General features: G+C 44.9%; 1 protein-coding gene and 1 pseudogene across 3 annotated transcripts; one reads left to right on the top strand and one right to left on the bottom strand.

Moving 5' to 3' along the window:
- Positions 1–13,279: 13,279 nt before the first annotated feature.
- On the top strand, positions 13,280–26,235 carry LOC121580717 (ras-related protein Rab-6B-like). Of its 3 annotated transcripts, XR_006003131.2 has the most exons (9): positions 13,280–13,477; positions 21,985–22,043; positions 22,267–22,332; positions 22,835–22,940; positions 23,238–23,349; positions 23,892–23,985; positions 24,223–24,289; positions 25,322–25,444; positions 25,678–26,235. XR_006003131.2 is itself a non-coding variant. In XM_041895715.2 (8 exons), exons 1-8 carry the CDS (start codon positions 13,408–13,410, stop codon positions 25,384–25,386), a joined length of 639 nt encoding a protein of 212 aa, XP_041751649.1. In that variant the 5' UTR covers positions 13,281–13,407; the 3' UTR covers positions 25,387–26,235. The 3 variants fall into 3 exon arrangements, 2 of the variants coding, with proteins under 2 accessions (XP_041751649.1, XP_041751650.1); XM_041895715.2 differs by having other exon boundaries at positions 13,281–13,477; positions 25,322–26,235; XM_041895716.2 differs by having other exon boundaries at positions 13,283–13,477; positions 22,267–22,320; positions 25,322–26,235.
- Positions 26,236–26,304: 69 nt separating this feature from the next.
- Positions 26,305–41,327, bottom strand: LOC121580716 (annotated as a pseudogene).
- Between the last annotated feature and the right edge of the window lie 30,762 nt (positions 41,328–72,089).

Below are 72,089 nucleotides of genomic sequence, written 5' to 3'. Positions count from 1 at the left end.
ACTCCCCAGACCTTAATCCCATTGAGAACTTGTGGTCGATCCTCAAGAGGCGGGTGGACAAACAAAAACCTACACACAATTCTGACAAACTCCAAGCATTGATTATGCAAGAATTGGCTGCCATCAGTCAGGATGTGGCCCAGGAGTTAATTGACAGCATGCCAGGGCGGATTGCAGAGGTCTTGAAAAAGAAGGGTCAACACTGCAAATATTGACTCTTTGCATAAACTTAATGTAATTGTCAATAAAAGCCTTTGACACTTATGGAATGCTTGTAATTATACTTCAGTATACCATAGTAACATCTGACAAAAATATCTCATAACACTGAAGCAGCGAACTTTGTGAAGACCAATACTTGTGTCATTCTCAAAACCTTTTACCACAACTGTAGACTGCCAGTCCGGAAGAAGAAGAGCTTCTCAAGTGTTGCAGCGCCACAGACTTTTCCTGTTTCAGCAACGACGAGATCTGTAAAAACATCAACCGCAGCTTCGCTTTCTGGAAGGATTTCAAACATTAGTCCTTGTTTTCACTTTGTCTTTTGATATTTTTTATATAACTTGTTTGTATTATTAGACTGTTCAGTGCATTTTGGTGCTTTTGGAGAGACTATTAATTCAGAATGAGTGTGCATACATGTTATCAATTGAAAGAAGCTGAATAAATCCTTGATCATGATATCCTTACAGCTTTTAAATTGTTGATTTATGTTGGACAGTAAATGCCCTATTCAGCCGTTTTATATCAATATCAAATCATTTCTGGGTAACAATTAAGTACCTTACTGTAATAGATTTCCATTAAAATCGTCAAAAATTGATTTTTCATGCAAGAATTTTGCTTGGACTGTCTGGGAATGGTCTGAGTGGGGAGGGAACATTTTTAACTAGCTGTTATTGGCAGAGAGGTTTGGAACTCTCTTTGTTATTGGTCTATTAACCAATTTACCTCATGGTGATGTCACCATGGAAAGCCGAACCTCCCTCTCATGCAAACCTGCTGATTAGAAAGCCCTGTCTAGATTGTATTTTCAACCAGGAACTATCAGGAAATAACATTGATCACATTTTTTCAAACTTTTACAGTGTTAGTTTCATCAACTGTTGTACAATATGATACAAAACGCAGGAAAAACTGAATTTTGACTGCACTGGGCCTGTAATTGCATATCATTATATTGAAGGAGATTCATACCAAAACAACGTTACCGGTATATTTGTTTTGGCATGAATCTGCTTCCATAATCGCTACAGTGTAATATACACTGAGTGTAAAAAACATTAGGAACATCTTCCTAATATTGAGTTGCACACCTTTTGCCCTCAGAACAGCCTCAATTTGTCAGGACATGTAATCTACAAGGTGTCAAAAGCGTTCCATAGGAATGCTGGCCCATGTTGACTCCAATGCTTCCCACAGTTGTGTCAAGTCGGCTGGATGTCCTTTGGGTGGTGGTACTCTCTTTATACACACGGGAAACTGTTGAGTGTGAAAAACCCAGCAGCGTTGCGGTTCTTGACACACTCAAACCAGTGCGCCTGGCACCTACTACCATATCCTGTTCAAAGACACTTAAATATTTTGTCTTGCCCATTCACCCTCTGAGTGGCACACATACACAATCCTATCTATCTCATAGAAAGTTTGTTTTACATTAATAGTATCATGTGTTTTAAAAACAGCAATAACATAAGCCCCTATAACATAACCTGAAGTCTGCCCAAGGTACAAATGACAAACAGTTTTTGCATTGACTCATTACAACACTGCCTAATGCTATACTGAACAGAAATATAAACTCAACATGCAACAACGTTTACGATTTTACTGAGTTACAGTTCATATAAGGAAATCAGTCAATTGAAATGAATTCATTAGGCCCTAATCTATGGATTTCACATGACTGGGTAGGTGGGCCTGGGAGGGCATAGGCCGACCCACTTGGGAGCCAGGTCCAGCCAATCAGAATGAGTTTTACCCCACAAAAGGGCTTTATTACAGACAGAAATACTCCTCAGTTTCATCAGTTGTCCGGGTGGCTGGTCTCAGACAATCTTGCAGGTGAAGAAGCCGGAAGTGGAGGTCCTGGGCTGGCGTGGTTACACTTGGTCTGCGGTTGTGAGGCCGGTTGGACGTACTGCCAAATTCTCTAAAATTATGTTGGAGGCGGCTTATGGTAGAGAAATTAACATTAAATTCTCTGGCAACAGCTCTGGTGGTGTGATGAGTGTGATTAGAAGGAGTCAGGTGCAGGACGGTAAATCACCGAATACAGAGTTTATTCCGTCGTACACAGTTGCGCTGGATAGCGACAACAAAATACAGGCACAGGGGAACAATCTACCCCGGCAATATAAGGTACGGGTAGCTCCAACGAGCTACATTCAACTCACATAAAACAATCACCCATAAGGACAAGGGGGCAGAGGGAACACTTATACACGGACTAATGAGGGGATATGAACCAGGTGTGTGTAATTGACAAGACAAGACAAATGGAATGATGATATATGGAGCGGCAGTAGCTAGTAAGCTGGTGACGACGAACGCCGAAGCCTGCCCGAACAAGGAGGGGATGCAGCCTCGGCGGAAGTTGTGACAGTACCCCCCCCTTGACGCGCAGCTCCAGCAGTGCGCCGACCCCGGCCTCGGGGACGGCCAGGAGGACGCGGAGCAGGGCGAGCCGGATGGCGACAGTGGAAATGCCGCAACAGGGAAGGATTGAGGATATCCCTCACCGGGACCCAGTACCGTTCCTCCGGACCGTACCCCTCCCACTCCACGAGGTACTGAAGGCCCCCCACCCGACGCCTCGAATCCAGGATGGAACGGACAGAGTACGCCGGGGCCCCCTCGATGGCCAGAGGAGGTGGAGGAACCTCCCGCACCTCAAAATCCTGGAGCGGACCAGCCACCACCGGCCTGAGTAGAGACACATGAAACGAGGGGTTAATACGGTAATCAGGGGGAAGTAATAACCTATAGGTGACCTTGTTGATTCTCCTCAGGACTTTGAACGGCCTCACAAACCGCGGGCTCTGCTTCCGGCAGGGAAGGCGAAGGGGCAGATTCCGGGTCGAGAGCCAGACCCGATCCCCCGGTACGAAGACCGGGGCCTCACTGCGGTGGCGGTCAGCGTTGGCCTTCTGACGACGCACGGCGCGTTGGAGGTGAACGTGGGCAGCGTCCCACGTCTCCTCCACGCGCCAAAACCAGTCATCCACTGCAGAAGCCTCGGTCTGGCTCTGGTGCCACGGTGCCAGAACCGGTTGGTAACCTAAAACACATTGGAATGGTGTTAGGTTAGTAGAGGAGTGGCGGAGAGAGTTCTGGGCATATTCCGCCCATGGCAAGAACACCACTCCCCCGGCCGGTCCTGGCAGTAGGACCGCAGGAACCTACCCACATCCTGATTTACCCGTTCCACCTGCCCATTAGACTCGGGGTGGAACCCAGAGGTCAGGCTGACCGAGACCCCCAGACGTTCCATGAACGCCTTCCAGACCTTGGATGTGAACTGGGGACCTCGGTCAGACACTATATCCTCTGGTACCCCGTAGTGCCGGAAGACATGTGTAAACAGAGCCTCCGCAGTTTGCAGAGCCGTGGGGAGACCGGGCAGAGGAAGGAGGCGGCGGGCCTTGGAAAAGCAGTCCACAACGACCAGGATGGTGGTGTTACCTTGGGAGAGGGGAAGATCAGTCAGGAAATCAACACTTAGGTGAGACCATGGTCGTTGTGGAACTGGTAAAGGTTGTAACTTACCCGCTGGGAGGTGCCTAGGTGCCTTACTCTGGGCGCACACCGAGCAGGAGGAGACATACACCCTCACGTCCTTAGCCAAGGTAGGCCACCAGTACTTTCCGGTCAGGCAGCGCACTATACGACCGATACCAGGGTGACCAGAGGAGGGTGATGTGTGTGCCCAGTAGATCAGCCGATCACGGATAAGAGCAGGCACGTACCGCAGCCCAGCTGGACACTGAGGTGGAGATGGATCTGTGCGTAATGCCTGCTCTATATCTGCGTCCATCGCCCATACTACCGGCGCCACAATGCAGGAGGCTGGGAGTATGGGGGTGTTGTCTCTGGGCCTCTCCTCTGTGTCATATAGCCGTGACAATGTGTCTGCCTTCACGTTCTTCGTACCTGGGATGTATGACAGTGTAAAATCGAACCAGGTGAAGAATAGGGCCCACCTGGCCTGGCGAGGATTCAGCCTCCTCGCTGACCGGATGTACTCCAGGTTACGGTGGTCTGTCCAGACGAGGAAAGGGTGTTTCGCCCCTTCGAGCCAATGCCTCCACACGGTCAAGGCTCGGACAACAGCCAACAGCTCCTGATCACCAATGTCGTAGTTCTGCTCCGCTGGGCTGAGCTTCTTAGAGAAGAAGGCACAGGGGCGGAGCTTGGGTGGCGTGCCCGAGCGTTGAGACAGGACAGCACCTATCCCTACCTCGGACGCATCCACCTCCATTACGAACGGTAGTGATGGATCGGGGTGGGCCAGTACCGGAGCTGAGGTAAACAGACCCCGCAGTCTGCTGAAGGCCAGGTCAGCTTCAGCAGACCAGCGGAGCCGGGACGGCCCACCCTTCAACAGGGATGTAATGGGAGCTGCGACCTTGCCAAAGCCCCGGATAAACCGTCGATAGTAGTTGGTGAAGCCAAGGAAGCTCTGCACCTCCTTAACCGTGGTTGGAGTCGGCCAATTACGCACGGCTAAAATGCGATCTCCCTCCATCTCCACACCTGAGGTGGTAATGCGGTATCCAAGGAAGGAGCTGGACTGCTGGAAAAACATACACTTCTCTGCCTTGGCATAAGGTCATTTTCCAACAGTCGGGCCAGCACTTTGCGAACCAGGGACACATGCTCGGCGCACGTAGCGGAATACACCAGAATGTAATCGATGTAGACCACTACACTGCAACCAAGCATGTCCCGAAACACCTCGTTCAAAGGACTGGAAGACGGATGGAGCATTCATCAAACCGTAGGGCATCACCAGGTATTCATAATGCCCTGTGGTTGTGCTGAATGCTGTCTTCCACTCATCTCCCTCCCGGATACGCACCAGGTTGTACGCACTCCTGAGATCTAATTTGGTGAAGAAGCGAGCCCCATGCATTGACTCGATCACTGACGGAATGAGGGGGAGGGGATAACTAAATCTGATCGTCTCCTTGTTCAGTGGTCGATAATCAATGCACGGGCGCAGACCGGCGTCTTTCTTCTTCACAAAGAAGAAACTCGAGGAGGTGGGTGAAGTGGCGCAGGGACTCGGTGACGTATGTTTCCATAGCCGCCATTTCAGCCTGCAACAGGGGGTACACATGACTCCTGGGAGGTACAGCGTCTACCCGGAGGTTTATCGCGCAATCCCCCGCCCGATGAAGTGGTAACTTGGTAGCCTGCGTTTTTGAAAACGTGTGTGCCAAATCGAGGTATTCGGGGGGAATGCACACGGTGGAGGTACTGTCTGGACTTTCCCCCGTGGTTGCACCGACGGAAACACCTAGACACCTACCCTGACACTCTCGCGACCACCCCGTGAGAACCCTCTGCGGCCATGAGAAGGTGGGGTTGTGGAGTGCTAACCAAGGGATACCTAATACCACAGGGAAAGCAGGGGACTCAATAATAAAAAAGTGATCTGCTCACAATGAGTCTCCTGGGTAATCATGGTGACTGGTGCAGTAACTTCCTGAAGAAACCCAGACCCTAATAGTTGACTATCAAGTGCTCTGATGGGGAGTGGAATGGATAGGGGAACCAATGAAATGCCTAGACGGCGTGAGAATGCCCTGTCCATAAAGTTCCCAGCTGCGCCTGAATCGACTAGAGCCTTACACTGGGGAACTACCATGTGATCTGGAAAGTAGATGGGTAGGGTACAGTGCGCAGCAGAGGGCTCTGAACGAGTGTGGGTGTTCGATACCTGGGGTGATGCGAGAGTGCCCTGCCTGCCGCCTCCAGAACCAAAAGAGCGTTGACGACAACGTGTGGTGTACTGTCCCTTCGTGCCACCAGAGTGGCACTGTCGCTGTCGTCCTCCGCTCTCTCGGACGGCGGCTCCACCCAGCTCCATCAGCTCGGGATCTGAGTCGGCCGGGGTGGGAACGGGCAGACCCCTTCCAGGATGTCCTCTGGCTGCCAGCAGGTTGTCCAAACGGATGGCCATGTCCACCAGTTGCGTGAAAGACAACATGGTGTCCCGGCAGGCTAGCTCCCGTCGGACGTCCTCCCGCAGATGGCACCGGAAATGGTTGATCAGGGCCCGCTCGTTCCACCCGGACCCCGCTGCAAGAGTCCGAAACTCCAAAGCGAACTCCCCGTAGTTCTCCAACACGGCTCCACCTTCGTTCCAAACCACGTTGGCCCAATCCAGGGCTTTCCCCGAGAGGCAGGAAACGAGGACGGACACCTTCTCCCGCTCCGATGGGGCCGGCCTGATGCTGGAGAAGTAGAGCTCCAGTTAGAGAAGGAATCCTTGGCAGAGCGCCGCCGTCCCGTCAAACTCCCGTGGTCGGGATATCTGGATCCCTCCGGGTGCTGGGGTGTGGGTGGCTGGATCCAGTTGGCCAGCTGGTTTTGACATCGCTTCCCCCAAGCTGGCCAGCATCGTGGAATGCTCCTGGACCCGTGCCACGACTCCAGGCATGCGCTCCTCTCCCGCTGACTCCATAGCGGGTGGGTGATTCTGTGATGAGTGTGATTAGAAGGAGTCAGGCGCAGGAGGGTAAATCCTCGAATACAGAGTTAATTCCGTCGTACACAGTTGCGCTGGATAGCGACAACAAAATACAGGCACAGGGGAACAATCTACCCCGGCAATACAAGGTACGGGTAGCTCCAACAAAATACAAGCACAGGGGAATAATCTACCCCGGCAATACAAGGTACGAGTAGCTCCACTGAGCTACACTCAACTCACATAAAACAATCACCCACAAGGACAAGGGGCAGAGGGAACACTTATACACGGACTAATGAGGGGATATGAACCAGGTGTGTGTAATTGACAAGACAAGACAAATGGAATGATGATATATGGAGCGGCAGTGGCTAGAAGGCCGGTGACGACGAACGCAGAAGCCTGCCCGAACAAGGAGGGGATGCAGCCTCGGCGGAAGTCGTGACAGGTGGACATTGCTGCAGTCAGCATGCCAATTGCACGCTCCCTCAATACTTGAGACATCTGTGGCATTGTGTTGTGTGACAAAACTGCACATTTTAATATGCCCAGCACAATATAATATGCCATTTAGCAGACGCTTTTATCCAAAGCGACTTACAGTCATGCGTGCATACATTTTTGTGTATGGGTGGTCCCGGGGATCGAACCCACTACCTTGGCAATACAAGCACCATGCTCTGCCAGCTGAGCTACAGAGGACCACAAGGTGGACCTGTGTAATGATCATGCTGTTTAATCAGCTTCTTGAAATGCCACACCTGTCAGGTGAATGGATTATCTTGGCAAAGGAGAAATGCTCACTAACAGGGATGTAATCAAATTTCTGCACATAATTTGAGAAAATAAGCTTTTTGTGTGTATGGACAATTTCTGGGATCTTCTATTTCAGCTCATGAAACATAGGACCAAGACTTTACATGTTGCGTTTATATTTTTGTTCAGTATAAATTATGGGAAGTTCCCTGATGTTGAGCCATACTTCTGTCAGGTGTTAGACCAGATTGTCCAATAATCCATTTGGGGCCCATACAGTAGTGGGACATACAGGTAAACATGTTGTACGTTCTCAGGTTGTGGTGGTTTTGCTTTGGTCCTAGGATCAAAGACAGAGCCATGCCAGACTGTGGGGGGAAACCCATTACTCTATCACTTTCCTGTCCAGGGGTTTGGTTGGAAACTTTTTGTGCTCAGAGGCATCTAAGAGGCTAGCGCACATGCACACCCCGACCGATCCCACCTAGACATCCACACACACACACACACACTCTCACACGCAGTAGACGAGAAGCTTGGAAGCTTGGCTTGTCTTCCGCTGTTCAAAATTTCAAACTGTCCAAAATCTGTCAAACTGTCAGCATGAGATGGGAAGGAAAAAGAGACGTCTAAAACATATAATGTATTGTAATATAAAGGTATGAAAGCATGTACTGTAGGTAGATCACTTTCTCAGATGTTTTCAGATCTAAACTAGATCTAAATTAGTCCACAGTAAATCTCAAGATGGATTATTATAGATCCGGCAAATGCGTCAATGCCAATATGAATACAAAAGATAGGCGCAGGAAATCTGGAAATAATATGGTGCTTATCTTTTCTATTAATTGTAGTATAAAGCTTTATCTCCACAATAGACGGCCTGGAATGTGGGCTTATCTTCTTAGGTCTGAAAACATCTGACAAACTTTGATTTTGGAGTTCAACATCCCTTTAACTTTTATCTGCTGCTAAACTCTGCTGACAGATTTGGTACAAAACTATATAAAATGTCCATCATACTAGCAAGAAAGCATTTTTTTTAACGACTGATTCAATTGTCTGATAAGAAGAAAAAGTAAATAGTTTGAGGAAGGTGCTATTGTTCTGGTGCGTGTCTAGACTTTGAAGACCAACACAAATATTGGTTCTTCAGTTCCACGTGTTGCACGGACTGCAAACTTTCTATATTCGTGCTCAAGATCAAAAACAGTTTCCCCTCGTTCTTTAGCCACAGCAAGATATCATATGTAGACAAAGGCCACCAGTGATAAAACGGCCAAGAATGCTTTCCTTATAGGTTTGCCTGATTTCGTGTGTGTGTATCATAGAAATAGAATGAATAGAACGGACATGCCCATTTAAGTAAATGGTGGCATTGTGAGTGGACTGGCAGCCATTGCGAGTGAAAACCAGGAAGTGTACCCTTCAATCTGTGCTGTGATTTGTTCTCTTGGTACTGTACACACAGAAAGTCTCTAGGCTTGAAGACCTCTGAAGACCTCGAGTACCAAGAGAAAATCTGCAGGCACATGGGAAACTGGACAAAGTTGAGAACTCCATGACTGCTAGGTCCAGGTAGTAATATGCAGCAGTAGCAGAGAATAGCTTATTTGCTGTGGGCTGAGAGTTTGAGTTGTTATGGCTTCTCTCTCTCTCTCTCTCTCTCTCTCTCTCTCTCTCTCTCTCTCTCTCTCTCTCTCTCTCTCTCTCTCTCTCTGTCTCTGTCGCTCTCTCTGTCTCTCTTGTTCTCTCTCTTCGTCTCTCTTTCTGTCTCTCTCTCTTGTTCTCTCTCTGTCTGCTCTCACTCTCTCTCGCTCTCTCTTCGTCTCTCTGTCTCTCTCTCTTGTTCTCTCTCTATCTGCTCTCACTCTCTCTCTCTCTTGGTCTCTCTTTCTGTCTCTCTCTCTTGTTCTCTCTCTTCGTCTCTCTTTCTGTCTGTCTCCTTTCTTCTCTTTATCCCTCTACACTTCGATTGCTTAATCTCTACCCCCCTCTCTCCCTGCTCTTCCTCCCTGCCTGTCTCCCTCTCCCTCCCCCCAGCTATTTGTGCTGTGTCACAGTCTGCTCCAGCTCAGCCAGCTGCTGCAAAGTGCCTACGTCAAGAGCTGCATGACCACCATGGAGCGCCGCTCCTGCTTCAACAGCATGTCTATGGGCACCATCTCCTCCCTGTACGAGGTACAGCACACTCTGCCGTTCTCAACTGGGATAGCACAAAGACATGTGTAACTGTAAAAACTCTCCAACACTAGCTGGGTGGAACGTTATTCATATTTTTCATAATTTCATAATTAATAAACATTATTTTTTAAATAACTGCCGAAAAGACGGTTTATCTATGTCAAACAGTTTTGTTATATATCAGTCTTCACGGATGTATATAAAGTGTAATATTGGGATGCAAACTCAAAATGTAATACATTTCAACTCTATATCTGACATGGTATAGGTGTTCTTTTTTTTAAGCTCATAACCATGTGTGTGAGGTGTATACTTTTGTTTCAAAGTAGATTTGTTTAAGACTACCAAGAATCACTCTGTGTGACCCTGATTTAGCCCACTACAGTAAAAGGTTAAATAGGTCTCTCCTGTTCTATCACTCTCCCAGCAGGCATAGCTGATTGAAAATACATAATTCCAACCAGTTTACAACCTTAAGTTGGTTGTTGTAATGACATCATTCCAACCAGTTTTGCCTGCTGGGCTGTGAGTGTGTCCTGCAGATGGGGAACATTGTGCTGGTGGTGTTTGTCAGTTACTTTGGGAGCCAGGTCCACCGGCCTCGTTTCATTGGCCTTCGGGAGCTGCTCATGTCCTGTGCTGCTGCCACCCTGACCTTACCTCACTTCCTGTCCAAGCCCTACCATTACCACTCTATATCAGCTGGTAAGAAGACAAACCCCAATATATTACTCTATATATTACAGTGCATTTTTGCCATAATTCAAAGCATTACAGTGCAGGAAGTCCATGATTTATACCAGTTTGACTATGAACACAGGTCTAATTGTGTTGGTCTGGCTGGCTCATGATAGCACCCTCTAGAGAAAATCTTGAATAATTAAATTCCCAGTTAGATTTGAACAATACAGCAATTTAGTTATATTTCAACAAGTTATCAAGCGATTATTTTGTAAATCCTCAGTTTATACAGTGGGGAAAAAAGTATTTAGTCAGCCACCAATTGTGGAAGTTCTCCACTTAAAAAGATGAGAGAGGCCTGTAATTTTCATCATAGGTACACGTCAACTATGACAGACAAATTGAGAATTTTTTTTATGAATGGCCTCTCATTTTGGGCCATGGTGGCTGAAAGAACGGTAGGATCCTCTGCCCTTGAGATGTGCAGACAGGGGGGCAACAGACACCCCTCTGAGGCACGGACACAGTGGCTGACCCTGGCTGCTGCCCAGATGCTGTTTGGCATCAGCTCCGTGTACATCCAGCCCTTTGGCATCTCCTATGGGGATGACTTTGCTGAGCCTGGGAACTCAGCTCTTTACATTGGTAAGCTACTGCTACAGATCTGCTTGAATCTGTATTGATGTTTCTAATAGGAGAACCAGACAAACTGTTCATTGACACATTCTTTAGATCAAATAAAAAATGTTAAACCCAACTGTGACCTCCAGCCAGTTGGTTCTCTCCAGGAGCCATCAAATCAAATCAAATCAAATCGTACTTGCCCCATGCGCCGAATACAACAGGTGTAGACCTTACAGTGAAATGCTTACTTACAAGCCCTTAACCAACAATGCAGTTTTAAGAAAAATAAGTGATAAGTAAAAAATAACAGTAATAGAATAACAGTAGGGAGGATGTATACAGGGGGTACCGGTACAGAGTCAATGTGCGGGGGCACCGGTTAGTCGAGGTAATTTAGGTAATATGTACATGTGGGTAGAGTTAAAGTGACTATGCATAGATAATAAACAGAGTAGCAGCAGCGTAAAAGAAGGTGGGGGGGGACAATGCAAATAGTCCGGGTAGCCATGATTAGCGTTCAGGAGTCTTATGGCTTGGGGGGTAGAAGCTGTTAAGAAGCCTCTTGGACATAGACTTGGCGCTCCGGTACCGCTTGCCGTGTGGTAGCAGAGAGAACAGTCTATGACTATGGTGGCTGGATTCTTTGACTATTTTTAGGGCCTTCCTCCACGGCTGCTGTAGGGCTGCTGCTGGGCGGGGTGGTGATGAAGCTATGTTTGGTACCTCTCTCCATCTCCATCCTGCTCTGTGTATCTCTCTTCTTCATGGGCTGTTCCACTCAGAGAGGGTCAACGCGGGCTACAGTGACACACAGGACCTGTGGACCATATGAAAATACCCCTCATTACTGTGTGGCACTTTACTGTGTGACATTTGTTTCCTTTGACGGTACAAATCCTCAACTCAATTATTCATGTTTAGTCTCCCTATGCTCTCGCTACGTCATTGACTTTATATAGACCACTGACTGTATTGTGTACGCAACATGTTGCACCGTTGTAGCCTAGGCAACCATCACGGGTTAGGTTGACAACTATTCTAGTCTATTCCATTCTGTTATTATTTTCCCAGGTCTTTCCCTCTCTGTAACTCCAACTGTTCCTGTCTGAATAATGTGGGTGGGCCTATTCCCTCCCAGGCCCACCCATGGCTACACCCCTGCCCAGTAATGTGAAATCCATAGATTAGGGCCTAATGAATTTATTTCAATTGACCGATTTCCTTATATGAACTGTAACTCAGTCTTTGAAATTGTTGCATGTTGCATTTATATTTTTGATCAGTATAGATTCCAAATATGTTTCAACCCATAAGGATCCTATACTGTATGTATATATTTCATATATGCTTCAGCCTGGCTGCCAGCCCCGGCTGTGTTTAGGCTGGCCATTGACTACTCCTGTGTCTGGTGGAAGCAGGCCCCTGCAGTTACTACTACAACAAACAACATCCTTCGGAACAGGTGAAGCCGCACTTGATGTGCTTGTAAATTAGTCTTGTCTTGTTCTCTTTGTTTTTTGTGAATGTTTTATTTACATTTTAGCAGACGCTCCTATCCAAAGCAATTTATAAGAGCAGTTATGGTTAAGTGCCTTGTTAAAGGGCACATCGACTGATTTTTCTCCTAGTCAGCTTTGGTGATTCGAACCAGCAACCCTTCGGGTTATTGGGCTACAGGTGGGCTATAAGTGCCTTGGGTTAGTGCTCTTATTCCTGGCTGGCTGGAGAGTACAGCCAGCACAGGCCTGAGTATTGAGAAGGAGCCTGTGGAGCCGGTGTGAGAGGCAACACTACTGGCAACACTAGGGTTGCAGGTTCTATTCCCGCATTGGCCAATTAAACTGAATATGTGTCACTGTCAATGACAGCTCTGTTAGTCGCTTTGGATAAAAGTGTCTGCTAAATGACCATGTTATTATGTAGTATCAACATTGAATATTTTGTTTTCGACTATAATACAAATTAACATTGCAGTTTCTTCCATTTAGAAGGGACATTTGATAACTTCCTATGGGATTTTGATAAGGAATGTTTTCGGGTTGCTTATCAGGAAAAACGGTATATGCTACGGTTTATTGTACAGTATTTGCATTGTTTTTAATTTTATGAGGATTTGTATCACTGACACTATTTGTGAATGAATATGAATGTCATATTACAAGAACAAATTATAACTAACCTGAAAACACAGCTTTATGTTACTTACGTTGCTGAATATGCATACACTGTGTAAACGTAAGGAATAACGGTAGAAAATGCCGTAATTTTCAGAAGGTGAGAGAACGAATAAGGTGAAGTCGCGCACAGGCGCACACGCATCCTAAATTGACAGGACGATGCTGAGCTGCATTCCCATCATTCTATGAGCAGAGGAGGATCCCGACACACCGATAGTGAAAGAAACAACGCCTCTGGATCAGAAAACCTGTATTATAATCCGCTAGAGTTGTATCGCTGTAACCATGTCCGCCGGAGGAGACTTGGGGAACCCTCTGAGGAAATTTAAACTCGTATTTTTAGGAGAACAGAGCGGTGAGTCGAGCCTTTTGGAGAGCCTTAGAGGCTTAGAGGCTTGCTTGGTTATCAATTGCCAAACATGCTAATGCATCTTGAAGGCCATAACTGTGTTATTTGGTCTATTTGAAAGTTTTCACTATTTTGTAAATGTTTTGAGAGGTTGTGTAATATGTTAGCTCAATCAACCAATTCACCGGTTCCTGTCACGATTTTGTTTCTGTAGAAAATTTGATTAGTCATCCATTGTGATCTAAAACGTCATGAAATAAATCTATCCTCCGGGTTTTCCAGATGTTAATATTTTATTTCAACCAATTTCTCTATTTAACATGTTTTATTTTATTGTATCATTGGTATTACAGATAGAATACAGTAGACGACGTGAAATACGAATTTGGATGTTTTGATGTGGTGCAGTGACCGGCAGAAAGATTCTGTTTCAAGATTATAATAACATGTTATTACAGTTCCATCGTTGATTGTAGACGTAAATGTAACATTAAAATGTATGATATGACAAGCTAAACATTTTTTAGGTTTAAAAGGGATAAATAGACAAACAGTTCCCATGTGTCAGTTCGGGACACACCCAGGTTGGCGATGTCTGTAGAATGTATAAACCTCGCAGTCACTGTCTCCAATCTCCATCATTTGACTCACAGCTCCGTAACATAATGATAGTCACGAATGGTTTGTCCCTGTCATAACATGATGATGTATTCAATAATTCAATCATTTAGGGAACAATGACTGTTTACGTGGTTGTTATGGCACAGATTCAGGAGTCTAGATCGATAATGGTTTAGCGCTATAAACCTCTTGGAATATGTGGTCACTGGTCAGACATCAGACAGTCGGACTGGCTATACAGATCTCGGTACGATCATGGAAGTGCAAAATACTAGTGATTTATTTGAAATAGAATGGATGCTGTGTGTGTGTGTGTGTGTGTGTGTGTGTGAGAAAGAGAAAAATGTGTGTCACTCATGTCCATCATTTAGTGTATGTTCCTTGTGTGTGTGTGTGTGTGTGTGTGTGTGTGTGTGTGTGTATGTATGTATGTATGTATGTACTGTATCTGTGGGTGTGTGTGTGTGTGTATGTAATGGTAGGTGTCTAGGCTTTCCATAGAAAATTAATCTGAGATGTAGTTGCCCATGGTGCTCTGTGATTGTGTGTGTGTGTGTGTGTGTGTGTGTTTGTGTCTTTGTGCGCATGTGTGTTATTGCATTTGTATGTAGCTAACACCCTAATGGTTTTCCATAAGGTTTGCGGTAATGTAGCGGTGTTGTGCTGATTTCAAGCATGTAATGGCCACTGCCCAAAGCCTTCTGTAGTCCACTAACTGTGATGTACTTAGCTAGAAGGAGCCTAGGACCCGTACACAAAGCGAGTACAACAATATCCATAGGTTAGTTATTGTTTTCGTAACAGTATGGATATATGTATATATGTGTGTATGTAAACTCAGCAAAAAACGAAACGGCCTCTCACTGTCAACTGCGTTTATTTTCAGCAAACTTAACATGTGTAAATGTTTGTATGAACATAACAAGATTCAACAACTGAGACATAAACTGAACAAGTTCCACAGACATGTGACTAACAGAAATGGAATAATGTGTCCCTGAACAAAGGGGGGGTCAAAATCAAAAGTAACAGTCACTATCTTGGCCACCAGCTGCATTAAGTACTGCAGTGCATCTCCTCCTCATGGACTGCACCAGATTTGCCAGTTCTTGCTGTGAGATGTTACCCCACTCTTCCACCAAGGCACCTGCAAGTTCCCAGACATTTCTGGGGGGAATTGCCCTAGCCCTCACCCTCCGTTCCAACAGGTCCCAGACGTGCTCAATGGGATTCTTCGCTGTTCGCTGGCCATGGCAGAACACTGACATTTCTGTCTTGCAGGAAATCACGCACAGAATGAGCAGTATGGCTGGTGGCATTGTCATGCTGGAGGTTCATGTCAGGATGAGCCTGCAGGAAGGGTACCACATGAGGGAGGAGGATGTCTTCCCTGTAACGCACAGTGTTGAGATTGCCTGCAATGACAACAAGCTCAGTCCGATGATGCTGTGACACACCGCCCCAGACCATGACGGACCCTCCACCTCCAAATCGATCCCGCTCCAGAGTACAGGCCTCGGTATAACGCTCATACCTTAGACGATAAACGCGAATCCGACCATAACCCCTGGTGAGACAAAACCGCGACTCGTCAGTGAAGAGCACTTTTTGCCAGTCCTGTCTGGTCCAGCGACGGTGGGTTTGTGCCCATAGGCGACGTTGTTGCCGGTGATGTCTGGTGAGGACCTGCCTTACAACAGGCCTACAAGCCCTCAGTCCAGCCTCTCTCAGCCTATTGCGGACAGTCTGAACACTGATGGAGGGATTGTGCATTCCTGGTGTAACTCGGTCAGTTGTTGTTGCCATCCTGTACCTGTCCCGCAGGTGTGATGTTCGGATGTACCGATCCTGTGCAGGTGTTGTTACATGTGGTCTGCCACTGCGAGGACAATCAGCTGTCCGTCCTGTCTCCCTGTAGCGCTGTCTTAGGCATCTCACAGTACGGACATTGCAATTTATTGTCCTGGCCACATCTGCAGTCCTCATGCTTCCTTGCAGCATGCCTAAGGCACGTTCACTCAGATGAGCAGGGACCCTGGGCATCTTTCTTTTGGTGTTTTTCAGAGTCAGTAGAAAGACCTATTTTGTGTCTTAAGTTTTCATAACTGTGACCTTAATTGCCTACCATCTGTAAGCTGTTAGTGTCTTAACGACCGTTCCACAGGTGCATGTTCATTAATTGTTTATGGTTCATTGAACAAGCATGGGAAACAGTGTTTAAACCCTTTACAATGAAGATCTGTGAAGTTATTTTGATTTTTACCAATTATCTTTGAAAGACAGGGTCCTGAAAAAGGGACATTTCTTTTTTTGCTGAGTTTATGTATGTACACCACCTGTCAAACGTTATGACACACCTACTCATTCAAGGGTTTTTCTTTATTTTTACAATTCTTTTACATTGTAGAATAATAGTGAAGACATCAAAACTATGAAATAACACATACGGAATCATGTGGTAACCAAAAAAGTGTTAAACAAATCAAAATATATTTTATATTTGAGATTCTTCAAATAGCCACCCTTTGCCTTGATGACAGCTTTGTACACTCTTGGCATTCTCTCAACCATCTTAATGAGGTAGTCACCTGGAATGCATTTCAATTAACAAGTGTACCTTCTTAAAAGTTAATTTGTGGAATTTATTTTCTTCATAATGCGTTTGAGCCAATCAGTTGTGTTGTGATAAGGTGGGGGGTATACAGAAGATAGCCCTATTTGGTAAAAGACCAAGTCCATATTATGGCAAGAACAGCTCAAATAAGCAAAGAGAAATGACAGTCCATCATTACTTGAAGACATGAAGGTCAGTCAATCCGGAAAATGTAAAGAACTTTGAAAGTTTCTTCAAGAGCAGTTGCAAAAACCATCAAGCGCTATGATGAAACTGGCTCTCATGAGGACCGCCACAGGAATGGAAGACCCAGAGTTACCTCTGCTGCAAAGGATAAGTTCATTAGAGTTACCAGCCTCAGAAATTGCAGCCCAAATAAATGCTTCACAGAGTTCAAGTCACAGACACATCTCAACATCAACTATTCAGAGGGGACTGTGAGAATCAGGCCTTCATGGTCGAATTGCTGCAAAGAAACCACTACTAAAGGACACCAATAAGAAGAAGAGACCTGCTTGGGCCAAGAAACACGAGCAATGGACATTAGACCGGTGGAAATGTGTCCTTTGGTCTGGAGTCCAAATTAATCTGAGATGTAGCTGCCTATGGTGCGCATGTGTGTTATTGCATTTGTATGTAGCTAACACCCTAATGGTTTTCCATAATGTATGCGGTAATGTAGCGGTGTTGTGCTGATTCCAAGCATGTAATGGCCACTAACTGTGATGTACTTAGCTAGAAGGAGCCTAGGACCCGTACACAAAGCGAGTACAACAATATCCATAGGTTAGTTATTGATTTCGTAACAGTATGTATATATACAGTGGGGCAAAAAAGTATTTAGTCAGCCACCAATTGTGCAAGTTCTCCCACTTAAAAAGATGAGAGAGGCCTGTAATTTTCATCATAGGTACACGTCAACTATGACAGACAAATTGAGAAAAGAAAATCCAGAAAATCACATTGTAGGATTTTTAATGAATTTATTTGCAAATTATGGTGGAAAATAAGTATTTGGTCACCTACAAACAAGCAAGATTTCTGGCTCTCACAGACCTGTAACTTCTTCTTTAAGAGGCTCCTCTGTCCTCCACTCGTTACCTGTATTAATGGCACCTGTTTGAACTTGTTATCAGTATAAAAGACACCTGTCCACAACCTCAAACAGTCACACTCCAAACTCCACTATGGCCAATACCAAAGAGCTGTCAAAGGACACCAGAAACAAAAGTGTAGACCTGCACCAGGCTGGGAAGACTGAATCTGCAATAGGTAAGCAGCTTGGTTTGAAGAAATCAACTGTGGGAGCAATTATTAGGAAATGGAAGACATACAAGACCACTGATAATCTCCCTCGATCTGGGGCTCCACGCAAGATCTCACCCCGTGGGGTCAAAATGATCACAAGAACGGTGAGCAAAAATCCCAGAACCACACGGGGGGACCTAGTGAATGACCTGCAGAGAGCTGGGACCAAAGTACAAAGCCTACCATCAGTAACACACTACGCCGCCAGGGACTCAAATCCTGCAGTGCTAGACGTGTCCCCCTGCTTAAGCCAGTACATGTCCAGGCCCGTCTGAAGTTTGCTAGAGTGCATCCAGAAGAGGATTGGGAGAATGTCATATGGTCAGATGAAACCAAAATATAACTTTTTGGTAAAAACTCAACTCGTTGTGTTTGGAGGACAAAGAATGCTGAGTTGCATCCAAAGAACACCATACCTACTGTGAAGCATGGGAGTGAAAACATCATACTTTGGGGCTGTTTTTCTGCAAAGGGACCAGGACGACTGATCCGTGTAAAGGAAAGAATGAATGGGGCCATGTATCGTGAGATTTTGAGTGAAAACCTCCTTCCATCAGCAAGGGCATTGAAGATGAAACGTGGCTGGGTCTTTCAGCATGACAATGATCCCAAACACACCGCCCGGGCAACGAAGGAGTGGCTTCGTAAGAAGCATTTCAAGGTCCTGGAGTCTCCAGATCTCAACCCCATAGAAAATCTTTGGAGGGGAGTTGAAAGTCCGTGTTGCCCAGCGACAGCCCCAAAACATCACTGCTCTAGAGGAGATCTGCATGGAGGAATGGGCCAAAATACCAGCAACAGTGTGTGAAAACCTTGTGAAGACTTACAGAAAACGTTTGACCTGTGTCATTGCCAACAAAGGGTATATAACAAAGTATTGAGAAACTTTTGTTATTGACCAAATACTTATTTTCCACCATAATTTGCAAATAAATTCATTAAAAATCCTACAATGTGATTTTCTGGATTTTTTTCCCTCATTTTGTCTGTCATAGTTGACGTGTACCTATGATGAAAATTACAGGCCTCTCTCATCTTTTTAAGTGGGAGAACTTGCACAATTGGTGGCTGACTAAATACTTTTTTTCCCCACTGTATATGTATGTATGTATGTATGTATGTATGTATGTAGACAACGTATGTACTGTATATACAGGTAACTGCCAAAATAAAGGAAACACCAACATAAAATGTCTTAGTAGGGCGTTGGGCCACCACAAGCCAGAACAGCTTCAATGCACCTTGGCATGGATTCTACAAGTGTCTGGAACTCTATTGGAGGGATGCGACACCATTCTTCCATGAGAAATTCCATCATTTGGTGTTTTGTTGATGGTTAATTTTTTAAAAATTTTAGTCATTTAGCAGACGCTCTTATCCAGAGCGACTTACAGTTAGTGCATACATTTCTTCTTATTTTTTTCATACTGGCCCCCCGTGGGAATCGAACCCACAACCCTGGCGCTGCAACTGAGCTACACGGGGTGGAAATGCTCAGGCACCGCTCCAGAATCTCCTAGCATAAGTCTATAATTGGGTTGAGATCTGGTGACTGAGATGGCTATGGCATATGGTTTACATTGTTTTCATGCTCATCAAATCATTCAGTAACCACTCCTTCCCTGTGGATGGGGGCATTGTCATCCTATGGGGGTATAGCCATGGTAGCCAAAATAATTTTATACATGGCCCTAAGCATGATGGGATGTTAATTGCTTTATTAACTTAGGAACCACACCTGTGTGGAATCACCTGCATTCAATATATTTTGTATCCCTTGTTTACTCAAGTGTTTCCATTATTTTGGCAGTTACCAGTATTTATTTATTTATTCTATTTTACCTTTATTTAACTAGGCAAGTCAGTTAAGAACAAATTCTGATTTACAATGACGGCCTACACCGGCCAAACCCGGACCAATTGTGCGCCGCCCTATGGGACTCGCAATCACGGCCGGTTGTGATACAGCCTGGAATCGAACCAGGGGGTCTGTAGTGGCGCCTCAAGCACTGAGATGCAGTGCCTTAGACCGCTGAGATGCAGTGCCTTAGACCGCTGCACCACTCGGGAGCCCGGGTGTGTATGTATGTATGTACAGTGCATTTTGAAAGTATTCAGACCCCTTCCCTTTTTCCACATTTTGTTACGTTACAGCCTTATTCTAAAATCAATTAAATAAAACATTTCCCTCATCAATCTACACGCAATACCCCATAATGACAAAGCGAAAACAGGTTTTTAGAAATGTTCGCAAATTAAAAAATAAATAAAATAAAAATACCTTATTCACATAAGTATTCAGACCCTTTGCTATGAGACTCGAAATTGAGCTCAGGTGCATCCTGTTTCCATTGATCATCCTTGAGATGTTTCTACAACTTGATTGGAGTCCACCTGTGCTAAATTCAATTGATTGGACATGATTTGGAAAGGCACACACCTGTCTATATAAGGTCCCACAGTTGACAGTGCATGTCAGAGCAAAAACTAAGCCATGAGGTTGAAGGAATTGTCCGTAGAGCTCCGAGACAGGATTGTGTCGAGGCACAGATCTGGGGAAGGGTAGCAAATCATTTCTGCAGCAATGAAGGTCCCCAAGAACACAGTGGCCTCCATCATTCTGAAATGGAAGAAGTTTGGAACCACCAAGACTCTTCCTAGAGCTGGCCGCCCCGCCAAACTGAGCAATCGGGGGAGAAGGGCCTTGGTCAGGGAGGTGACCAAGAACCCTATGGTAACTCTGACTAAGCCCCAGTGTTCCTCTGTGGAGATGGGAGAACCTTCCAGAAGGACAACCATCTCTGCAGCACTCCACCAATCAGGCCTTTATGGTGGTAGAGTGGCCAGATGGAAGCCACTCCTCAGTAAAAGGCACATGACAGCCCGCTTGGAGTTTGCCAAAAGGCACCTAAATGACTCTCAGACCATGAGCAACAAGATTCTCTGGTCTGACAAAACAAAGATTGAACTCTTTGGCCTGAATGCCAAGCGTCACGTCTGGAGGAAACCTGGCACCCTCCCTACGGTGAAGCATGGTGGTGGCAGCATCATGCTATGGGGATGTTTTTCAGCGGCAGGGACTGGGAAACTAGTCAGGATCGAGGGAAAGATGAACGGAGCATGTTAATGATTTATGCATAGTCACTTTAACTCTACCCACATGTACATATTACTTCAACTACCTCAACTAGCCGGTGCCCCCGCACTTTGACTCTGCACCGGTACCCCCCTGTATATATAGCCTCCCTACTATTATTTTATTTTACTTCTGCTCTTTTTTTCTCAACACTTTTTTTGTTGTTGTTTTATTTTTACTTAAAAAAAAAAAAAAATATGCACTGTTGGTTAAGGGCTGTAAGTAAGCATTTCACTGTAATGTCTGCACCTGTTGTATTCGGCGCATGTGGCCAATAAAATGTGATTTGATTTGATTTGATGAAAACCTGCTCCAGAGTGTTCAGGTCCTCTGAATGTCCTTGAGTGGCCCAGCCAGAGCACGGACTTGAACCCGAGCGAACATCTCTGGAGAGACCCAAAAATAGCTGTGCAGTGATGCTCCCCATCCAACCTGACAGAGCTTGAGAGGATCTGCAGAGAAGAATGGGAGAAACTCCCCAAATACAGGTGTGCCAAGCTTGTAGCGTCATACCCAAGAAGACTCAAAGCTGTAATTGCTGCCAAAGGGGCTTCAACAAAGAACTGAGTAAAGGGTCTGAATACTTATGTAAATGTGATATTTCAGTTTTTAATACATTTTCAAAAATGTCTAAACCTGTTTTTTCTTTGTCATTATGGGTATTGTGTGTAGATTGATGAGAAAAAAAACAGCAATTTAATCCATTTTACAATGAGGCTGTAACGTGAAAAAAATGTGGAAAAAGTCAAGGCATCTGAATACTTTCCGAATGTATGTATGTATGTATGTACTGTATGTATCAATGTTCACCCCTGTGTTCTGTTCCTCTTCCAGTGGGGAAAACATCATTGATCACCAGGTTCATGTACGACAGCTTCGACAACACATATCAGGTAATTACAGTACAATGTACAAAGGGCAATACAAATCGAATTACCGTAGATTTGATTAGATGTCAGTGCTTGGCCTGAATAGCTTTTTATGTTTTCTATCTATCACAATACATATTTTCTTTTGTGAATAACAAATGATAGAGGGTGAAACACTGTACCCTGTGGGACTCCTTTTATTGTGCTATTATTGCTAATATCATTTTCCTCTTATTTTATTTGACAGGCGACCATTGGGATTGACTTCTTATCAAAGACCATGTACCTGGAGGACCGAACAGTAAGAAACTCTGTCAGTTACCTGAAAGGAACACACAGATCAACACGGACTACATTATTTCTACCCTTTTTAGTGGCCTAGCACCCTAACTAGTAGCCTAGCACCCTAACTAGTAGCACTCCAATTCTCCTAGCATACTATACATACTAAGTATACCAGAGGAGGCTGGTGGGAGGAGCTATAGGAGGACAGGCTCATTGTAATGGCTGGAATGGAATAAATTGATCGGTATGAACCCCATCAAACATATGGAAACCACATGTTTGACTCCATTCCATAAATTCAATTCCAGTCATTACAATGAGCCCATCCTCCTATAGCTCCTTCCACCAGCCTCCACTGAACTATACATAATGTACATACTACATACTAATTACATCGATGAGGCATTCATAAATGAGAATGTATTCTTATTCAACTTACCTGGTGAAATTAAACTTAAATAATCGTGTTAATACAGAGCTGTTGTTGCGGTTTAGCCAGTAGTGTAGCTCTGTGTGTGCTATGTATCTAGGTGAGGCTGCAGCTGTGGGATACAGCTGGCCAGGAGCGCTTCAGGAGTCTCATTCCCAGCTACATACGGGACTCAACTGTCGCTGTGGTGGTGTATGACATTACAAGTGAGCAGCAAGACATTACAACTCACACTACAAGCAGAACCATATGCATGCACACACACACACGTGCACGCACGCACACACGCACACACATGCACACACATACGCAGGCACACACACACACACGCGCGTGCACGCACGCACACACACACGCAGGCACGCACACACACACGCACACACACAGGCACGCACACACACACACACACACACTGTTACCCTTGTGCACTATAATGGCTTGTCGTTTTGGTGTACACAGTAAAATCCAGTAAAAAGTTTGTAAATGATGTATTTCCTCCACAGACGTGAACTCGTTCCAGCAGACCTGTAAGTGGATTGACGACGTTCGAACAGAGAGGGGCAGTGATGTCATCATCATGTTAGTGGGCAACAAGACAGACCTGGAGGAGAAGAGGTGGGTCTAGTTCAGGGTTCCCCAATTGGTGGCCCGCGGGCCGAATATTCACGCTCAACAGTTTCCTTTGTGTATCAAGAATGGTCCACCACCCAAAGGACATCCAGCCAATTTGACACAACTGTGGGAAGCATTGGAGTCAACATGGGCCAGCATCCCTGTGGAACGCTTTCGACACCTTGTAGGATCCATGCCCCGATGAATTGAGGCTGTTCTGAGGGCAAAAGGAAGGTGCAAATCAATATTAGGAAGGTGTTCCTAATTTTTGTACACTCAGTGTATTATAGCATATATCTTTCTTATAAATATGTTATTTATTGCATAAGCCTATCAGAGGTGTAGTTTGTCTGCCTTAATGTTACTTTTTCAATCCCTTTAAATTGATTATATATGTGTTGACAGCGTGAACATGAGTCACCTGATTTGATTCAATTATGCATCAATTGTTCAACGTCATTGGTTCTACATAAACCATTCAAGATGTCTGTCAAGTATTTCCCTTGAAACATCTGAATGCATGCTATGGTCTGATTCTCCCACAGGCAAATCACTATTGAGGCTGGAGAGCAGAGAGCCAAAGAACTGAATGTGATGTTCATCGAAACCAGTGCCAAGACAGGCACCAATGTCAAACAGGTGATTCTTACTATAAAAATGTAGCATTTCTTAATTAGGCACTCAACATTTCAGAATTGTTGCTTCTTAATTTGCTTCAAGTCACTCACTCAAACATAAGATTTAGATTGTGGAAATTCCTTCTAGTATGTAGTTTTATTGTGTTAGTTCGATTCTATTCTTTCAAACTATTTTCCCTCCACTCTCTCGCTCTCTCTTTCTCTGTTTTTCTCTTTCTCTTTCTCTTTCCCTCTCCAGCTGTTTCGCCGCGTTGCAGCAACCTTACCTGGGATGGAGAGTTTGGACGATGTGAACCCTGAAGGCAGTATCCTTTAGAACAGAGTGAGTGACTCAACACTGTTAATCAAGGCTCAGAACAACAAAGAGGAACTCAGTAGAGAGAAACAATCCTTCAACTCGTTGTGGTTGCTGCTACGTTAGTAGAGAAGTAGGCAGAAATAGGGTGCCATCTCCAGTGCATTGAACCAGTAATATGATCATTGGTTTGTATGCCCTTAAAAAAAAGGCAAAGTTCAGTAACTACGTTATGGTACTTCATGATGTATTTTGATCGACTGACTTGTTCTTGTTTCAGGAACCTAAATACCACATTAATCAGATAATATACCTGGCCATTACAACAGATCAAAGATTTTGGACCAAATTCGTAGTTACTGCACTTTGCCTTTGTAGGGCAGTATAGGACAAGGGGAGAGGATGCCCCCTAGTGACGGTATAGCAGGATAGGACTCTGTACCTAGGGAGTAGAGCCCTGCACGGGCATGAAATTTAAGCCAGAGCCCTTCCAATGCCCGCGACGTTAAGGCCCTACCGTTCCCTGGCCCGATTGCTTCTGCCCATACCCGAAATCAGAAATAACTTTCACCTTTAGCTGCTCATCTCTGCACTTCTGCGCTGCACTGCATCTGCTCCATGCACTCTCTGCATGTGTGAGTGTCCATAGCAACGGCTCCGCTTGGCTGCTCACAAGACGAGAGAGAGACAGAGAGCTCTTAGGTAGCTAAGGCCCTTCCCAACCCGATGTATAATGTTGGGGGCCCGTAGGACTCGAGTTGGGTAGCAGTGCTCTACTAGGGAGACATGATGAAGGATAGACTATGGTGGTTGGAAGGAGGGCGTAGTTACATATAGTGTGGAATTGTGTGAATGTGTGTGTATGTGCACGCGTGCTTGTGTGTGAGAGAGAGAAAGATAGAGGGTCTATTATATTGCATTCAAGTAATTTCTGTTGACTATGTTATGTGCCACAGTTTTGTTGTTTAGAATGGAATATGCAGATAATGTTTAACCATTTTCTATGTATTCCCCAAGTTTTCCTTAATTGGACACTTTCCAGTGATTGACATAAAGCTGGACAAACCAGCAGAACCCACTGTCCCAGAGGGCGGGTGCTCGTGTTAATGCAGAGCTGTCGGACAGCTTCCTTCACACCATAGGCTTGTTGTGTTGCTTCCTACTGGTTAGCTTCCATTTGACTGATTGGATATGGGCCTTGTACCGTATATCCGATTAGACTAATCAAGTGTTATTTCAGTCTTCAGTTGTAAAATATTGTATACTTTGTCAATATGTAGCTAAGTGCCGGACAAGAAAAAAATAGAAAAAAAGTTTTAGAAAACTGAAAAAAATTGGAAAATGGAATGAAACACTAATTATTTTCGCCATTATGTTTTGTATTTTTTTATATAAAAGGGAAAGCACCAAAAATGAGGCCTAAATTGGGAGATGTGGGCCAGTCCATTTTCAAGATGGCTGCCCTGTCTGAATGTCTGCAGCACGCATGCACGCTGATCTCATGCCTCTCCTCTGGCTCTCGAACCCCGGAGCTGCTCGACTAACTTAGAATGTTTTATAGCATAATAATAGCAAACTCATATCAACAATGTGTCCCAAGTCATATTCCCCACAGGAGTTGATTTACCGTAGATTCAACCTTAATTTTCTGTAGCTGTGAAAATGTGTAACTCTCAATGGGCAACTTTTATAGAACAACTGTGCTGTGGTAAAAGAAGAAGAAGAAAAAAGCCAATGGAATTTCACAAGCCCTCCCCCTTCCTCCCGCCGTTCCCCCGGCAATACACATAACGATCCACTGTACTGCACTGCACTGTATATAGTAATGTGATATGTATGTTGTGAACGTCCCTTAGTAGAAGTGGTCCTTGTTCACCGGTATGAATAATGTAACAATGTTTAATGATGAATAAATTAAAGATTAAAGGGCTTCACTCTTCTAACCATCCACACTTACATATTTCAAAATGGTCTCGTCTTTGAAAAGTGTCTCTTTTGCTTTGCTCGCCGTCATATTTATGATCCTTTGAAATATATACTGTATATCAGACTAAGTCAAAATATAACATATCATATTTTAATTCTATATAACATAAACCTCTCATTTACAGTTCAATAACTATTCAATGAGGTTGGGGGGGGGGTGGAGACCATGGTTAGAGTCTAATACCTATTTCACACTACCAGAGCTGGTTTTGAAAGCAAAAGTCAAATTGAAAACATTATTGGCATTATTGAATTCGATTTTCATAATAGCAAGCTAGGAGGACTGATGGTTTGCTTAGCTAAGATAGCAAGTTACTGTAGTCGTCTAGGAAACTTGCCAGCTAGCTACTTCAGTGCATTTCTAGCGGAAAATGTGTTCTAAGTGGGATAATCAACTCGGGGCTCTATGCATTCCCTGGAAAATAATGCAACTCAGTGGAAGCGTGGTGGCACACAACTTACAAGTCGTGCATTATTTTCCACAGAACGCTTAGAGCCCCTCGTTGATTATCCCTTACGTAATTATGGCTATTTATTTTATAAATGTGTTAAAAACCATTAATAGACAGTTATAATGCATTTAGTCAAAATTCAGTGCTTGCCAAATAGTGAGCCAATATTTACTTACAGATATTAACATGCAAATTAGACCAAAGTGACCGAAACATTAAGACAAGTTGAGAAGAGACATGAAAGACAGAAGTCAAGGTAACACATCTGATTATGAGGACATGAAGCAGATTATGCAGCTGTCTGCTCAAATTAAAGGTCAAGGCTCAAGAGGCGGTGGCACACATAGTTAATAACATGTCGCTTGTGATTGGTTGCCAGTGTGTGTATGTCCCTTCTGACTGGTTGTCAGTGACTCAGGTGTCTCTGGGTTTGCTGACTGTGGAGTAGAACCTAAGAGGAGCTATGTGGATGATTGACAGTAGAGTAGGCAGGGCTTTGACCAATGTTGACAGTGGGATATTCACCAGAAGAAGTGCCGTCTTAAGGGATGGCGGCACTGGCTTCAATAGGGCAGCTGGGGTCCTTGTGGTAGTTGAGAGAGTCAGAGGGGCTTGTGGGTAAATTGGCGTAGATGCTGGACTGTAGGAGGCGGTCCTTTATTTAATCATAGTCAGCATCACCATGACAACCCTGGAGAGGAGGAAAAGGAGGAGAGGGATGGGAGGACATGATGAGAGAGGGAAGAACATACACTGAACAAAAATATAAATGCAACATGTAAAGTGTTGGTCCCATGTTTCATGAGCTGAAATAAAATATCGCAGAAATTTTCCATGTGCACAAAAAGTTTCTCCTTTGCCAAAATAATCCATGCACCTGACAGGTGTGGCATATCAAGAAGCTGATTAAACATCATAATCATTACACAGGTGCACCTTGTGCTGGGGACAATAAAAGGCCACTCTAAAATGTGCAGTTTTGTCACAAACACAATGCCACAGATGTCTCAAGTTTTGAGGGATTGTGCAATTGACATGCTGACTGCAGGAATGTCCAGCAGAGCTGTTGCCATAAGCTGCCTCCAACATAATTTTTTTGAGAATGTGGCAGTACATCCAACCAGCCTCACAACCGCAGACCACGTGTAACCACGCCAGCCCAGGACCTCCACATCCGGCTTCTTGACCTGTGGGATCGTCTGAGACCAGCCACCCAGACAGCTGATGAAACTGAGGAGTATTTTTGTCTGTAATAAAGCCCTTTTGTGGGGAAAAACTAATTCTGATTGGCCATACATTAATGTATGGAGAGATCATAAGATGTATGTATGTGGACAGAGAACAAGGACAAGCCATGTGTTATTGGTGTCACGAGTGAGTACAGAAGGTCAGTGTGCCAAGATAGATTGGGGGCCACTGGTGCTAATCTTGGGTACGTGATGGAATGGCCTGGCTAGGGTGCCACATGATACCAAGTAGGTGGATGATATGATGGAGGATGAGTGACACTTAATAATAGTTAGCAACTGGGTAAGATAAAAGTAGATTGGAAGGTCATTATATAAGCTGAGAGATTTGGTATGGAAGTCATTCATATGACAAGAGGCAGAGCACGTACCCCCTGTCAATGAATCCAATATTGTGAACATTAAATAATGACTGAATCCAATCTCCATCTGTGTAACATGATCTCTTGCATCCTGAACTTCTCAATACCAGAAACTCATCATAACAGTAACTGAGTAAATTCATTGCGTTTGTATTTTTGTTCAGTATACACTACCAGTCAAAAGTTTGGACACACCTACTCATTCAAGGGTTTTTCTTTATTTTTACTATTTTTTACATTGTAGAATAATAGTGAAGACATCAAAACTATGAAATAACACAAAAAAGCCCAAAAAGTGCTAAACAAATCAAAATGTATTTTATATTTGAGATTCTTCAAATAGCCACATTTTGCCTTGATGACAGCTTTGCACACTCTTGGCATTCTCTCAACCAGCTTCACCAGGAATGCTTTTCCAACAGTCTTGAAGGAGTTCCCACATATGCTGAGCACTTGTTGGCTGCTTTTCCTTCACTCTGCCGTCTGACTCATCCCAAACCATCTCAATTGGGTTGAGGTCCAATTTGTAAGTCGCTCTGGATAAGAGCGTCTGCTAAATGACTAAAATGTAAATGTAGGTCGGGGGATTGTGGACGCCAGGTCATCTGATCAATCAATCAATCAATTTTATTTTATATAGCCCTTCTTACATCAGCTAATATCTCGAAGTGCTGTACAGAAACCCAGCCTAAAACCCCAAACAGCTAGTAATGCAGGTGTAGAAGCACGGTGGCTAGGAAAAACTCCCTAGAAAGGCGAAAGCCTAGGAAGAAACCTAGAGAGGAACCAGGCTATGAGGGGTGGCCAGTCCTCTTCTGGCTGTGCCGGGTGGAGATTATAACAGAACCATGCCAAGATGTTCAAAAATGTTCATAAGTGACAAGCATGGTCAAATAATAATCAGGAATAAATCTCAGTTGGCTTTTCATAGCCGATCATTAAGAGTTGAAAACAGCAGGTCTGGGACAGGTAGGGGTTCCATAACCGCAGGCAGAACAGTTGAAACTGGAATAGCAGCAAGGCCAGGCGGACTGGGGACAGCAAGGAGTCACCACGGCCAGTAGTCCCGACGTATGGTCCTAGGGCTCAGGTCTCTCAGTTGGCTTTTCATAGCCGATCATTAAAGAGTTGAAAACAGCAGGTCTGGGACAGGTAGGGGTTTCGTAGCCGCAGGCAGAACAGTTGAAACTGGAATAGCAGCAAGGCCAGGCGGACTGGGGACAGCAAGGTGTCATCATGCCCGGTAGTCCTGACGTATGGTCCTAGGGCTCAGGTTCTCAGAGAGAAAGAGAGAACGAGAGAATTAGAGAGAGCATACTTAAATTCACACAGGACACTGGATAAGACAGGAGAAGTACTCCAGGTATAACCAACTAACCCCAGCCCCCCGACACATAAACTACTGCAGCATAAATACTGGAGGCTGAGACAGGAGCGGTCCGGAGACACTGTGGCCCCATCCGAAGAAACCCCCGGACAGGGCCAAACAGGAAGGATATAACCCCACCCACTCCGCCAAAGCACAGCCCCCGCACCACTAGAGGGATATCCCCAACCACCAACTTACAATCCTGAGACAAGGCCGAGTATAGCCCACAGAGGTCTCCACCACAGCACAAACCAAGGGGGGGCGCCAACCCAGACAGGAAGATCACGTCAGTAACTCAACCCACTCAAGTGACGCACCCCTCCCAGGGACGGCATGAAAGAGCACCAGCAAGCCAGTGACTCAGCCCCTGCAACAGGGTTAGAGGCAGAGAACCCCAGTGGAGAGGGGAACCGGCCCGGCAGAGACAGCAAGGGCTGTTCGTTGCTCCAGCCTTTCCGTTCACCTTCACACTCCTGGGCCAGACTACACTCAATCATATGACCTACTGAAGAGATAAGTCTTCAGTAAAGACTTAAAGGTTGAGACCGAGTCTGCGTCTCTCACATGGGTAGGCAGACTGTTCCATAAAAATGGAGATCTATAGGAGAAAGCCCTGCCTCCCGCTGTTTGCTTAGAAATTCTAGGGACAATTAGGAGGCCTGCGTCTTGTGACCGTAGCGTACGTATTGGTATGTACGGCAGGACCAACTCGGAAAGATAGGTAGGAGCAAGCCCATGTAACGCTTTATAGGTTAACAGTAAAACCTTGAAATCAGCCCTTGCCTTAACAGGAAGCCAGTGTAGGGAAGCTAGCACTGGAGTAATATGATCAAATTTCTTGGTTCTAGTCAGGATTCTAGCAGCCGTATTTAGCACTAACTGAAGTTTATTTAGTGCTTTATCCGGGTAGCCGGAAAATAGAGCATTGCAGTAGTCTAACCTAGAAGTAACAAATGCATGGATTAATTTTTCTGCATCATTTTTGGACAGAAAATTTCTGATTTTTGCAATGTTACGTAGATGGAAAAAAGCTGTCCTTGAAACAGTCTTGATATGTTCGTCAAAAGAGAGATCAGGGTCAAGAGTAACACCGAGGTCCTTCACAGTTTTATTTGAGACGACTTTACAACCATCTAGATGAATTGTCAGATTTAACAGAAGATCTCTTTGTTTCTTGGGACCTAGAACAAGCATCTCTGTTTTGTCCGAGTTTAAAAGTAAAAAGTTTTCAGCCATCCACTTCCTTATGTCTGAAACACAGGCTTCTAGCGAGGGCAATTTTGGGGCTTCACCATGTTTCATTGAAATGTACAGCTGTGTGTCATCCGCATAGCAGTGAAAGTTAACATTATGTTTTCGAATAACATCCCCAAGAGGTAAAATATATAGTGAAAACAATAGTGGTCCTAAAACGGAACCTTGAGGAACACCGAAATGTACAGTTGATTTGTCGGAGGACAGACCATTCACAGAGACAAACTGATATCTTTCCGACAGGTAGGATCTAAACCAGGCCAGAACTTGTCCGTGTAGACCAATTTGGGTTTCCAGTCTCTCCAAAAGAATGTGGTGATCGATGGTGTCAAAGGCAGCACTAAGGTCTAGTAGCACGAGGACAGATGCAGAGCCTCGGTCTGACGCCATTAAAAGGTCATTTACCACCTTCACAAGTGCAGTCTCAGTGCTATGATGGGGTCTAAAACCAGACTGAAGCATTTCGTATACATTGTTTGTCTTCAGAAAGGCAGTGAGTTGCTGCGCAACAGCTTTTTCTAAAATTTTTGAGAGGAATGGAAGATTCGATATAGGCCGATAGTTTTTTTATATTTTCCGGGTCAAGGTTTGGCTTTTTCAAGAGAGGCTTTATCACTGCCACTTTTAGTGAGTTTGGTACACATCCGGTGGATAGAGAGCTGTTTATTATGTTCAACATAGGAGGGCCAAGCACAGGAAGCAGCTCCTTCAGCAGTTTAGTAGGAATAGGATCCAGTATGCAGCTTGAAGGTTTAGAGGCCATGATTATTTTCATCATTGTGTCAAGAGATATAGTACTAAAACACTTAAGTGTCTCTCCCGATCCCAGGCCCTCGCAGAGCTGTGCAGATCCAGGACAGCTAAGCCCTGGAGGAATACGCAGATTCAAAGAGGAGTCCGTAATTTGCTTTCTAATGGTCATTATCTTTTCCTCAAAGAAGTTCATGAATTTATCACTGCTGAAGTGAAAGCCATCCTCTCTTGGGGAATGCTGCTTTTAGTTAGCTTTGCAACAGTATCAAAAAGAAATTTTGGATTGTTCTTATTTTCCTCAATTAAGTTGGAAAAGTAGGATGATCGAGCAGCAGTGAGGGCTCTTCGGTACTGCACGGTACTGTCTTTCCAAGCTAGTCGGAAGACTTCCAGTTTGGTGTGGCGCCATTTCCGTTCCAATTTCCTGGAAGCTTGCTTCAAAGCTCGGGTATTTTCTGTATACCAGGGAGCTAGTTTCTTATGACAAATGTTTTTCGTTTTTAGGGGTGCAACTGCATCTAGGGTATTGCGCAAGGTTAAATTGAGTTCCTCAGTTAAGTGGTTAACTGATTTTTGTCCTCTGACGTCCTTGGGTAGGCAGAAGGAGTCTGGAAGGGCATCAATGAATTTTTGTGTTGTTTGAGAATTTATAGCACGACTTTTGATGCTCCTTGGTTGGGGTCTGAGCAGATTATTTGTTGCGATTGCAAATGTAATAAAATGGTGGTCCGATAGTCCAGGATTTTGTGGAAAAACATTAAGATCTACAACATTTATTCCATGGGACAAAACTAGGTCCAGAGTATGACTGTGGCAGTGAGTAGGTCCAGAGACATGTTGGACAAAACCCACTGAGTCGATAATGGCTCCGAAAGACTTTTGGAGTGGGTCTGTGGACTTCTCCATGTGAATATTAAAATCACCAAAAATTAGAATATGATCTGCTATGACTACAAGGTCTGATAGGAATTCAGGAAACTCAGAGAGGAACGCTGTATATGGCCCAGGAGGCCTGTAAACAGTAGCTATAAAAAGTGATTGAGTAGGCTGCATAGATTTCATGACTAGAAGCTCAAAAGATGAAAACGCCATTTTTTTTTGTAAATTGAAATTTGCTATCGTAAATGTTAGCAACACCTCCGCCTTTGCGGGATGCACGGGAATATGGTCACTAGTGTAACCAGGAGGTGAGGCCTCATTTAACACAGCAAATTCATCAGGCTTAAGCCATGTTTCAGTCAGGCCAATCACATCGAGATTATGATCAGTGATTAGTTCATTGACTATGACTGCCTTTGAAGTGAGGGATCTAACATTAAGTAACCCTATTTTGAGATGTGAGGTATCACGATCTCTTTCAATAATGGCAGGAATGGAGGAGGTCTTTATCCTAATAAGATTGCTAGGGTGAACACCGCCATGTTTAGTTTTGCCCAACCTAGGTCGAGGCACAGACACAGTCTCAATGGGTATGGCTGAGCTGACTACACTGACTGTGCTATTGGCAGACTCCACTAAGCTGGCAGGTTGGCTAACAGCCTGCTGCCTGGCCTGCACCCTATTTCACTGTGGGGCTAGAGGAGTTAGAGCCCTATCTATGTTGGTAGATAAGAGGAGAGCACCCCTCCAGCTAGGATGGAGTCCGTCACTCCTCAGCAGGTCAGGCTTGGTCCTGTTTGTGGGTGAGTCCCAGAAAGAGGGCCAATTATCCACAAATGTTATCTTTTGGGAGGGGCAGAAAACAGTTTTCAACCAGCGATTAAGTGCTGAGACTCTGCTGTAGAGCTCGTCACTTCCCCTAACTGGGAGGGGGCCAGAGACAATTACTCGATGCCGACACATCTTTCTAGCTGATTTACAAGCTGAAGCTATGTTGCACTTGGTGACCTCTGACTGTTTCATCCTAACATCGTTGGTGCCGACGTGGATAACAATATCTCTATACTCTCTACACTCGCCAGTTTTAGCTTTAGCCAGCACCATCTTTAGATTAGCCTTAACGTCGGTAGCCCTGCCCCCTGGTAAACAGTGTATGATCGCTGGGTGATTCGTTTTAAGTCTAATACTGCGGGTAATGGAGTCGCCAATGACTAGGGTTTTCAATTTGTCAGAGCTAATGGTGGGAGCCTTCGGCGTCTCAGACCCCGTAACGGGAGGAGTAGAGACTAGAGAAGACTCAGACTCAGACTCCGACTCGCTACATAATGGGGAAAACCGGTTGAAGGTTTCTGTCGGCTGAATGAGCGACACCGGTTGAGTATTCCAACAGTATTTCCCTCCAGAAGCCATGAGAAAGTTGTCCGGCTCGCGGGGACTGTGCGGGGGGATTTATACTAACGTTACTGTCTGTACTTACTGGTGGCACAGACGCTGTTTCTTCCTTTCCTACACTGAGATTACCCTTGCCTAACGATTGCGTCTGAAGCTGGGCTTGTAGCACAGCTATTTTCGCCGTAAGGCGATCGTTCTCCTGTATATTATGAGTACAGCGACTGCAATTAGAAGACATCATGTTAATGTTACTACTTAGCTTCGGCTGTTGAAGATGTTGATGAACCATGTCCAGATAAAGCGTCCGGAGTGAAAAAAGTTGAATAAGGGAAAAAAGTTGCGATGGAAAAAGGAAAATAACGTAAAGTTGGCAGCTAAAACGCACAGGAAAATGACTCTTCTGTCTCGGGATAAACGTCCGGGGTGAAAAAGTTTAACGAAAAAAGATGAGTGAGGACAAAACTAAAAAGTTGGTAAATTTGTTGAACACAAAGATTGATTAAACGTTTATTAAAAGTAAAACGTGAATAGTTTGGCAGGTAGCCAAGTAGCAACAAACAGCACAGCAGTACGGAGACAATGCGGAAGCGAGACGGAAGTCACGTCAAATCTCGTCAAATCTCGTAGCGAAAGTATCAGTAGTATCAGTAGTGTCAGTAGTATCAGTACTATCCAGTCACATTTGATGCAGCACTCCATCAAAGCTGTCATCAAGGCAAAGGGTGGCTATTTGAAGAATCTCAAATATAAAATATATTTTGATTTGTTTAACACTTTTTTGGTTACTACATGATTCCATATATGTTATTTCATAGTTTTGATGTCTTCAGTATTATTCTACAATGTAGAAAATAGTAAAATTAAAGAAAAACCCTTGAATGAGTAGGTGTGTCCAAACTTTGACTGGTACTGTAGACTCTCTCTCTCTCTCTCTCTCTCTCTCTCTCTCTCTCTCTCTCTCTCTCTCTCTCTCTCTCTCTCTCTCTCTCTCTCTCTCTCTCTCTCTCTCTCTCTCTCTCTCTCTCTCTCTCTCTCTCTCTCTCTCTCTCTCTCTCTCTCTCTCTCTCTCTCTCTCTCTCTCTCTCTCTCTCTCTCTCTCTCTCTCACACACACACAGACACAGACACAAACTGACCTCTCTGTTGATTCCAGTGTTCACCATGGGTGCAGAGTAGACAGCTGTAGAACACACACACAGCGTGTCATACATTGCTCACTATTTGGTCCCCGCAGTCTGTTCAGGTGGTTTTGAGAGCTGCATTTCCAACAACAGGGAGCCGAGGTCACACTGTTCACAATGAGACCTCTAATGTTCAATCAGGGCCAAATTAAGATTTGTATTAATGTGTTGCATCTCCGTCACTCAGTTGCGTTACACCATTGTTATCAACATTCTCAAGACGCTCTCAGCCATACTGATTCGAGTGGTGCCCAGTCATTCTTAACGGGGGCTTTGATTGTTTTGTCTAATTTACACAAATACGATGACATTGCTACATTAGGCATATATTTTGTAGGAAACAACTTTGTCATCAATATTAGGTTGTCAAATTTACTTTAGACAGATGGCAATGTTGTCATTAGCTAGCAAAGTTTTTCAAAAATACCTAGCAATGCTAACGTTCATTAGCTATAATTCGGTGTGCTCCCCTCACTCTTATCTAGCTAGCTGACATTATACTACGGGTGTGTTTGTAAATTCACTCTGAAGTGCCAGTGGCGCTCAGAGTGTGCTCTGGGCGTTCGTAAATTCAGAGCACTGTCAGATTGTCATAGTAAATTCAGAGCGTTTCACACACGGAGCGTTCAGAGCGCACACTGGACGCTCTGGCCGAGGAGTAGGGTTGATCCGAGTGTTCTGACTTCACAACAGCAGTCAAGCACCCAAGCTAACTTGCTAAAGTTGGCTAGCTTGCTAGATACGTCCGACACAAATGAGGGAACACCTCACTCTGACCATTTTACTCGACCTAGCAGAGCTGGTTTGGCTGTTTTCATGTTATCTAGAGCTTTGGATACTCTAACTGTGCTGCTGGCAACAATTGAATGATGTTTTTTTGCTGACGTTTACGGACACTGCCATATTCAACGGGTGTTGAGCGTTCGTAAATTAATCAGTTATTCTTCGCTCTGGCACACTCAGACGAGAGTACTCTGAAATCAGAGTAGATAGCCAGAGTGAATTTACGAAACCACTCTTAGCTAGCTAGCTAACGTTATTCTACATCTAAAGTCAATCTGATGACATCACATGATGACAGAAGGTTTTCCTACTAATTATTTGCCTCCTTCAGAAATAGCATTGTGTTTCCAAATCACTATAATGCACTTTAGACTAAATATTAATCAGCGCCAGTTGAGAATGCATTAGTCAGTCGGCCATCAGTCCTCAAAAGAACACTCAAAACAATATTGTGACTAAATGTGCAACCATGAATATGCAAATGGTTTATTTGAAATCAATCAATCAATCAAATGTATTTATAAAGCCTTTTTTACATCAGCAGATGTCATAAAGTGCTATACAGAAACCCAGCCTAAAACCCCAAACAGCAATGTAAAAGCACGGTGGCTAGGAAGGCAGGAAACCCTAGGAATGAAAATTAGGTGTGAAAGGGGGCATTTAAATGTTTTGACAGCGTGTGTGTTTCTCACCTGTTTCCTTGTTGCATTTCCATCTGTAGACTATAAGCAGACTGACCACAAGCAGCAATGTAACCAGACTCTTGTAACAGATACTATGATGATCACTGATGTTCCTGGAACGCAGACACACAAGTAGCGCCAATACTTTATAATCAGCACTTCTGTTCAAATTGCATAGGGCCTTTTTACACTAATATGTAAAGTAAGATCTGCCTCTCTTCGATAAAATGTTACATTTACATTTGATATGCATCAGGTGTGCAACTTTTCTGTTTACATCCTGTCCTTACGTTAGCCTTGGATGTGGTGGCCATCATTCATGCCTCATGTATGGGTGCAGCTATTAGCATACCGTATATAGCATAGTATATAGACTAACAAAAGAAGGCTAGCTATTCACACTATACAGGAGCTTCTCATCTAAACCATATTGCACATAATGTTGCATACTTTAGTAACGCATCCATTCACAAATGTGTGGACATTTTCCATTTGGCTAAGGCTGCGTTTACACAGGCAGTCCAATACTGATCTTTTTTTCACTAATTGGTATTTTGACCAATCAGATCAGCTCTGAAAAAGATCTGATGAGTTGTCCGAGAGACATTGTCTTTACACTATACCACTCAGAGGGGGGAATCTGTTGTAGAAGTGTCCCACACTACCTAAAGTCAGATTTGACTCCAGATCAGTCTATTTACACTACAAAAGTATATGTTGTGAAACCGGTTTCAAAGAGAAACAGTAGTTTTGAAAGGCTCATAGGCTGTGTTCACACAACTTTTTCCCATTAATTGGTATTTTGACCAATCGCATCAGATATTTTTGACATCTGATCTGATTGGTCAAATTACCAATTAGTGAAAAAAAGCAGCCATAATAGTTTATTACCAGATCCATTGTGGGTTGAAGATGACATGGATGATGGTGGTGAGATGGATGATGGTGATGAGGTGAAGGTGGAGGTGGCTAAGGATGATAGAGTTGGTGAAGCTGGGTTTGTTGCTGTGGTTGTAGTACTTTCTGTTGTTGTGGTGGTTATTGTTGGTGCCGTTAAAAACAAAGGACCACAAAACAAAGTTGTTGTGACAATGTGTGGACATTTTCTGCTTGGCTAACACAACAAAAATGCTGTCTACTGGTTTTCAAGTAGTTCTTGCAGGGGGATGTGTTGTCGGAGAGACATTGTTTTTACAATATACCACTCAGAAGGGGGAATCTGTTTCCAAAGTCAGATTTGACGCCAGATCTGTCTCTTTACACTACAAAAATATGTTTACAAACTAGCGTAGTGTAAAAAGGATCCGTTATGTGTTATGATATGGGGGGATGGTTAGTGTTAGGACATAGACCATGATGCACTTCCACACTCCATCCCCAGGTGGCAGCACCAACCGGGTCTAGTTTACATTTTACACTTTAATCATTTAGCAGACACTCTTATCCAGAGCAACTTACAGTTAGTGAGTGCATACATTTTTTTTTTTCTCATACTGGCCCCCGTGGGAATCGAACCCACAACCCTGGCGTTGCAAGCGTTATTTGTACACAGGTGCTGCCAATTAAGGTGAGTATCCCAGCTGGCAGAGCCGTGGGGCTGCTGGTTTTTGTTTGGTGAGTCTTTAGTTTTGGCATGCCTTTTTGTATTTGTCCTTTTTGTACATATTTATTTTTCGTCACCATCTGAACAAATAATAATCCTCTTGAATTGGCCGACCAAGAAGGAGCTGGACCTGGACCTAAGGTAAGATGGCTGTCTCCTGGGTACAGACATTGTGGTCCTGTGTGGCTCAGTTGGTAGAGCATGGAACTTGCAACACCAGGGTCGTAGGTTCGATTCCCACGGGGGACCAGTATGAACGAAAATGTATGCACTCACTACTGTAAATCGCTCTCGATAAAAGAGTCTGCTAAAATGTAAATTCAACACCTGGCCGCACACGTTTACTTTATGTTCACATCAAATTAGGTTACAGACCATGTAGCTAGGCCTAAGACCCCTAGACATAATGAGTGCAGCAAAATCAGTAGGCTAGTTATTGGTTTCGTGACATGGATGATGGTGGTGAGCTCGATGAAGGTGATGGTGAGATAGAGTTGGCAGTAGGTGGGGAGGTAGAGTTGGTGACGCTGGGTTTGAGAGGGAGAGGAAGAGAGAGTGTCTCATACATACAGTATGCTTGTGTGTGTGACAGATTAAATCACTTAACTACTACCCGGTTTGGGGTCAATTACATTTCAATTACAGTCTATTCAGAAAGTAAACCAAATTCCAATTCCAATTCAAAAAATGTCAAATTGAAAAGCATTGAAGAGAATTGGAATTTCTGTATACTTGCTAAATTGATTGAAATGTAAATGTACCCTGACCACTACACTCACTGACAGGAGTAAAGAAGGAAGTGTGGTTTCTGCTCTTCCTGTTCAGATATTTTAGTTGTCATTTAGCAACCTACATCTCTCTCTGTCTCTCTCTCTCATACACAGGTGCAAATGCCCTAAATACATAAGCACATTAAGTAAGTAAGTACATCCAGGCTCTGTCGCAGCCGGCCGCGACCGGGAGACTCATGGGCGGCGCACAATTGGCCCAGCGTCGTCCAGGGTAGGGGAGGGAATGGCCGGCAGGGATGTAGCTCAGTTGATAGAGCATGGCGTTTGCAACGCCAGGGTTGTGGGTTCGATTCCCACGGGGGGCCAGTATAAAAAGATATGTATTCACTAACTGTAAGTCGCTCTGGATAAGAGCGTCTGCTAAATGACGTAAATGTAAATGTACATTTAATGTACAGTTAAGATGTGTTCCAGTTGTTTTTCACACCTCCACTCACAAAGGCACACCCAGCCCTCTCCCTCATTATATTCCCTCTAAACTTTTCACTTCACTGACATACAACTGTGCCCTGATCAATTTGTCTCACAATGCACAACAGGCAAATGCAAGAGAGGCCTTACTCTTGATATCAAGCTGGACTGCTGACAGGGTATCAATAGTGTGGTTGTTCTGCGCGCCACATAGATATCTCCCAGCATCCTCATGGGTTAGTCTGGTGCTGGTCACGGTGAAAACTCTGGCTGTCTTGTTGTCGAACAGTGAGAACTTCTCGTTCTGGCTTTTGGTTGTTGTCACTTTTACATCTACTAGAGACTTAGATCGTGTCGTCACTTTGCAGAAGTATTTCTCAACGTCTTCATACTTTTCATCATACATACAATGGATGGAGACTGACCGTTCTTCATAGCCTGTCACTGCAGTGGGATTCTCACAGCACCAATCTGTCATTTTAAACAAACATGTAGGCCTAGCGGTCAGAAAGAAGTTCAACAGATTTATTATAAAATAAATATATACCATAACAAAACAAGAAAGGTTTGGAAATTCTAATGACAAAGAATTATACTCCATGAAACGTCCTTGCCTAATGTATTAATAATCTGTGATCTGTGGTCCTCCAATACATGCACTATACTGTGTGTTTGATCCCATCGTTCACGCCAGTTGAATGACCTGACCTCATTCACGGCGGAATTGTGACTTGAGATGCGGTTCCCTTAAAGGGGAAATCTACAGATCAAACATCAACAAAGTGTCCACCCCATCACTGTTTTTGGTAAAGAGCTGAGGGCTGGGGCTAGAGAAATGTAACCACTCTCACATTTATAGACAGAGCTGTAGATGACCATCCACAAGATCAGAATTGTAGTTTTAACCATGGTTTGAGTCTTTACCGTGTTTTTGTTTACAATTACATCATTTACAAACAATGGAGTAAAACAAGTCTATATTTTGAGTTTTAGTGTGGTACGACAGTTGAACTAAGCTCATGAGGCATTTATAAGTTATATATTTCAAGAATAAATGGGTATGTATCATTAATTTTATAAACAATTAGCAAAAGTGAATGAAAAATATGGAATAAAGTGGAAGTATCTCAAGTTAGGATTCGGGCCAGTAGCGGAGGCTTGATTAGGAATGTATAATGTAATATGTTGAGTATGGAAGTAAGGTTTTGAGAATGAGAATCAAAGGTTTACAGTACCTTCAGAGACTTCAAGGTTGACTTCAATGTATTTATCTTTTCCCAATGAAATGTCCACTCCACACCAGTATTTCCCAGCATCGTTTAACGTCAGGTTGGTGATGGTCATAATGAAGACACTTTCCTCTCTGTTGTCCTTCAGCGAGTATCTCCCTTTAGAAGCTCTGTTTTCCCCTGCCTCAGTCTTAATAACTTTGTCTTTATTATAAACAGGGCAATCCCCTTTGCTGAGGTACTTCTGGTGTCTCCTCCACTCCTCTCCGTAGGGGCATCTGATCTCTGCCTTTTCCCCCTTATATCCTTCCACTGTGATTCACTCTGCTGTACACACACTCCACACAGCAGCTGCAGGACACACCAACAGTCTCATTACAAACAGTACAAACACCCCAGCTTCCATTTCACATACTGTAAGAGTGGATTCTGCTCTGGTACACCACTGGTGTTCCCCATCACCTCCATGAGTACATACTGGACCTTGTGTTCCTCAGTGTCCCCTCCCCTTTATCTAACAACATTATCAGTGAGTGAATGGAGTTACACTGTAAAATGTTACAACCAAATGTATCCGACTATAGAGAGGAGTAACTGCAGATGTGTTCATTAAGTCTGATGCACTCACCTAAGAGGAGGACAACCTTCAGTGTGATGACCAGCAGGATAACCATAATGACTTGTGGCTCCCAGCTAGTTCAAAAAACATATCTCTAGCTTAAACTCACGTATTAATAAACACCATACTGTTTATGCTAACTGTGAGCCATGTCCAGAGTCGAGTCTTTTGGGGATTCTGACTCCCGTTCACAGCTCAAGGAATTCTGCACAGACATCTCCATGGCGATTGATGATCCCTTTCTGCTGCTCTATGGGTTATTGGACCGCAACATCATCAGTGACCAGCTTCTGAAGATCAGCTATGGAAGTGTATTAAATAATGATATTTATACTGATATGAGAGCTCCTCAGGACAAGATTTGAGCATTTCATGTGTTTAGCCTGGAAGAAGGTAATGTAGAATTGTACTATTTTCTCTTCAATACGTTGCTTTGTAGATGGTCTCTCATGATAGCCTTAACTGATTTGGTTCTGGGTGCAGAGATTACCTTGTAGATCATCAATATCTTATTCTTTATCTATCTCTTAAAAAATCAGGCTATTTTTCACTCTACCATTTTCTACATGGAACATTGAATGACTAATAAATGTTTTGCTATGACCACCCATAGGAGACCCTGGAGAGGGAGTGCAGAGAGGGGATCCAGAAAGCCATGTAGTCCCTCTCTCCAGGCTCCTGGAGCAGAGTAGGACCACCATCCAGGCCTTCTGGACCAACCTGGCCAAGGACTACAACCAGGACAGCTACCCCAGACTGCAGGCCCTCCTGACCAGCATACAACCAGGTAGGTTCCCACTTCTAAAGCAGTGTTTCTCAACCTGTGGTACTAGTACCCCTGATGGTAATTGGTCTATCCACAGGAGGTACTGTGTTATTACCATTTAGCAGGTGTCCAGGCGGTGCCGGTCAGCTCTGGGGCCAGAGAGGAGATCCTCATCAAACAGGTGTTTGGATCTGGTGAGGAACTCTGGAGACACAACCCTAACCTGATGACTGTAAACCTTGTATTTTGAGTTGATAGGAGTGCACAGTAAATATGTATTGTAAATATGTAGCATATTGCACATTCAATGTAGATATGTAGCCTATTTCACTTTCATATGAATTTTATTGTGTATTATTCAGTATTTTTATGTATTATGTATTTTGTATTTTTAAGCACATGACCAAATGAATTTCCCCCTGGTGGGACAATAAAGTTGCTCTAATCTAATGTAGATATCATTTAGCCATCAGACAATGGCTAGATATGGTGAACCCACAAACACATTTACATTTTAGTCATTTAGCAGACGCTCTTATCCAGAGCGACTTACAGTTAGTGAGTGCATACATTTTTTTTTTCTTCATACTGGCCCCCCGTGGGAATCGAACACACAACCCTGGCGTTGCAAGCGCCATGCTCTACCAACTGAGCTACACGGGGCCCATACAACAACACCATCTCACCATATCAGGAATTGAAATAGTAACAACGTGGAGAGCAGGACTAAACGTGTTCTTTCAACAGGAAGTGCCATAAAGTGCGTTAAAGTGGGTGGTGAGTACCACACCTCTGTCCCACTGGATGACCTGACTGCAGGACACAAGTCAATGACTGCAAATACTAAACACAACCACTAGGGGGAGTCCAGCACCAGGGTTACAGACGTACAGTAAGAGATTGTTATATCAGTTCAGTATAGGACCACAAATCACAGCGTGATTTTCTCATGCAAATGACAAATACTTTTGAGAATGAGTGTGTTCATGTATCTAGTTGACATTGCACATTCATCAACATTTGAAGAGTTTCATTCCAAAATGCTATATATGCTTTATCTTGGCCAGGTCGCAGTTGTAAATGAGAACTTGTTCTCAACTGGCTTACCTGGTTAAATAAAGGTGAAATAAAATAAATAAATAAAATATCCATTTTCAGAAATGTTGGTAATTAGCTTTTATTGTTTAAAGAACTTTGAATATATATATATATATATACTGTATCACTTGGTTTAATTTCAGAGAAACAAATAATCATGTTTTGTTGCAAAACGCTATATATCCGGCTCACTCTCATAGGAATAAGTAATACTGGTGGATCACGTCTGACAAGCTCCTGAACAGCTTCTATCCCCATGCCATAAGACTGCTAAATAGCTAACAAAATGGCTACACGGACTATCTGAGGACCCTTGTATTTGTATTGTATACAGTTTTGGCTTAAATCTGCTTAAATCTATGGAAGGACCTGAAAATGGTTGTATAGCAATGATCAACAACCAATCTGACAGAGCTTGAAGAATTTTGAAAAGAATAATGGCAAACGTTGCTCAATCCAGGTGTGGAAAGATGTTGCACAATCCAGGTGTGGAAAGATGTTGCACAATCCAGGTGTGGAAATCTCTTAAAGATTTACCCAGAAAGACTCACAGCTGTAATCGCTTCCAAAGATGCTTCTACAAAGTATTGACGATTTACAAACTATAATGATTTAATACAACGAAATGTTGTTTAAATGCTGAGCGCTTAATGTCCCTGACTCCCTACCAGCCTAGTGTGTCACACTGTACACTACCAGTCAAAAGTTTGGACACACCTACTCATTCCAGGGTTTTTCTTTATTTGTTACTATTTTCTACATTGTAGAATAATAGTGAAGACATCAACACTATGAAATAACACATATGGAATCATGTAGTAATTTTATATTTTATATTCTTCAAATAGCCACCCTTTACCTTGATGACAGCTTTGCACACTCTTGGCATTCTCTCAACCAGCTTCATGAGGTAGTCACCTGGAATGCATTTCAATTAACACGTGTGCCTTCTTAAAAGTTAATTTGTGGAATTTCTTTCCTTCTTAATGCGTTTGAGCCAATCAGTTGTGTTGTGACAAGGTAGGGGGGGTATACAGAAGATAGCCCTATTTGGTAAAATACCAAGTCCATATTATGGCAAGAACAGCTCAAATAAGCAAAGAGAAACAACAGTACATCATTACTTGAAGACATGAAGGTCAGTCAATACGGAACATTTCAAGAACTTTGAACGTTTCTTCAAATGCAGTCGCAAAAACTATCAAGCGCTATGATGAAACTGGCTCTCATGAGGACCTCCACAGGAATGGAAGACCCAGAGTTACCTCTGCTGCAGAGGATAAGTTCATTAGAGTTACCAGCCTCAGAAACTGCAGCCCAATTAATGCTTCACAGAGTTCAAGTAACAGACACATCTCAACATCAACTGTTCAGAGGGGACTGTGTGAATAAGGCCTCCATGGTCAAATTGCTGCAAAGAAACAACTACTAAAGGACACCAATAAGAAGAAGAGACCTGCTTGGGCCAAGAAACACAAGCAAAATTTGTCCTTTGGTCTTGAATCCAAATTTGAGATTTTTGGTTCCAACCGGCGTGTCTTTGTGAGACGCGGTGTGAGTGAACGGATGCATGTGTATTTCCAACCGTAAAGCATGGAGGAGGAGGTGTTATGGTGTGGGGGTGCGTTACTGGTGTCTGTGATTTATTTAGAATTCAAGGCACACGTAACCAGCATGGCTACCATAGCATACGCCATCCCATCTGGTTTTGGCTTAGTGGGACTATCATTTGTTTTTCAACAGGACAATGACCCAACACACCTCCAGGCTGTGTAAGGGCTATTTTACCATGAAGGAGAGTGATGGAGTGCTGCATCAGATTACCTGGCCTCCACAATCCCCCGACCTCAACCCAATTGAGATGGTTTGGGATGAGTCGGACGGCAGAGTGAAGGAAAAGCAGCCAACAGGTGCTCAGCATATGTGGGAACTCCTTCAAGACTGTTGGAAAAGCATTCAAGGTGAAGCTGGTTGAGAGAATGCCAAGAGTGTGCAAAGCTGTCATTAAGGCAAAGGGTGGCTATTTGAAGAATCTCAAATATCAAATATATTTTAATTTGTTTAACACTTTTTTGTTTACTACATGATTCCATATGTGTTATTTCATAGTTTCGATGTCTTCACTATTATTCTACAATGTAAAAAATAGTAAAAATAAAGAAAAACCCTTGACCGAGGAGGTGTGTCCAAACTTTTGACTTGTAGTGTATCTACCTCTATCACTCCAGTATCCCTGCACATTGTAAATATGATAGTGGAACTGACTGACCCTGTATATAGTATGCTTACTTACTGCTTTTCTTATTTCTTATTTCTATATCTCATGTGTTTTTATTCTACCTTATGTTATTTTTGAAACCATCTGTTGTGATGGCTGTCCCAGGGCCTACCACCTGACCTGCATAGACCCTCCCCTGACCACAATACCAAGGTATACTGTATGTGAACAGAATCCTTACTGGAGTTATGTACACGTAACTTGTTCAGGTCAGTGTTTTTTATTTTTATTAAATTTTTCTCAATTACAACTACCCATTTACTTCCACTGCTATTACTTCTACCTCTACCTTTATGTATCATATTGAGGTATAACGGTTCTACTTCAGTATGATATTGAGCAACAACTGCTCTACTTCTGTATGATATTGAGGTATAACGGCTCTACCTCATTATGATATTGAGGTATAACTGCTCTACCTCAGTATGATATTGAGGTATAACTGCTTTACCTCAGTATGATATTGAGGTAAAGCAGTTCTACCATTTGCTGCCATATCTCTTGGCTCAGAGCTCACAGAGACCAGCTCCAGTTACGTTAGACTTCTCCTTCTTCTCCACCTCTCTCTCCATCGTCAACGCAACCAAGAGCGGCCAGGTCTCTGCATATCAGAAGATTATTTGTTTCTTTTTGTTGCCTTTTAAACTTTAGCCTCTTCCATTTTCTATTACTCTTTTCTCTATTTTTCTTCAATCTGTTACTATTATCCTCAATAAGTCTCTTTCAGAATTATTTTGTGCAGTATTCAAACAGTGTGTTTGTGTGCGTGCACGCCTGTGTTCCAGTGTGCAGGTGGTAAGGTGGTGGGGGTCAGGGAGGTGTGTGGGGTTTGCCTCCTCAGTGGAGGAGCCCTGAGCCTCTGTCTCCAGTGTCTACACACCTGCTGTCACTTCCCAAAGTAAGACTACCTCTAAATCCATCTTATCCCACCTCGAAGTATTATTGTTTTAACTATCAAGTCATATCTTCCGTTTCTGATCAATTCAATGCATTTTAACGTCATATATTTAGCCGGTGGTAACTTGTGGAAAAGACACCGGCTGGAACCTATCAGCATTCAGGATTAGACCCACCCGTTGTATATTTTCTAATAGTAAAACCATGTACTTTACTGTACATCAACAGAGTTTGTGATCACAGTGATAATTGGTGTGAAGCTAATGGCTACCAATGGCTAGTAATGGAACAGTCAACAGTATATAAGTCAGCATTCCTCTGTCTTTGTCTTTGACAGTGGGAGGTCCACCTGCTCTTCCTGCACAGGCCCTGGGGCAGCTCAACAAACAGAGAGGCTGAATCCAGGGGCTTACAGTGTGTGTGTGTGTGTGTGTGTCTCAGTCTTTCTCTATCCGTCTCTCTCTCTCTGTCTCTCCGTCTCTCTCTCTCTGTCTCTCTCTCCGTCACTCTCTCCGTCTCCCTCTCTGTCTCTTTGTCTCTCTCTCCGTTTCTCTCTCTGTCTCTCTCTCTCTCTGTCTCTACGTCTCTTTCTCAGTCTCTCTCTCTCTCTCCGTCTCTCTCTCTGTCTTTACGTCTCTCTCTCTCTGTCTCTCTCTCTCTGTCTCTACGTCTCTCTCTCAGTCTCTCTCTCCGTCTCTCTCTCTCTGTCTCTCCGTCTCTCTCTCCGTCTCTCTCTCTGTCTCTAGGTCTCTCTCTCAGTCTCTCTCTCCGTCTCTCTCTCTGTCTCTCCGTCTCTTTCTCAGTCTCTCTCTCTCTCTCCGTCTCTCTCTCTGTCTTTACGTCTCTCTCTCTGTCTCTCTCTCTCTGTCTCTCCGTCTCTCTCTCTCTGTCTCTCTCTCCGTCACTCTCTCCGTCTCCCTCTCTGTCTCTTTGTCTCTCTCTCCGTTTCTCTCTCTGTCTCTACGTCTCTTTCTCAGTCTCTCTCTCTCTCTCCGTCTCTCTCTCTGTCTTTACGTCTCTCTCTCTCTGTCTCTCTCTCTCTGTCTCTACGTCTCTCTCTCAGTCTCTCTCTCCGTCTCTCTCTCTCCGTCTCTCCGTCTCTCTCTCCGTCTCTCTCTCTGTCTCTAGGTCTCTCTCTCAGTCTCTCTCTCCGTCTCTCTCTCTGTCTCTCCGTCTCTCTCTCCGTCTCTACATCTCTCTCTCAGCCTCCCTCTCCGTCTCTCTGTCTCTTTGTCTCTCTCTCTGTCTCTTTGTCTCTCTCTCCGTCTCTCTCTCCATCTCTCTCTCCGTCTCTCTCTCCGTCTCTCTCTCTCCGTCTCTCTCTCCGTCTCTCTCTCCGTCTCTCTCTCTCTGTCTCTACGTCTCTCTCAGTCTCTCTCTCCATCTCTCTCTTGGTCTCTACGTCTCTCTCTCAGTCTCTCTCTCCGTCTCTCTCTCTCTACGTCTCTCTCTCTCCGTCTCTCCGTCTCTCCGTCTCTCTGTCTCTTTGTCTCTCTCTCCGTCTCTTTGTCTCTCTCTCTCTCTGTCTCTACGTCTCTCTCTCAGTCTCTCTCTATCCGTCTCTCTCTCTCTGTCTCTCCGTCTCCCTCTCCGTCACTCTCTCCGTCTCTCTCTCCGTCTCCCTCTCCATCTCCCTCTCCGTCTCTCTGTCTCTTTGTCTCTCTCTCTTTCTCGTTGTCTCTCTCTCTGTCTCTCTCTGTCTCTGTCTCTCTGTCTCTACGTCTCTCTCTCAGTCTCTCTCTCTCTGTCTCTCCGTCTCTCCGTCTCTCTGTCTCTTTGTCTCTCTCTCTGTCTCTCGCTCCGTCTCTATCTCTCTGTCTCTCCGTCTCCGTCTCTCTCTCTGTCTCTACGTCTCTCTCTCTGTCTCTCTCTCGCTGTCTCTACGTCTCTCTCTCTCTGTCTCTCCGTCTCTCTCTCTCTCTCTCTCTCTTTCTCTCCATCTCTCTCTCCCAGTGTCTCTCTCGGTCTCTCTCTCTGTCTCTCTCGCCATCTCTCTCTCCGTCTCTCTCTCCGTCTCTTTGTCTCTCTCTCCGTCTCTTTGTCTCTCTCTCTGTCTCTCTCTCTGTCTCTCTCTCTCTGTCTCTATGTCTCTCTCTATCCATCTCTCTCTCTGTCTCTCCGTCTCTCTCTCCGTCTCTCTCTCTGTCTTTCCGTCTCTGTCTCCGTCACTCTCTCCGTCTCTCTCTCCATCTCCCTCTCTGTCTCTCTGTCTCTTTGTCTCTCTCTCTGTCTCTTTGTCTCTCTCTCGTCTCTCTCTCTGTCTCTCTCTCTCTGTCTCTACGTCTCTCTCTCAGTCTCTCTCTCTCTGTCTCTCCGTCTCTCTGTCTCTTTGTCTCTCGCTTCGTCTCTCCGTCTCTCTCTACGTCTATCTCTGTCTCTCTCTGTCTGTCTACGTCTCTCTCTCTCAGTCTCTCTCTCCGTCTCTCTCTCCGTCTCTCTCTCCGTCTCTCTCTCCGTCTCTCTCGCCGTCTCTCTCTCTGTCTCTCTCTCTGTCTCTCTCTCTGTCTCTCTCTCTGTCTCTCTCTCTGTCTCTCTCTCCGTCTCTCTCTCTCTCTCTCTGTCTCTCCGTCTCTCTCTCCGTCCCTCTCTCTGTCTCTACGTCTCTCTCTCAGTCTCCCTCTCCGTCTCTTTGTCTCTTTGTCTCTCTCTCCGTCTCTCTCTCTGTCTCCCCGTCTCTCTCTCCGTCTCTCTGTCTCTGTCTCTACGTCTCTCTCTCTGTCTCTTTGTCTCTCTCTCCGTCTCTCTCTCTCTGTCTCTACGTCTCTCTCTCAGTCTCTCTCTCCATCTCTCTCTCTCTGTCTCTCCGTCTCTCACTCCGTCTCTCTCTCTGTCTCTACGTCTCTCTCTCTCTCTCTCTCTCCGTCTCTCTCTCCATCTCTCTCTGTCTCTACGTCTCTCTCTCAGTCTCTCTCTCTCTCTCTCTCAGTCTCTCTCTCTGTCTCTCTCTCTCTGTCTCTCCGTCTCTCACTCTGTCTCTCTCTCTGTCTCTACGTCTCTCTCTCTCTCTCTCTCTCTCTCTCTCTCTCTCTCTCTCTGTCTCTCTCTCTCTCTCTCTCAGTCTCTCTCTCCGTCTCTCTGTCTCTACGTCTCTCTCTCAGTCTCTCTCTCTGTCTCTCTCTCTGTCTCTCTCTCTGTCTCTCTCTCTGTCTCTCCGTCTCTCTCTCCGTCCCTCTCTCTGTCTCTACGTCTCTCTCTCAGTCTCCCTCTCCGTCTCTTTGTCTCTTTGTCTCTCTCTCCGTCTCTCCGTCTCTCTCTCCGTCTCTCTGTCTCTGTCTCTACGTCTCTCTCTGTCTCTTTGTCTCTCTCTCCGTCTCTTTCTCTGTCTCTACGTCTCTCTCTGTCTCTCTCTCCATCTCTCTCTCTCTGTCTCTCCGTCTCTCACTCCGTCTCTCTCTCTGTCTCTACGTCTCTCTCTCTCTCTCTCTCTCTGTCTCTCTCTCCGTCTCTCTCTGTCTCTATGTCTCTCTCTCAGTCTCTCTCTGTCTCTCTCTCTCTCTCTCTCTGTCTCTCTCTCCATCTCTCTCTCTCTGTCTCTCCGTCTCTCACTCCGTCTCTCTCTGTCTCTACGTCTCTCTCTCAGTCTCTCTCTGCGTCTCTCTCTCGCTGTCTCTACGTCTCTGTCTCCGTCTCTCTCTCCGTCTCTCTCTCTCTGTCTCTCCATCTCTCTCTCTCTCTGTCTCTCCGTCTCTCTCTCTCTGTCTCTACGTCTGTCTCTCCGTCTCTCTCTCCGTCTCTCTCTCTTTTTCTCTCTCTCTGTCTCTCCGTCTCTCTCTAATCCTTAAAGGAAGGATCCACATACAGTCCCATACAACAGATGGTTTCATTTTTATAGCTACCGACACTGAGAATGCCTCAGTTTTTTACTCGAATTCCTTGAAGGCCATCACTTAGCTCTGGAATGTTGTTTTTGTACATTTTCAGGAGTTTAGCATAACTCCAAGATGGATAGACTTTTGCAAGCAGGAGAAAGATGTTTTCCCCCTCCGCCGGTATTTGGTTACTATGGTGACCTGCTCCTCAAGGCCCCAAAACAAGGGATGAGGAATGCAGTGCTGTGGATGTTAACGATCGATGGCGCATGAAAGAAACACTCTATATTTGGAGACTCCTAGCGGGGCCACGCTTCAAGCTAGTCTTCATGCCTGACTGGAAAACAGTTTGGAGGAATCCACCTATTTTTTTAAATAAAGAAATCCAAAGTCAAAATATCAAAGTAAGTTCGAAGTAATTTCATAATTGGCAGCGATATTGTTTTTCTTGACAGTGTTTCAGCTTTGATGGATGATAATGCTGATGTATATGTGCCAACAATTATTTTTAATTATGAATGTTGTATGTGTGGGGTTGTGCTCTGTTGTTCCAGTGCACAAGTACAGCTGAAGAACACATTTAGGACACCTCTAGGTGGCACTCATATGTCAATCAATCTACACTACCGGTCAAAGTTTTAGAACACCTACTCATTCAAGGGTTTTTCTTTATTTGTACTTTTTTCTACATTGTCGAATAATAGTAAAGACATCAAAACTATGAAATAACACATATGGAATCACGTAGTAACCAAAAAAAGTGTTAAACAAATTAAAATATATTTGATATTTGATATTTTTCAAATAGCCAACCTTTTTTCTTGATGACAGCTTTGCACACTCTTGGCATTCTCTCAACCAGCTTCACCTGGAATGCTTTTCCAACAGTCTTGAAGGAGTTCCCACATATGCTGGGCACTTGTTGGCTGCTTTTCCTTCACTCTGCGGTCCGACTCATCCCAAACCATCTCAATTTGGTTGAGGTTGGGGGATTGTGGAGGCCAGGTCATCTGATGCAGCACTCCATCACTCTCCTTCTAGGTAAAATAGCCCCTACACAGCCTGGAGGTGTGTTGGGTCATTCTCCTGTTGAAAAACAAATGATAGTCCCACTAAGCCCAAACCAGATGGGATGGCGTATCGCTGAAGAATGCTGTGGTAGCCATGCTGGTTAAGTGTGCCTTGAATTTTAAATAAATCACAGACAGTGTCACCAGCAAAGCACCCCCACACCATAACACCTCCTCCTCCATGCTTTACGGTTGGAAATACACATGCAGAGATCATCCGTTCACCCACACCGCGTCTCATGTCCATTGCTTGTGTTTCTTGGCCAAGCAAGTCTCTTCTTCTCATTGGTGTCCTTTAGTAGTGGTTTCTCTGCAGCAATTCAACCACAAAGGCCTGATTCACACAGTCTCCTCTGAATAGTTGATGTTGAGATGTGTCTGTTACTTGAACTCTGTGAATAATTTATTTGGGCTGCAATTTCTGAGGCTGGTAACTTATCCTCTGCAGCAGAGGTAACTCTGGGTCTTCCATTCATGTGGCGGTCCTCAAGAGAGCCAGTTTCATCATAGTGCTTGACGGTTTTTGCGACTGCACTTGAAGAAACTTTCAAAGTTCTTGAAATGTTCCGTATTGACTGACATTCATGTCTTAAAGTAATGATGGACTGTCGTTTCTCTTTGCTTATTTGAGCTGTTCTTGCCATAATATGGACTTGGTATTTTACCAAATAGGGCTATCTTCTGTATACCCCCCCACCACCTTGTTACAACACAACTGATTGGCTCAAACGCATTAATTAACTTTTAAGAAGGCAGACCAGTTTTGTATTTAGTATTTTTATTTTAAAAAATTTAGGCACACCTGTTAATTGAAATGCATTCCAGGTGACTACCTCATGAAGCTGGTTGAGAGAATGCCAAGAGTGTGCAAAGCTGTCATCAAGGCAAAGGGTGGCTATTTGTAGAATCTCAAATATAAAAAAAAAGTAACACTTTTTTTGGTTACTACATGATTCCATATGTGTTATTTCATAGTTTTGATGTCTTCACTATTATTCTACAATGTAGAAAATAGTAAAAAATAAAGAAAAACCCTTGAATGAGTAGGTGTTCTTAAAGTTTTGACCAGTAGTGTTTGAAAGGCCCAACATCATGTAAAAACTGTCATGAAACATTTGTGATAATTCTCAATAAACAGTACCATCGGAACTCAATGTCTTTTTAGGAGGCCCATCAAGACACTGACTCGGAAGGAGAGAGAGAAGGGGGAAACTTGCCAAGGCACAGAGCAGGGGGACGTTTCCATTCCTTTAATTTCCAAAACAAACATGAGATGTGAACATTGTGAACCAGATGGGTTTAATGTATCTGGTATTTGAACAAGATCAGGCCTGGATGTACTCTGGCTCTGTTCATCTCTACAACCCTCTATGTCATGTTTTCACTGTCAGGACTCTCATAACAAAGCCTCCATAAACCCTTTATAAAGCCTACATAGATTATGCAGAAATCGTTCATAAGCACATGTCATGGGTGGCAAAAGAGTCAGGCCACATTTGTCAAAGAACTAGACATCGTTATGTCTCTCTGCAGATTAAAGGCTACTGTTTTTGTCAGCCTTACGTGCCAGGTTTAAGACATACAGCAATCTACATACTGTATGTGCATTCGGAAAGTATTCAAACCCCTTGACTTTTTCAAAAAATGTCTTACGTTGCAGACTTATTCTAAAATGGATTAAATCATTTTTTCCCCTCATCAATCTACACACAATACCCCATAATGACAAAGCGAAAACAGGTTTTTAGAAATGTTAGCAAATGTTTTTAACAGAAAAAACAGAAAAACCTTATTTACATAAGTATTCAGACCCTTTGCTATGAGACTCGAAATTGAGCTCAGGTGCATCCTGTTTCCATTAATCATCCTTGAGATGTTTCTATAACTTGATTGGAGTCCACCTGTGGTAAATTCAATTGATTGGACATGATTTGGAAAGGCACACACCTGTCTATATAAGGTCCCACAGTTGAATGGGATGTAGCTCAGTTGGTAGAGCATGGCGTTTGCAACGCCAGGGTTGTGGGTTCGATTCCCACGGGGGGCCAGTATGAAAAATAAAAAAATTAATAATGTATGCACTCACTAACTGTAAGTCGCTCTGGATAAGAGCGTCTGCTAAATGACTAAAATGTAAATGTTGAAAGTGCATGTCAGAGTAAAAACCAAGCCATGAGGTCAAAGGAATTGTCCATAGAGCTCCGAGACAGGATTGTGTCGGGGTACAGATCTGGGGAAGGGTACCAAAACAGATCTGCAGCATTGAAGGTCCCCAAGAACACAGTGGCCTCCATCTTTCTTAAATGGAAGAAGTTTGGAACCACCAAGACTCTTCCTAGAGCTGGCCGCCCGCCCAAACTGAGCAATCGGGGGAGAAGGGCCTTGGTCAGGGAGGTCACCAAAAACCCGATGGTCACTCTGACAGAGCTCCAGAGTTCCTCTGTGGAGATGGGAGAACCTTCCAGAAGGACAACCATCTCTGCAGCACTCCACCAATCAGGCCTTTATGGTAGAGTGGCCAGAAGGAAGCCTCTCCTCAATAAAAGGCACATGACAGCCCGCTTGGAGTTTGCCAAAAGGCACCTAAAGACTCTCAGACCATGAGAATCAAGATTCTCTGGTCTGATGAAACCAAGATTGAACTCTTTGGCCTGAATGAAAAGCGTCATGTCAGGAGGAAACCAGACACCGCTCATCACCTGGCCAATACCATCCCTACGGTGAAGCATGGTAGTGGCAGCATCATGCTGTGGGGATGTTTTTCAGCGGCAGGGACTGGGAGACTAGTCAGGATCAAGGGAAAGATGAACGGGGCAAAGTACAGAGAGATCCTTGATGAAAACCTACTCCGGAGTGCTCATGACCTCAGACTGGGGCGAAGGTTCACTTTCCAACAGGACAACGACCCTAAGCACACAGCCAAGACAACGCAGAAGTGGCTTCGGGACAAGTCTCTGAATATCCTTGAGTGGCCCAGCCAGAGCCCGGACTTGAACCCGATCGAACATCTCTGGAGAGACCTGAAAATAGCTGTGCAGCGACACTCCCTATCCAACCTGACAGGATCTGCAGAGAAGAATGGGAGAAACTCCCCAAATGCAGGTGTGCCAAGCTTGTAGCATCATACCCAAGAAGACTCGAGGCTGTAATCGCTGCCAACGGTGCTTCAACAAAGTACTGAGTAAAGGGTCTGAATACTTATGTAAATGTGACATTTTCGTTTTTAATTTTAAATGTAAATGTGACATTTTCGTTTTAATTTTAAATGTAAATGTGACATTTTCGTTTTTAATTTTAAATGTAAATGTGACATTTTCGTTTTTAATTTGAAATGTAAATGTGACATTTTCGTTTTTAATTTGAAATGTAAATGTAATGTTTTATTATTATTTTCTTTATTTTTTTGCAAAAATGTCTAAAACCTGTTTTTGACTTGTCATTATGGGGTATTGTGTGTGGATTGATGAGGGGGGAAAACTATTTAATCCATTTTAGAATAAGGCTGTAACGTAACAAAATGTGGAAAAAGTGAAGGGGTCTGAATACTTTCCAAATGCACTGTAGGTTACTGTTTACAAATGCCCAAAGTGCCCTACTCCCTCTACCACTAAGTATCTTTGTGGTTCAGCCCTACGCTTAAGTCGTCTTTGTTTTGAAAGACTGGAATGTTTCTCTGATATTTTTGTTTAATGTTTGGGTTGTGAGTTGAGATAAAACTGGGCTATGTGTGTGTACATACAGAGGAGATCTCTCATTCATCTTCTCAAGACGAGCTTCCACCACATCCTGTCACTGTTGTCGCTCATGCCCCTGGAATTCTTTGGAATAATATGAAAAGTGAAATTCCCACGCTAGGCATCCTCTTTTCACAGCTTTAGGACATTCCAGAGAATCTACACAGCCATTTGGCTCACACGGGTGTTCCTGTTGTGCCATGACCGATCTGAGGGGGATGAGGGGAGCTTTACTTCCAGGCAGGACCCATCTCTTCCAATACTATTGTTATGGAGAGGAAGTGGTGCTTATTGTCTTTGCCCCTGTGGGCCCAGCTTAGGCTACTGGGGTTAGGGTTAGGGTCAGCCTAGGCTGGGGTTAGGGTTAGGGTCAGGCTGGGGTTAGGGCTAGGGATAGGGTCAGCCTAGGCTGGGGTTAGTGTTAGGGTTAGCCTAGGCTGGGGTTAGGGTCAGGCTGGGGTTAGGGTTGGGGTAAACCTTGACTGGGGTTAGGGTTAGGGTCAGCCTAAGCTGGGGTTAGGGTTAGTGTCAGCCTAGGCTGGGGTTAGGGTTAGGGCCTCAGCATGCTTCAGTTTGGCTGGCGCCTAGCCAAATTCGAATTCGAAACTAGTAGAAGTAGGTTTTTACAGTACTGAAAATATGTCTGGGATTTTATTTGATTGAACTTAGCCCTAAAGGTACTGTACATGTGCGGTATGTAAGCACTAGTGTATGGATAGTTTATTGCTAGCCCAGTGCTAGCCCAGGGATTCTGTTTTATACATTCCATTTCCTGTGGAATGTGACACTCAAGCCACTGATTTTTATATAGTTTTGTACTCTCTCTACTACTACGGTGCTCTATTATATAACAGTGTTTAAAAGTTGATCAAGCCAGCCAGACTCTGTTCCTATTGATTCTTTCACACTTCACTTAAAGAGTAGGTAGCATAAACGTAACCACATGTAACATATGGATTTGCATTAGTATACACATCAAAAGTCCCAATGCAAAGTTACACCTCACTTAAATTTTTTTCGAGTTATTACATAAAACCGAGAATTCCGAAGAAGGCCGAAGTCATGCCGTTTTTGCGGGGTGTTACGTTATATGGAGGATCCGGCAAGCCAGCCTATTCCCTATAATGTAAACAACAGAAATAACTTCAAATGTATAACTTCAAATTAAACCAAATCGTTTGCACTCCTGACTACTTGTTTCAATTACATTTTCAGCCAACTTACAAGCAAATGCTTTATGAATTTATTGTTACAAATCAGCTTGCAAGGTTGCTAGCCAACTAGCCTGCTAACGTTAGCCTAACTAGCCTGCTAACGTTAGCCCTACTAGCCTGCTAACATTACGTTAGCACTGCATGAGCCAGTTGCTATCATCCCTTATCTTACAGCTACATTAAAGTAAACCAAACTTTTGGAAATACATAATGCCATCTAACCAGTTATCAAATAATGTTACCGGTATGTGCAGTTATCTTATCCAACAAGCCAGCCAGTTAAGTAGTAGCTAAGTAGTAAGCCAGAGAACAACACCAACTAGTCTAGCATAGGCAGGAACCCACAGAACACAACAGATATCAGATATCAAGTAGAGAGAGTGGAGACTTACCGATTGACGTCTGAGTTAGCTACCAAAGAAGTGCTTCAGAGGGAGAGGCCTTTTCACCGGCCGAGGGAGAGTCGGCTAATCCAATAGCGATATAGTGAGGTAAATCCACATTGAATTTACACGCTTTATCTCCCTCACTGCTGGCACTCGCAATGTACCGGGAGGTCGGTAGGAAACAGAGGTTGCAAGCTTCACATTCACGCTCGGCACAGCACCTGGTTTCAGTCTAAGTCTCATTCCTAATCCGGCCTTTCACTGCTTATAGCAATTGAAGTCTTCCGGGGTGAAATGAGCACCACAAACAGTAGACATGCCCACTGTTCCCTTACTCCAACCCGCTTCAACCGGACAACCGGTCCCACTTCAAAGCTAGCTTCTTGTTTTTGGGCCACAAATGAGTCGTAACCTCATTCTTGTGGGCATTACTGCACCAAGCAACAACACACCTCCTTGGCATATTTAGCTTTTTAAAAAAGCTGTTGGGTCTGAAATGAAAACTAACACTAGCTACGGACGACGGAAAACTACTGCAACGCTCACTCGCTCGCTTGACTACCACTACCAAACGCAGAGGAGAAGAGGAGATGCAGTTTTTCGCATGAATTTATATGGTTTCTTCTTCGAGGATGTACATAGTAGCTCACCAACGCCAACACTGAATGTAATTGCATGCTAGAATGACTAGTAGCTAACGTTAGCCAGCACCGGTTCTCCATATGACGTTGACAATCGTGCATTGTCGGTAGTTCAGAAGATATGCGAAAATAAGTTCATAATTATTATTTATAGGTAACCACACTGTGACTACAACTAAGTTACTAAGTCTTTGACCACACTACGTTGTTACTTTGGTGGGTAAAAACTCATGCTACCTACACTTTAAAGTGAAACTGACAGCGTTTTACCAAGATTAAATCTTATTTGAATCTGTTAATATACACCCCCAGGAAGAATATGACACATTTCTTTACATTTTCTGACAAGCAAGCGTTTAGATATGGTCATTTTCATAGAATGTTTGGGAATGACGAGTGGGAAAGCGGCTGTGCGTTTGGACAATTCGTTTTTTTTCGATCGCTAACAAGCATGGTTCAATACTGCAGATACATGTGCAAAACTCTAAATACAGATATCAAAACAACATGCAACTTGGCAATGCACATCCTACATGTCTCAAAAGCAAATCTTTCTACCAAATGAAAGCTAACATTCATTCATAGTATCATGACCTAGAAAACTCTAAAAACAGCTACCACTTGAAAATGTGTCAATTTGTCTTTAATATCATATTCTTTTAGATGAACCAAGAGTCATTTTTACAAAAGAAGAGTGGCAAACCTGTACTGTATAGAATGTCCTGCAAGATATGTAAAGAAATAAGGCAGAAAGGCTGCAATATGCTTCAATACAATTTACTGTATTTTTGCAAATTACTGTATTTTGCTTTTTGCAGAGTAATTCCAAAATACACAAAAATAAATAATTTCAGTACTGTTAAACAAACAAAAAGTGTATACACACTATGAATATGCATAGCATATTGTCCAAATGAAACAGATATATAACAACGCTAGTCAACCCTGTCTGCTGCATTGGACCACAAGTTCTCATCCACATCACACCGTATGGCCTCTCGCGCAATACACCTGGGAAAGAATCTCTTTGCATCCCTGATCCATCCCTGGCAATCTTCTGCAGAGATATCCAGGCATCCTGCATTCATTGCATCGAAGAGTGACATTTGATCATGTGGATGGTGGTCATAAACTTTCCACTTCCATGACGAAAATAATTATTCTATGGGGTTGAGGAAGGGAGAGTAAGGGTGGAGAAAAAGTGACACCATCCTGGGATGGGCTGCAAACCACTCTGTGACTGCATGGGAGTGGTGAAATGCCACATTGTCCCATACAATCACCCAGGTTTCCATATTTCTTCTGACTTGCCCTCTTTCTTCACCTGGCAAAAGTCTTCCATAGAGGTCATCCATGAATGAAATGAGGCGCTCTGTGTTGTATGGCCCAATTAGTGGTTTATGTAACAGCAATTCTTCAGAGAATATTGCGGCACACATTGTGATGTTGGCACCCCTCTGGCCCGGGACATTCACTGTTGCTCTTTTCCCAATCACAATCCTTCCATGTCGGCGTGTTTTGGCCATGTTAAAACCAGCCTCATCCACAAAGACGAACATGTGGGATGTTGGCCTGGCTTCAAGCTCCATGACACTCTAAAATATTGTAAATCCACAGGGCAACATAACAGTTATTCTATAACAGTAGTTTACTTTACAGTATACTGTAACTGAAATCACTGCTGAGTGTGCAGTGCTCTGGTGGGTTTTGTTTACAGTAAAAACAGTACTGTAATACAGGATATAGACATCTTACCTGGACAAATTGGTACCGGAGTTCCTTGACACGATCAGAGTTCCTCTCGAAGGGAACACCTGCTTCATGCTGATATGATGCTTTGTCAAAACTAGCAATGGTTGTCGTAATTACACTTTCAACGTTTTGAATTTCTCTGAGTTGTATGGCATTGTTGCTAATGACCATGTCAACAATTACAGCTTTCTGCTGAGCAGAGAAAATCCTACCTCTCCCCCCTCCATTTGGTAACCATTGGGTCCTAAAACAGAAATAAAATTACACACAAGTGGTTCGGAGAGCTTTTGCTCGATTTACTACTCTACAGTAACATTCAGGACAGTTAGATGCCCATGCAGAATGCATATCTTACCCGTTAGTTTGCTGGAAGGTTCTCATAATAGATGACACAGTTGAGCGTTGCAAATTTGGCTGCACTCTGAGACCAGCATCTCTCATTGATAGACCATGATTGACAACATGATCAATGATTGTAGCCCTAATCCCATCTGACACTACAACTCTGGGTCTTCCCCTCAGTCGTCTTCCACCACGGATACGTAATCCTCTGCCTCTCCCGGCAACTCTTCCACCTCTGTAAGCCACTACACGATCTCTGGCTGGGTCCATGTTTATGTAAAATATATTCCAAAGATGTCCCCTTTTGTAGAGATGGTAATGACATAAAAATGGAAAACACCTGGGTAGGTTTTCAGTTACGTAATGTAGAATGAAAATCAGCTGTGAATAATTAAGTGTTATTACTGTAGCAATGTAAAAAATTGCAGTCTAATTCAATTTTCAGTAGCTTTTGAACTTGAGTTTAACAGTTTTGATAAGGGTATCTTAACATTTGCAAAATGGTCTGTAGATACATAGAGTTTTGTTGGTAAATGTGTTTTTGTGAGACAAGTATTTATGTAATTTGAAAGATGTCATTGAATGTATTTTGTGTCAAAGCAATGACAAATGATCCACACGTTGCCACATAGAGTGTTGTTGTATCCGCAGTATTGAACAATGCTTGTTAGCAATCGAAAAAAACTGTAAAAGACACTGCAGTAAATAAAACCAAATAAAAACATCTGTCTTGTCCAGGACCGGAGTCTACGTAGACCGGTGCGCCATAGCCAATAGCCTTTTTAAAACGCTGTCAATTCCCCTTTAACATGACAGGAACATAGAGAGCTGATGGCAGATTCCCTGCCAACACGCACACACACACATATGGGCAAACGCACATACCGACACAGGCACAAACACACGCACGCACGCACGCACACACACACACACACACACACACACACACACACACACACACACACACACACACACACACACACACACACACACACACACACACACACACACACACACACACACACACACACACACACACACACACACACACACACACACACACACACACACACACACACACACACACACACACACACACACACACACACACCATACACACCTGCCACTAGCCTAGGGGTAGTCTAAATTACGTTTCCACTCTTCCTCTGTCCTGAGTTCTGTTTTTGTTATTCTGATACAGTAATGACAAGGAAGGAATATTAGATTATGATATTTGTAAGACAACCAACAATGCGATTACTGTGAGTAAATCTAAGTTAATGTTCATCAGTTGGGTTGACAATTTCCCAGAACACTCTTCAATAAATGGCATGACAAAGATAGCCTTGTAATGACATGTAACTACTACCCAACATAACAGCAAAGCCCAGCCCCTTGTCTAGACGTCTCCTCCTAATAGTGTTTTTACTGCATCTAAAAGAGACTTGGCATGAGACACACACATAGCTGTCCGGGGTTAGATGATCAGATATGGAGACGTCCACGACGTCCAATAAGACAGGAGAACATTTTCAAGTACTCCAACTCTTCCCCCGAGCAACGCCAAGATGATGACACGGTTGTGGATCGGCCTGGAACTGTTAACATCGACCTGGAGAGTCCCTTTTGGGCATTCCGGAATGGTCCTTGGATTCTTGGAAGTACTCCGTGTTCTTCCCCAGGAGGAGGACTGGAGCGTTGGTGCTAACGGCGCTTGCCTGTGATCACTGCCTTGTCTTGAGCAAGAATTATAGATGAGGGGGGAAGTGTCGGCTTGCAGAGATTGTGCGTCTCTGTGAAATTGGACTGGGACATAGCTAGGCCCAGGAGTTTTGCTTACCATGGGACTTGACTGGGATTAAACTCCAGGTTCTCAAGTTTTAGGTTTTACTGAAACTGGGGCCTAGTGTTGTTCCTGGCTTCAGATCAGGTGGTTAGGAACAACTCCTGGCCCTAGGCCCATTTAAGGGCCCAACTCCTGGCCCTAGCCCCATTTAAAGGGATACTTCAGGATTTTGGCAATGGAGCCCTTTATCTAATTCCCCAGTCAGATGAACTTTTTGAAATGTTTATGTCTGAGTGCAGTTTGAAGGAAGTTGGTAACTATCGTTAGCGCAACTGCTAAATAACATTAGCGCAATGACTGGAAGTCTATGGTAACTGCTAGCATGCTAGTAGATTCCATAGGCTTCCAGTCATTGCGTTAACACTAGTTAGCATTGGCTCGCGAAACAACCTCTAACTTCCTTCATACTGGACGCAGAGACATAGAAATGGTATCCATGAGTTCATCTGACTCTGGAGATGTAGATAATGGTAAACATCCTGAAGCATCCCTTTAAGAGTCCAACTCCTGGCCCTAGCCCCATTTAAGGGCCCAACTCCTGGCCCTAGTCCCATTTAAGGGCCCAACTCCTGGCCTTAGCCCCATTTAAGAGACCAACTCTGAGCCCTAGACATTGATGCTCTGTAAAGTTGGCTGCACAGAATTCCTAGATGAAATATAACGTAGTATATTATAGATTGTAGGTTTATAGAAGGTGGCAGCTAGATCAAATAAAATACAATAAAAGAAAAATGTATTTGTCACATGCGCAGAATACAACAGGTGTAGACCTTACCATGAAATGCTTACTTACAAGCACTTAACCAACAATGCAGTTCAAGAAATAGAGTTAAGGAAATAACATGATAAAAAGTGACTGACTGTGTGTAATAACAGACTGTACCCAAGTGTTTTCAGTGGACTAGGACAACTGCATGTAATCCTTTATACTAATTAAAGGAATTCCTTTATAAGGGATATAGCTTGATAATAAAATGTGATTGACAGGCATCTGTAACAGGCTGCATCAGGAATGTGTTTTCCTTCAACACAATGAACTCTATAGAAATCTTGAGTTCAACTTCGACTCGAGTTCAACTTCAACTGTTGCCCACTCCTTCTATCTTGGTTAATGAACAATAGCGCTGTTCATCTCCTCGTCTTTAGAACTATTCTAATGAGTTTGTTCCATTGCACATCATACATCATTTGGATTTTATTCATCCCAAAATAGATGTTTGTTCCAAGAACATTATCCCCTAATGTCTAAAAATAGACTGTCTGTCTGAAATAGACAATGCCCCTCTTTTTGAGCGTCAAACAATGCACTGTGTCTCATGTGAGACCAACTGACATGTCGAGCTATATCGCTATTAACATACACTACATGACCTGCTCATCGAACATCTCATTCCAAAATCATGGACATTAATATGGAGTTGGTCCCCCCTTTGCTGATATAACAGCCTCCACTCTTCTGGGAAGGCTTTCCACTAGATGTTAGAACATTGCTGCGGGGACTTGCTTCCATTCAGCCACAAGAGCATTAGGCCTGGCTCGCAGTCAGCGTTCCAATTCATCCCAAAGGTGTTCGATGGGGTTGAGGTCAGAACCTCCAATCTACCAATGTACTCTACCGATGTCAATCTATCCCCTTTGGCTAACCATGCATAGTAACAGCCCATCTAAGCATAATAATAACCAATACTAATAGTCAACACTAATAACCAGCACGTCTAAACTCCACTCCAGGCCATGCATATCAATAGAAAAGTCCCTTAAAGGTTTGAAGCTCCACTCCAGTCATAAAGGGCTCTCTCTTTCCACCACGCTGCCAGAGGCGAACATGACTGATCTTCCGCAATGTGTCAGGTCAGCAATGGCAGAGGCAGCAGTGGCAGCAGATAGCTATGTGCTGGGGGGCACACATGCCGAGCATGGGTGAATGATTGGCATTCCCGTGATCTCCCGCCCTGGTTGGCCGGAGGACTGTTTTAGAAACGGATGTCATGGTTGGACACAGAACTGCTGTGTCATTCGTCGCTCACTTACTTAGACCTTTTGGATGAGTGACTGCAAAGGAAAAGCCTCATGGATTTGTACTGTGCAAGTTCTATGCACAAAAATCATGAACAATCAAGCACTTTGTAGATTTTGTGTAGTAGGTGTTGTAATTCGTTTAGTTGCTTTAATCTTTAGGTCAGCCTTAAAAAGGGTGTGGGTGATTCTTCAATTGATAGTTTAGCCTGTATTCTGCACAACACATCTAAGGCATGATTTCCTGTGGCAACTAGAGGTTTTCTTTTTTCAAAGTAGTATACGCACTTCCAACAAAAATCCACAGGTGCAGGGAACAAATACTGTTATGGGGAACAATACGTGCTGTAGCATGCCGTACACTCTAAGCAGACCCTGCTTGAAAGGTTTATGAGAATTCAAACAGTTATTTTTCACCAGAGTTGTTGTCGTGTCTGTCTTAATGATTTGATTCTTCCTGTTTTAAGTACTGTGTAAACTTTTTTTTTTAAACGTGTCATCTTTAGAACTTGGGAACTCGTCAGGTTCTTTCGTGTTCCGAGCGGCTTAAACACAGTGAAGGCAGGCCACACTTAATGTGTTTCTGGGATTAGTAAAGGTGAGCGAGAGAGAGAGAGAGAGAGAGAGAGAGAGAGAGAGAGAGAGAGAGAGAGAGAGAGAGAGAGAGAGAGAGAGAGAGAGAGAGAGAGAGAGAGAGGAAAGGGAACATCATTGCGGTCAGTGGTGGAAAAAGTACTCAATTGTTCATACTTGAGTAAAAGTAGAAAATGGCTCAAGTGAAAGTGAAAGTCACCCAGTGAAATACTACTTGAGTAAAAGTCTAAAAGTATTTGGTTTGAAATATACCTAAGTATCAAAAGTAAATGGAATTGCTCAAATGTACTTAAGTATCAAAAGTAAAAGTAAAAGTATAAACCATTTCAAATTCCTTTTAATAAGCAAACCAGACGGCACAATTTTCTTTGTTTTATTTATTGATGGATAGCCAGGGGAACACTCCAAAACTCAGACATAATTAACAAATGAAGCATTTGTGTTTAGTGAGTCTGCCAGATCAGAGGCAGTAGGGATGACCAGGGATGTTCTCTTGATAAGTGTGGGAATTAGACCATTTTCCTGTCAAAATGTAACGAGTACTTTTGGGTGTCAGGAAAATGTATGAGGTAAAAAGTACATTATTTTCTTTAGGAATGTAGTGAAGTAAAAGTAAAAGTTGGCAAAAACATAAATACTAAAGTAAAGTACAGATACTCAAAAAAAGTATTTTTACTTAAGTACACTGCTCAAAAAAATAAATGGAACACTTAAACAACACAATGTAACTCCAAGTCAATCACACTTCTGTGAAATCAAACTGTCCACTTAGGAAGCAACACTGATTGACAATACATTTAACATGCTGTTGTGCAAATGGAATAGACAACAGGTGGAAATTATAGGCAATTAGCAAGACACCCCCAATAAAGGACTGGTTTTGCAGGTGGTGACCACAGACCACGTCTCAGTTCCTATGCTTCCTGGCTGATGTTTTGGTCACTTTTGAATGCTGGTGGTGCTTTCACTCTAGTGGTAGCATGAGACGGAGTCTACAACCCACACAAGTGGCTCAGGTAGTGCAGCTCATCCAGGATGGCACATCAATGCGAGCTGTGGCAAGAAGGTTTGCTGTGTCTGTCAGCGTAGTGTCCAGAGCATGGAGGCGCTACCAGGAGACAGGCCAGTACATCAGGAGATGTGGAGGAGGCCGTAGGAGGGCAACAACCCAGCAGCAGGACTGCTACCTCCGCCTTTGTGCAAGGAGGAGCAGGAGGAGCACTGCCAGAGCCCTGCAAAATGACCTCCAGCAGGCCACAAATGTGCATGTGCCTGCTCAAACGGTCAGAAACAGACTCCATGAGGGTGGTATGAGGGCCCGACGTCCACAGGTGGGGGTTGTGCTTACAGCCCAACACCGTGCAGGACGTTTGGCATTTGCCAGAGAACACCAAGATTGGCAAATTCGCCACTGGCGCCCAGTGCTCTTTACAGATGAAAGCAGGTTCACACTGAGCACATGTGACAGACGTGACAGAGTCTGGAGACGCCGTGGAGAATGTTCTGCTGCCTGCAACATCCTCCAGCATGACCGGTTTGGCGGTGGGTCAGTCATGTGGTGGGGTGGCATTTCTTTGGGGGGCCGCACATCCCTCCATGTGCTCGCCAGAGGTAGCCTGACTGCCATTAGGTGCCGAGATGAGATCCTCAGACCCCTTGTGAGACCCTATGCTGGTGCGGTTGGCCCTGGGTTCCTCCTAATGCAAGACAATGCTAGACCTCATGTGGCTGGAGTGTGTCAGCAGTTCCTGCAAGAGGAAGGCATTGATGCTATGGACTGGCCCGCCCGTTCCCCAGACCTGAATCCAATTGAGCACATCTGGGACATCATGTCTCGCTCCATCCACCAATGCCACATTGCACCACAGACTGTCCAGGAGTTGGCGGATGCTTTAGTCCAGGTCTGGGAGGAGATCCCTCAGGAGACCATCCGCCACCTCATCAGGAGCATGCCCAGGCGTTGTAGGGAGGTCATACAGGCATGTGGAGGCCACACACACTACTGAGCCTCATTTTGACTTGTTTTAAGGACATTACATCAAAGTTGGATCAGCCTGTAGTGTGGTTTTCCACTTTAATTTTGAGGGTGACTCCAAATCCAGACCTCCATGGGTTGATAAATTTGATTTGATAATTTTTGTGTGATTTTGTTGTCAGCACATTCAACTATGTAAAGAAAAAAGTATTTAATAAGATTATTGTAACGATCCCGGCTGTCTGAGTCGGGTCCTGGCTGGTGACTAGTGTTCCTGTTCGTAATCTCCAGTTTCCCGAGGGTTCGGGAACGCTCCGGGGAGCGCTCTTGTTTTCCGCACCTGCATCCCATCAGCAATCTGCACACCTGGTCCTGATCATCACCCTTCTTAGGCTCTGGCCTAACATCCAGTTCCTGCCGGATCGTTAGCTATGAACAGTATGTTTGTCAGCGTATCAGCCTCTGAGCCATTAGTGTTAGTTTTGTTGTTTTGCACCTTGTGACTTGCTGTGTACTGACCTCCGTTTTTGTTCTGTCTGCAGTCTCTCACCCGGAACCTTCACCCAACCTCTGCCTGATGGTCGGCGGCTGCCGAGCCAGTACCGGACCAACCACTGCACCCTCAACAACCCATCCACGCCACCCGCTCTGTTCCCTGGATTATTCAGCCTCACTCGGAATCGATTAAATAAACACTCACCTTTCTCTCAACGTACCTTGTCCTGGTCTGCTTCTGGGTTCGGGCTTAGTAAACCGTGACAGAACGATCCGGCCAGTAATGAACCCAGCGGACCTGGACTCTGTTCGCCATGCTATTACCCAGCAGGAGAAGATGTTGGGCCATCATAGCACGGTACTACAGGAGATCGCGTTGTCAGTTCGGAACCTTTCTACCGGTCTGACGGAGGTCCAGAACCAACGCAAGTGTCCGGTGGAGGATCCACTACCGGTTTCACCCATCTCGCCTGCCGCTTCTGAAGCTGTGTCCATCCGTGAGCCCAAGGTTCCGACGCCGGATAAATATGAGGGGGAGCTGGGAAGATGCCGTTCCTTCCTTATGCAGTGTGGATTAGTGTTCGATCTACAGCCCTACTCTTATGCCACAGACAAGGCTAGGATAGCCTTTGTGATTGAGTTGCTGCGTGGTCGGCGCTGGAGTGGGCTTCAGCCGTTTGGGAACGACAGGATCCCTGCATGGCTTCATACCAGGGGTTCACGGCCGAGATGAGGAAGCTCTTCGACCATTCCGTCCGAGGGAGGGACGCAGCTAGGCGCCTGTTTTCGCTTCGCCAAGGAACTCGCAGCGTGGCCGACTTCGTGATCGAGTTCAAGACGTTGGCTGTGGAGAGTGGGTGGAACGAGGAGTCTCTGCAAGCGGCCTTTTACCAGGGTCTGTCGGAGCAGCTCAAGGATGAGTTGATCTCCTATCCGGAGCCTAGTGACCTGGACAGCTTGGTAGCCTTGTCTATTCGGGTGGATAATCGAGTCCGAGAGCGAAGGAGGGAGAAGCAATGGGGTCCGTCCAATCGATCAGCTTCTCAGTTCCCAGTCGGGTCGGGTGGTGGACCAGAACACGTCGATCATTCTCCACCACAATGGATTAGTGGAGAGGTCCTCTCTCCCGATTCTGAACCCATGCAAGTGGGGCGGCACGGGTTAACCAAGGAGGAGCGTCAACATAGACGTAAGACCAACTGCTGCCTCTACTGTGGTAGCTCGGGACATTACATCTCCACTTGTTCCCGGCGGTCGTCAAACTGCCCGGCTCGCTAAAGTTGGGAGGACTTTTAGCGAGCCAGTTTCAACCTCTCAGTACCTCTGTCAGACCCCGTTTCCCGGCTACCCTTGTGAACAGGAATCAGAGCTTAGCGCTTAACGCCTTTATCGATTCAGGTGCCGATGGAAGCTTTCTTGATGCCGAGTTGGTGGAACAGCTGGGGCTTTCCAAGGAGCAATTGCCGGAAGCCATTGAAGCGACCACTCTGAACGGCAGTAGTCTGGCACGTATCACGATGAGGACTGAACCGGTTAAGATGCGGTTGTCGGGGAATCATTCTGAGATGATTTCATTCTTCATTCTGCCGTCTTCCCATGTTCCTCTGGTCCTTGGATACCCCTGGCTGAAGGAACACAATCCCACGTTCGATTGGGTGACGGGCAAGGTAACGAGTTGGAGCCTTGATTGTCATGCTAACTGTCTCAAGACTGCCTGCCCCCATTCGGTTCCCAGTCAGGTGATTGAGGCTAAACCCCCAGATTTGTCCCTGGTTCCCGAGACATATCACGATTTGGGGGAAGTTTTCAGTAAGCAGAAGGCTCTGTCACTCCCTCCCCACCGACCATATGATTGTGCCATCAACCTGGTCCCTGGAGCTGTCTACCCCAAGGGAAGGTTATACAGTATCTCCCGACCTGAACGTGAGGCGTTGGAGACCTACATCAAGGAGTCCCTAGCTGCTGGTCTCGTTCGTCCCTCGTCATCACCCCTGGGGGCAGGATTCTTCTTTGTGGGTAAGAAGGATGGCTCTCTTCGACCGTGTATTGATTATCGGGGGTTGAATGACATCACGGTCAAGAACAAGTATCCCCTGCCCTTGATGAGTTCTGCCTTCGACTCCTTACAGGGTGCTACGGTGTTCACCAAGCTAGACCTACGCAATGCGTATCACCTGGTCCGGATCAGAGAGGGGGACGAGTGGTTGACGGGTTTCAATACACCGATGGGTCACTTCGAGTATCAGGTGATGCCGTTTGGACTGACCAATGCTCCAGCGGTATTCCAGAGTATGGTGAACGACGTCCTGAGAGATATGATCGGTCTCTTTGTGTTTGTTTACCTGGATGACATTCTGATCTTCTCGAAGGAACCTTCCGACCACGTCCAGCATGTCCGGCAGGTTCTGCAGCGATTGTTGGAGAATCGCCTGTTCGTGAAGGCCGAGAAGTGCGAGTTTCACGCCCACACGACATCCTTTCTCGGGTACATCATCTCCAGGGGAGAGATTAGGATGGACCAGGAGAAGGTTAGAGCGGTTCTGGAATGGGCCCAGCCCGGTACGAGATTGCAGCTCCAGAGATTTTTGGGGTTTGCGAATTTCTACCGCAGATTCATCCGGGATTACAGCCGTGTGGCCGCTCCGTTAACTGCCTTGACTTCCAGTATCAGGACCTTCAAGTGGAATCCGGAGGCGGATCGAGCGTTTCTGGATTTGAAGAGGCGATTCACCAACGCACCGATTCTCTCTCAACCGGACACGGCCCGTCAGTTCGTCGTTGAAGTGGACGCGTCTGATGTGGGAGTTGGCGCCATCCTGTCGCAGCGAGGCTCCACGGACAGTAAACTCCATCCCTGCGCCTACTACTCTCGTCGCCTTTCGCCTGCGGAGAGGAATTACGATGTGGGTAACCGGGAGCTTCTCGCGGTGAAACTTGCCTTGGAGGAGTGGCGCCACTGGTTGGAGGGGGGCGGAGCAACCGTTTATTGTCTGGACTGACCACAAGAATCTTGCTTACGTGCAATCGGCTAAACGTCTCAACTCCCGTCAGGCCAGGTGGGCGTTGTTTTTCGGACGATTCAAGTTTGCCCTGACGTTCCGACCTGGATCTAAGAACGGCAAGGCGGACGCCTTGTCCCAGATGTTCTCCAAGACGGAGGAGAGTGGGTCCAAGACCGAGACAATCCTCCCCCGGAACTGCGTCGTGGGAGCAGTTATGTGGAAGATTGAGGAGGAGGTGCTGGCGGCCCTTCGGACTCAGCCCGGTCCCGGTAACGGTCCACCCGGTCGGTTGTTTGTGCCTGAGTCGGTTCGTCCTGCTGTCCTCAAATGGTCCCACGCCAGCAAGATGGCTTGTCACCCTGGCGTGGCTCGGACAATGGCGTTTCTTCGCAGACGTTTTTGGTGGCCTGCCATGGCCGAGGATACTCGGGGTTTTGTTGCTGCCTGTCCAGTGTGTGCGCAGAATAAGAGTACCAATCGGCCCAGCTCTGGACTACTTCACCCCCTTCCTATTCCCCGGCGACCATGGTCGCATCTGGCCCTGGACTTCGTCACTGGGTTGCCCGCTTCTGAGGGGAACACGGTCGTTCTGACTATCGTGGACAGATTCAGCAAGTTCGCCCACTTTGTGCCTATTGCCAAGCTTCCCTCTGCCTCGGAGACGTCCGAGATCCTGGTTAGGGAGGTTTTCAGGGTCCACGGTTTGCCCAGTGATATCGTTTCCGACCGTGGCCCTCAGTTTACCTCTGCTGTCTGGAAGTCCTTCTGTTTGGCCATTGGAGCTACAGTCAGTCTCACATCTGGTTTTCACCCCCAATCCAATGGTCAGGCGGAGAGAGCCAACCAGAAGATGGAATCCACGCTACGCTGTCTGGTCTCTTCCAACCCCACCTCCTGGGTCTCTCAGTTGCCTTGGGTTGAGTATGCCCACAATACTCTTCCTACATCTGCCACTGGGATGTCTCCCTTCCAGTGCCTGTATGGCTACCAACCTCCCCTGTTTCCTTCTCAGGAGAAGGAGCTCTCAGTGCCTTCTGTTCAGGCCCATATTCGTCGTTGCCACCGGACCTGGCATCGGGCCAGAAAGGCACTCCTTAGAGTTTCGGACCGGTATCAGCTCCAGGCGAATCGTCGCCGGATCCCCGCTCCCACCTATACCATCGGAGATAGGGTTTGGTTGGCCACACGGGATCTTCCGTTACGGACTGAGTCTAGGAAGTTGTTACCGAAGTTCATTGGTCCGTTTGTGGTGGAGAAGGTGATCAATCCAGTGGCAGTTCGACTCAAACTACCGAGGACGCTCAGAGTCCATCCCACCTTTCATGTCTCCTGCCTCAAGCCTGTCTTCCTCAGTCCTCTGTTGCCTCCTCCGCCTCCTCCTCCTCCTCCTCGGATGATCGGAGGTGGTCCTGCCTACACGGTGCGTCGCATCATGGATTCCAGACGGCGGGGCCGGGGTTTCCAGTATCTCGTGGACTGGGAGGGGTATGGCCCTGAAGAGAGGAGTTGGATTCCGCGGCGACAGGTCCTAGATGCGGACCTCATCAGTGACTTCTACCGCCTCCATCCTGGCGCTCCGGGAGTCCGCCCGGTGGCGTTCGTCGGAGGGGGGGTACTGTAACGATCCCGGCTGTCTGAGTCGGGTCCTGGCTGGTGACTAGTGTTCCTGTTCGTAATCTCCAGTTTCCCGAGGGTTCGGGGAACGCTCCGGGGAGCGCTCTTGTTTTCCGCACCTGCATCCCATCAGCAATCTGCACACCTGGTCCTGATCATCACCCTTCTTAGGCTCTGGCCTAACATCCAGTTCCTGCCGGATCGTTAGCTATGAACAGTATGTTTGTCAGCGTATCAGCCTCTGAGCCATTAGTGTTAGTTTTGTTGTTTTGCACCTTGTGACTTGCTGTGTACTGACCTCCGTTTTTGTTCTGTCTGCAGTCTCTCACCCGGAACCTTCACCCAACCTCTGCCTGATGGTCGGCGGCTGCCGAGCCAGTACCGGACCAACCACTGCACCCTCAACAACCCATCCACGCCACCCGCTCTGTTCCCTGGATTATTCAGCCTCACTCGGAATCGATTAAATAAACACTCACCTTTCTCTCAACGTACCTTGTCCTGGTCTGCTTCTGGGTTCGGGCTTAGTAAACCGTGACAATTATTTCATTCATTCAGATCTAGGATGTGTTATTTTAGTGTTCCCTTTATTTTTTTGAGCAGTGTACATTACACAACTGATTACGGTGACACTCAACTATTTGCCCTCAGCGGTGTGTGAGTAAAATGTGAGAGCAGATGCCAACTATTTGGAGTGTTTTCAGACGGAGAAGAACAACGGTCAAGTCCCCATGGTAATGTCATGACATTCTCTGTATTTTCAACAGAGAGGAGAGGAACGGTAAGAGCTTAAACACATAGCGAGAAGAGTGTCTCAAAAGCACCCATGGAAAAGGTGCCATCCAGGACCTCTATACCAGGCGGTGTCAGAGGAAGGCCCTAAAAATTGTCAAAGACTCCAGCCACCCTAGTCATAGACTGTTCTTTCTGCTACCGCACGGCAAGTGGTACCGGAGCGCCATGTCTAGGTCCAAAAGGCTTCTTAACAGCTTCTACCCCCAAGCCAGAAGACTCCTGAACAGCTAATCGTGGCTACCCGGACCATTTGCATTGCCGTAGACCAGCCAATGATCGTGTTGTTTTTACACACACCTGTAACAGCAGTGTGGGCTAGTCACACACTTGAGGGTGTCTGCTCCCATGACTCATTGTCTGACACTGTATGTGTCAGTTAGAAACTTTCCTGGAAATTCCCTGCCCTTCAACTGGACTGGATGGAGCAAGCGGGAGATTGCTCAATAACGTGCTGTAGTAATTGCAGCAATAATTCTGTGTTTACTCATAAGGT

Source organism: Coregonus clupeaformis, chromosome 14, assembly GCF_020615455.1.
Source record: "Coregonus clupeaformis isolate EN_2021a chromosome 14, ASM2061545v1, whole genome shotgun sequence".
NCBI classification, from domain to species: Eukaryota; Metazoa; Chordata; class Actinopteri; order Salmoniformes; family Salmonidae; genus Coregonus; species Coregonus clupeaformis.
Note: the sequence above shows the minus strand (reverse complement) of the source record. Positions and strands in the feature narration are given on the sequence as shown.

Bases quoted from the DNA above. Each gene is read 5' to 3' on its own strand.
- LOC121580717 (XM_041895715.2), top strand. From the start codon at position 13,408: ATGTCCGCCGGAGGAGACTTGGGGAACCCTCTGAGGAAATTTAAACTC. The intron at 22,044-22,266 runs GTAATTACAGTA...TTTATTTGACAG, and splicing joins GCTTCGACAACACATATCAG to GCGACCATTGGGATTGACTT. The intron at 23,986-24,222 runs GTGATTCTTACT...TTCCCTCTCCAG, and splicing joins CAGGCACCAATGTCAAACAG to CTGTTTCGCCGCGTTGCAGC.